Raw genomic sequence first — 69335 nt, forward strand, 5'->3', positions numbered from 1 at the left:
ATCTAAATATCTTTATCCGATTCATAAAATGAAGATCTTCAAAAGCTAATGTAAATGTATTACAGTCAAAGCACACTACCTAAAAATGTATGAATATATATATATATATATGATGTGGACCAGTATTGCTGCCCTGTCTCAATGTTTACTTTACAGAATAATCAAAAAAAAAAAGAGTTTCAGGATGGTCTTTCAGGAGTCAGTCATATACTTTTATTTACAACCAACGTGAAAGAGCTCAGAATCACAACAGTCAGAAATGACTGAGATTGTATTTTCTAAAGCTTTACATTGAGTGAATATCAGGCTGCACTAAACCAATGTGCAATGATTAATCAACAATTAAATGTATTGAATTCATCCGTTTGTGTGGTTTGTGACATGAAATGCTGCCAGCGCCACATGAGTTTACACTCACAATTTCCCACAACAACACTACCCTATACGAATCGCATCTGACATTTGCTTTTCTCTAAATGAGATGCAGCGCTACAGATCGGCTTAAGAACTTCGCACGGGGTGAAAGCGATGTGAAATTAATCATGAAAGTGATTAGATTTTAATTAAAAAGAGACACTCAGAAGTCTGAAAGGCAGTTAGTGTTTACTCCAGATGGACCTGAACTGCATGTCATTGCGCAAGAGACTGTAAATGTGCACACACTTCACTGCTCAGGGTCAGTATAATAAAAAAAAGCTCCTTTAATTGCATGACGACAGTGTCCCGCGCCAGAAAAAGGTAATCTAATTAAGTTCACAGAGAGGAGATTCCAGCTGTTTGGTTTTTATCCGCACACTCCGCTGCACATATTTAAGTGTCGTTTCACCCAGCTATTCGTTTGGGTAATCTTGTTTGTGGGGCTTTACAAGGGTCAATGTTTACAACGCAGACAGGCTAATCATTCAAAACAACCAGAGGGTGGATTAGCATGAAACGCAAGTCACGGAGATAAGACTAACATCTGCTTATCTGTGTGACCAAATCTTCACCCCTTGGTCTAACAGTAAACACTTCTGTCTCAAGAGATCAGGGTTTGGTGTAGATGCAAAAATATTTTGGCCGAGTAACATCAGCCTATATGACACCATCATTTGAGACATACTGTCCAAAGTGCCTTCCTTAAGATAAACATCCAGGGAGTTTCACTGTGTGATCTGTGAGGAGTCTCAAAATCAATTCAAATCAGCCAAGTCTGTGAAACAAGACTCAAAAAGAAAACACGAAATTCCTTTTGTGTTCAATAATTCCTGAGCTGCACAATTCCTGATATACTCTGCTGGTGTTAAGTATTCATCCACCTGAATTACTAATAATGAAGCTGTGGCTCATGGTAGGAGAAGGAGAGCAAGGTCTGGCTGCAGTCATGCATGGCCCAGGAAATTAGAGAGCCAGATCACCAGCATCCGGTAACACTTTTAGCTCCAAAAATAAGACCAGGCACAGGTAAGTGTGTGTGTGTGTGTAATGTGTGTGTGTGTGTGGAGGGCGAGCCAGAGGAAACAGAGACCAGAGAGAAGCAGGGAGAAGGACACGGAGGAAGAGGTTGTAGGAAAACAGAGAGAAGTGGAGCGTGAAGGAGGATGGATGAAGGGGAGAGGGAAAACGAGTGGAGGAAATAGAGAAACAGGAGGGAAAGAACTGATGATGAATGAAGCGAAAAGAGGCTGTGACTGATCAGTATTGAAACCTGTGCCCCTGCTAACGTGGTATTGGTGAGCTGGGGGGATGGATGGAGATGTCTGCCGTGATGAAGTGAGGGTGCAGACCGGCCCGGCCCTCTGCTCTGCTCTGCTCTGCTCCACACAGCCACACTGAAACCAGACAGCTCAAATACACTTGAGAAGGAGATAAACATCCTGACCTTTGGGTGCAGCGCAGCAGTGAACCTGAGTAATGCCTTTCAGAGGGCTTCAATGTACTACCATGAATCCCAAATGAAGTTGAGAGCAACAAATGCAAAGTAGACAGACAAAAGGGCAGACACAAGAACATTTGAGACTTCGCTAAACAGAAATTGAGAGAAAGGTTTTGGAATATTTTTTGTAAACATGCACATGATTTTCAAGCAAGTTCAGTGAATTAATATTCTTTTAACCACACGTCATTTAAGCAAAATTGTATTTTCTTTACTAATTGTTTTTCCGTGTTAACCATGACTAAAGTCAATAGTTCTGCTTATATCACATATAGATTTAGCTGCTTCGTACTTCCAGAATGATCCCTGGCTTTGCCCGCTCTCTGGCCTGTCAGCTGGGACAGACCTCACTAACATCCATAAACAGATGGCAGATTCCAGCCAGGTCTGGAGGACCAACCAATGGGGGTGCTGCCAGCATCGAGCCAAAATCTATTTATAAATCTAATTTGACAGTGACCATCCAGAATGTCCGTTACAGGAGGGCTGTCGGGCCCTTAGATAAACACTTCCAATGCTGTCAGGACTCAGAGCCCCTCTGAAGACTCAGGTGGCTCAGCGGTCAAGCGGCCATTTTGTCAATTTTAACAACTTATCAAAGCAGGACGGCAGGATCATTAAAAAAACCCACAGAGGAGGAATTCCGTCCTCAGATATGACACAGACTACACATCGATCTCTGTGTATCTACTCTTTGGCTACCTACTGGAGCTTTGTTTGATCACTGCTATGTGGAGAGTTGGTACTGAGGGCAAAGCGTGTTTTCAGGTCTTTATCTGGCCCTACGTGACCTTGAGGGAGTGAACCAGGGGGGAAATAGCATCACTACCCATCAGAAGGAAGATAGAATAAAAAGCTTTTTCAAAAAAGCATTAATCCCCACAAATCAATATGGAGGATTCTAATGAGGTCTCCTAAGATGGGCTCACTTCCTCCCGGAAGATAGGAGTGGAGGACTGTATGACTCCATGGCAACTGGGGTCACGTTTCAGTGCCGTGTTTACTTCTGCACCATCAGCGGTGACAAATGAGAACAAGTCGCATGGCGAGAGTGCTTTAGTAGGGTTATTGTATTACGTGTTGGTAAAATACGAGGCCACGTGGAGCACTTTGTATCCTGGTGGATGTTTACAGACGTCAAGGCCGGCCTGCTTGAATCCCCAGGCAAGACTGTGGAGCCAATGAGGTTCATGTGAAACAGGTCTATAGTAGCAGATAATGTTTTTTCCATTTCAATGAAGAGAGAATAGAGAGGATTAAAAGTGCAGGTCAATTTCAGATACAGGAGCTGCAAGGCCAGATTAAAATAATGTGGTTTTAATAGAGTGTCATAACATGCCACTCCGTATGAAAATAACGAATTAAGGGAGCATGCCTTAAACATTAGTGACACAGAGCGAGGAGTCATTTGCACGTGGGGATTGCCACCAACACTGGGATCACTCGTGAAGGCTGCAACATTCTAACAGCCGTCGAAAATATTATCATGCGGAAGTCCCTTTGACCGCACAGCACACGCACACACACACACACACACCTACCTACACTTTTAAACCCACTTCTTTCTCCGCCTCTTTCTTTTCATTGCTGTAGCTGTCAGATTGCCGCCCCCCACCCCCTCCCACCGCCAGCCCCCCACCCCAGAAGACCTTGTAGTGGTCTCTGATTGCTGTGTGAGAAAGAGAGGGGAGGGCGGCAGGCATCTGTGGGAGGCCAGATCTATGACAGAGGGAAGGAATTGTGACAAGGCGCTCTGCAGATGGCCACAACAGCGCTCCAAATCTTTCTAGGAGACGACAAGAGACTCCGTGTAGAGCCTGACCTTGGTTCACGAGGAAGGAGGGGAAAAAAAGTCGACATGCACACTGTCGTAACCTTGTGAGGAAAAAGAGAACAAAATTGAAAGAAGCAATGCTAGGCGATAGAGTAATGAAATTGTCGTTATAATTGCAATTATTGGATTAGGGTTGACGTGGTGTGATGTCTTGGATGTTATTTGAACTGCCTCGGAACAAAGGACTTGAAGGGAGGGTGGTAATTACACTCTTGTTTTATATTCTTTGTCTCTCCTTTATCCACGGGCTTTCAAATGTGGCTGAATACCCCACCAACACACACACACACAGGCACACACTTTCCTAATTGAAGTGACTGATGTTGAAGACTAACTTGTTATGTCCAAGTTCCATTAAAGCAAAATAAAGGAATCTAGATAAAGGGAATGGAAGCCTAAATAAAAGTGACAGCGCTGAAATTGGAGCAGATATAAGCCCTGCTTCTCACTTCACGTCTAAAACAGACAATTTGAATCGAGCCACATATTCCTGAGCCTCTTCAGTTTCCATTCTAATTAGTTTCAGTTTATCGATGACAGCAACAAGAAGACTGCTGGTCAGTGGACCATAATGTTTCATAATGTTTGCTGGTTAGCCTTGGACACTTCACGGCCATGACCTTCAACACAACTTACACAACTTACCCTTCAACTAATAGATAATAAACCATGCCATCATAACATAAAGATAGATATCCCACTGTTGTCTATAAAAAGAAAATGATTATTCATACTGAATATGCCAAGAAAATTGCCAACCCACCCTGAACAACTAAGAAACAGTTTTGCCGAACTTTACTAACGTGAACCCTCCAGTTTTCATATAAATTGCATTATTATTATTTTTTTCTCGCCTGCGACTGATTAAGGCCGAGGCGAAAGCAGGAATGGTTTCCCCCTCGGCCTGGCAGGGGACTTCATCATGTAAATAAACGTGAAATTCAGCCTCGAGACGTGCTGCGCGGTGAAAATGAGCCAGCATGTTGGAACTGTTGACAAGCCTCTAGAATGGCCGGTGCCTGGGGAAGCTTGTGATGCAGAGGAGACTGTGCTGGGAGTCTGTTCTGTAGACCTTTACACAAGGACAAGCAGAGGAGAGTTTACAAAGGGATCTACAACAACAACCTGTGCTGCTCTGCAGAGCCAGGGAAATGACACACGTGGACTCTGGCCTGCAGCTTTGGTTAACACAGTGTCACTGTAATGACTGCAGAATGGGGTTTAAAAAGGCATTATGGCCCTATGATGCAACTGAGAATTGTGGTCATGTGCTATTGCTTTGGTCAACACAGTGTGATTGTCATAGTAATGACTGGGTATATGGTTGAATGAGGTACTGTGGGCATGATGGACAACTACAACTGAGGACTGTGTGGATATCTTTAAAAGACTACTGAAGTGAAGGGCATGCCCATTGAAGCTTAATAAGAGTAAGAGGAACGTTATTGAACATAATAATGTTCACTCATAAACCCCCCCATGGAGTATTGGAACCGAATGATGTTTCTTCCCCAATTAAAGGCAGTGGGTGATAAAGAGAAGATGGAAGCATGAAATCAGCATGAAAGAAGCGAAGCCTGTGTTATCATAGTCAAACACAGAAGCGATTAGCATCACCCCCAGATTAGCCACAATTAGCACAATCATTGATGGCATATCTGCTGTAATGTATTATCCTAGTGTCCACAATGTGAGGCTTTAAACCTGTCAGATACACGAAAAATGAATCAAATATAGAAATATGTGTCCATATGCAACTCTAATATTTCTATGAATGCACAACAAAAACCAACAGGCCTTAGAAAGGTCTAGCAAAGATCTTAGCATATTCAACTCTATGGATCTAGTTTATTCAGAACAAAATAGGCCTACAGTGCTCTTGTCAGCTAGGGGCAATGTAAGGAATACTGCAGGTAACTAGCAGAATCTTGTTGAAAGCATAGATCAATGATGAACATCAAATGTGAGGTGATTGACACCACACATTTTCAAGAGCTGGGTCTACAATGCTTGACTTGAAAACTATGGAGGATCAAACCTGCCTCAATTTGAAATAAATAAATGTTACATTGGTACATTGGATATTGGTAGAATAATAGCCTACTTGTGTGTGTTATTACTTCGACGAAATTAAATTAATAACCAAAACAATCTCATTCTGTAGCCTACTATTACATTTAACAAGTAGACTACACTTAACGTCCAAAACTAACTGCACGGCAGCAGCGCAAAAGACATTCAAGATATGATTTAACAAGTGCTGAATAGTTTACATTCACTGCATGGCAGCAGTGTTATCAATAAAACCAGGTCTTACCTGAAATTACAGGGCACCATCAGACTTGACATTGATTGCGTTCTGGTGTGTTGTTGAAACGTCTGATAATAAGTCTTTAGTGCGACCGTGGTTGTTTCCTAACAAATGTTTACTCAATTTATTTAAAAAATAATACATTCCACGCAGCCCTAGCCAACTGTTTAAAATAAAAGCATGCTTCGTTTGTTTGCTTGTGTTTGTAAGCCTACGTTAGGAAAAAATAGGCCTGTTGCCCCCCCCTTTTCCGCACTACTGCCTGTACACAATTATTCAGTAGGCTTTCCCGCCTTGAGAAGCACGCGCACAAATCACTCGAATACAAAATGGAAAGATGCTGTCTTGATATCGCAGCCAAACAGAGGGAGACAGCTGTCTGACATTTAAAAAAATTAAGAGAATAAGAGAAGAAAGTCCCTGCCCTGAAATGCACTCCCCATGTAATGTATGTTCTGTTTATCCCAGCATCAAATGATCTTACTGTATATTGAGTTCACTAGTATGAGACATGCATGTGACACTTTCCTAATCAGAGCTAGCAGGGCAAAACACCAGCATTTTTCATAAACAAAATTAAATTCTCAACGATTTCAATGTTCTTTCTCTGACCCAATTAAATCAAGATGATGATGAACATTTGGTTTCCCATTGTTTATTATTGTTGTCTGCCTCGATATGAGTAAAACTAGGCTGTTATGCTCAATTTGATTAAGATGATTCAGTAGGTCTATGAGGAAAGGGGAAAATTGTGTCACCAAAACAAAAAAACGTTTGTATAATAATCAAATTATACATGAAACCGCCAAGAACATGGCATGTAAAAAAAGATGCTAAAAGCCAAAATACCATTATGAATACAGCATTAAAAATCCACAACCTCTGCTGTAGGATAATACACAGCATCGACCATGTAGCTGAGCAGAGTCTGAGCCATGCTGGGGATATTTAAACATGCGCCGGATAAAAAAAAAAACTTCTGTATGCCGGAGCAAACATCTAATAGAAACCCTAAACACGAAGCACTTCTGGGATGACCCACACCCCTCCAGCCAACCAGCACACAGCAGCTAATGTTGCACCCGTCTCCTATTTGGTGGAAGATAGTGGAAGCCCAACTGGTGCACCACACACTTCCAATACAGCTCCAGAACTACGAGCCGCTAGATGGATTCAAGGTTCAGTTGTTCCCGACTTGGCCGATATTACCCTCTGCATGGCCAGGGTATCAATCTCACCCGTCTGACAGAACACAAGCCTGCATCTGCAGATGCAATCTGGGAGTTCTTCCAAGGCCTCGCCCAGGCCTCCAACCTTTATTAAGAACTCACGAGGGAATTTTGTAACCATCAGCCCTGCATGGAGAATGCTCTGGCAGACAAGAAGTTCATGTCAAACTCCAGCGAAACTATCAGGGGAGAAGACTCCTCTGCAGACAGCTATAGAGGTTAGAATAACATTGTGACTGTAGACTTAAAAGCTAATATATTTATATTTAATACAGCACACATAGTCGTCACGTACTGTTTGACTGGGAAGTAGGCATTGTGGTCAATAATGCACACAGATTCATTTCAAGATGTTGAAATTGAATGAACTATTCTTCTCTATGTAGATGTGTGTGTATGTGTGTGAGGATGTGTAATTCCATTCATAAATGAAATCTCACGAAGAAACATCTATATTATCGAGACCTCAGGTCTGCCTGACAACTAAATACTTGATGGCTGATTCACATGCTGTGAGTTAGTTAATTGACCAACTGATGCGTTATTTCAAATTGACAGATTCAATAACCACATTTTTCTCGACAGACAAATGGTTCATTTGATCTCCTAAGAGGCTGGTATCTCCTTCCTGCCTGAGGGTCTCCAGTTATGTGCCTCATCAGCTCTTTATCTCACCAAATTCATTCTCTTCCTGATTTTTTTGGACCCCAGGATAACCAAGACCTTCCTGAAACATTCTTGCAATTACAACATTTGATTAATTTGCCTGGAACTTGCATCCAGAGGGCTGATAAATGAGATGAAGTTTGCCCCCTCCCCTCTCCACACACTCATGCACGTGTATGCACGCACGCACACACGCACACACACACACATACAGACTAGCTGTCCACTGAGAAACTAATTATCATGCACAGCAACCTTTGTTCCACAAGGTCAAGCGTCTGAGGTGATGTAGAAGCTACTGTTTGCCGTTCCCATTCCAGCAGATAATAAAGTCAACTGTTTGCAAAAGGAACGCCATCCTTCTTAGTTTATTATAATTAGCCCATCTGTCATCCTATAAATAAACCGGATCAATCTTCTGAGCTAAGCGTTTGAGAGGGAGAAAGAGAGAGAGAGAGGAGGAGAGAGAGAGAAATACAGGGGAGACAAACAAGAGAGACGGTGAGAGAAACCAGGACTGTGCTAAGGACAGATGGAGTTAGTAAAAGAGAACGGGGGAAACCAGAAAGAGGGGAAGGGAGAGCGAGATCCCTTGTCTGAGTCAGTATGATATCGATGTTGTATACCGCATGTATAATGCTGTATTTCTATTCAAAAACACGACAGAGGGATGGTTGGAAGTGTGGCAGTTGACAGCATCAGGTGGCAGTTTGATGTTTTTGGCAATAGGGATTGTGAAAACCTTAAGCAGCATCCCACAGGTAAAGGAACGCTACTTTGACTGGAGAGAGGCAAGTAGAGGGATCCACAGGCACAGGACTGAGTACCTGGAGCGGTTTCATTTCCATGGAAACCAGTCGTTGATTCCGAGAGTTGTGCACTGGGAGAGAGAGAATAAAGAGAGGGATGGATATCAGAGCAACAAGAGGAGGAGGAGGAAAGAGAGAGATAGAGTGAGAGAGAGAGGGAACACGACAGGTTGGTTGGTGACAGAGACAGACAATCCCAGGGAAAGATGAAGATGGGCAAGAAATGGGTGGAGAGACAGAGGAGAGGGGAGGAGGGGATGTTGGAGGAGGGAGGAAAAGGAGGGGTACGAAGGAGGGAGCTAGGGAAGAGAAGGAGGGATGGTGGAGGAAAAGGCAGTGGAGTGAGTGACAAAGCTCTTGGATCTGTGGTGAAGTAAGAGAATTGAAGAGAGAGAAAAAAACCTAAAAGGTGGTAGACCCTGTGATAGGCTCACACCAAAGCCAAGAGAAAGACAAACACGTGACTTTGAGATAATTTTCTACGTGTATAGAGGCACCAAAAATATATTCTTGGCAAAAATGGGATTCCCACGTCTTGTAAAAACACTCCAAATCCATCCTTTGAAGCTGCACTGTCGTCAATAATACACACACATTTCAATCTAATAAAAATTGTATTTCAACTGAATATCTTTCTTTGTAAATATTCCTTGCATTTGCTCTGCTCCATGAGGTGAAAGGTCTTTTTTAGTCTGGTATTTGTCTTGGAGAAGGGCAATGGTTGGTCTGCGATATCCCAGGGACCTGCTACTAGTCATCTTTCCGCTGATGTGCTTTCCTGTGAAGAAGATTATTGTGGTTCAGATAAAGAATTTAAGTTGCTGCAAGGTCAACGGAATTCATGCCTGCGATAAAGGAACAGAGACCCTTTTGAGCTCTGCTGAGGTTTCTGAGTCTAACTGATAAAACTGCAGTGGTTGGAGGATCCCCTAAAACGATAAGAAAGCAGAGGAAGAATCACCTGCAGGACGTAATCTTTGACTGCTTCAAGCCACCCAGGCAAAGCTATGTATTTACTTTCAGCTTGGCAGCTTTTTCCTTCCTTGGGGTTAGGCCAGAAATGGCCGAGGCACCTTGTGAGAAATTAGGATTTATAGTCTGTGGACTGGACTTCACAACGCATCGCTGCGCCAATGTGGAATGGTGCAATAATCGAAAACAGAGAACGATACCTTATGACTTCATCCATTAGATCAGCGTCATGGTACAATTCTTTGTGCACCAGGCCAAAAGCAAGCGTCAAGGGGAGAAAAGCTGTGGAAACACTGATCATTCAGTAAAGGTAACATACAGTAGTCTAAATAAAAGGCTAAATAAATGTAATTTTGACCCTTATGCAATTGCACAACTTTGCCCTCTTCAAATTTATCTCTCAATTCCACATTAAGGTATTATAAAAAGGTGAGTGAGTACTGTTTAGGTTGGTTGAGGGGCAGTTCTATGGGCGTATGTGAAGCCCTCTGTGACATTGCTTGTAAAAAGGGCTATACAAATACACTAGATTTGATTTGATTATACCCATAAGAGAAACCTAAATGACTATAATGGTATACGAAATATACTGTTTATCCGAGGGTGTTATGACCTATTACATATTTTAATGTGATATTACATCCTATCCATAATCTAATACAAGTGAATAATAAAACAATAAAAATTGCACCATTGACCTCATAAAAGTCAAATAAGCTTTTTTTCCCCCGGCAAAAGCATGTGCAATTCATGAGAAGGACACACCTCGGTAGCGTTTTATTTGCCATCTTGTACGCAGTGCTCATGGATTACTGTGCTCAAGGAGCTGTGAAATCTCTTCAGAGACCTCAAACTACCGAAACAGCCAGTTCCCGCCCTTCCTCCAGCAGACAAACCTTCACCCACCTTCATGAATAACAAGGAGAGAAGCCAGTCACAGGCAGGTTTCCACCATCACACCCCGTCCCTCGCCGCACTCCACACTGTCAAAAACATTGTGAGACCTCAATTTTGGAGTTTTTAACACCAACTGACATTTAACCAATCCAATTTGCGTCAACTGTGCCACTCACCCCTGAGGAAAAAGCCCTAAACAACGAGGGACAGCCATCAACGAAATACTAACTTGGTAGGCCCTACATCGAACCTTCCTGAAAACAAACGTCCCCATTGATAACGAGGTTAGCAGAAACAAGCCCTTCCAGGTCCCCCAGAAGAGATGATACAAGGGATAGGACAGAAGTCGGGTACAGAACTAAACAAGTTTCCGAAGAAATGTTTTCTCATTTGGACTTGTCTCATTAATAAAACGCTGCTTTGCAATGGCTCCCTGACAGCTCGTCTGTGTGAGAAACGTATTGACCAGTTCATCCGTTTCATCACGTTGTCTTCGTTTTTCCTCCATTCCATCACTTATAGAAACAAAGAAGGAAAAAAAAAACTATGCATGCCATCCACATGGAGGAAACATGGCTGCTTTTCTACAAAAGCAGACACCTTCAACGTGAACCTCTCTTTTCAGTAGGCTTCAATCAGCCTGTTGCATGAGTGTGATCAGGGGCTGTGCTCCTAGCTCCATGGTGAACAATGATTGGGCAGTGAGATTCATGAGGGCCTCTGGCAATGCAGCATCATCTTGTGGGCTGATTATTCAGCCTGGGCAAAGGCAGGCGGAAAACGGATATTAAATCAACAGAGCTTATTGCCATGCTACGATAGGCTGGAGCTTGAGCGAAGGCGAAATGCGTGTGCACTCTGCTCGCTCCTATAAGCACTTGAGGGGGTGGGGGAATTACATTTCCAGGGGGCTCTGGATGAGTTAGGCAATTTGCTGTCCATGGCCATGATAAATAGTGATGGTCTCATAAATTGTACTGAGGAATATATTGCTGCTATAATATCTGTTGTTTTGCACATGGAGGTCTCTCTCAGCTTTAAGGTCAGCCAGTTGCACCCCACCCAAAATAAAACTTGTGAAACTCAAAGTGAAGTGAACTAAAGCTAATTAAGGAAGACAAATAACACATGCCTACTCTGTGTGGTCAGACCTATGGATTTTATTTTAAGCTTATTGAGAAATTGACTAGTAATACATGATGGGGCATTTTAGCCGCTGCCTACTAAGCAGAATCTTCACAGCACTTGATCAAGGTCTGGGAAATGTGTTGATCAATGAAGACTTAATCTTATCTCAACCCACCACTTAGAAAACCCAAAGTAACTATGGCCATTTAAAGGGGCTTGGACCATCTATCCATTAATGGCTGAATAAGAAATACATTATTTTTTCTTTTAATTGAATAAGAACTGACATATTGAATACATGGCAAATGACGCGATATGCAATTTGATTCAGTGATTGTTTTAAGTGACACGATTGCTATTCAAGTAAATGCGTCTTTGCTGTCGATGAGTATCCTTTGAGCAGGCATGCCCTCTTGTGTTCAAACAACAGCATCCACAAAGTTGGGTCCACAAACGGGGTCATTGTTATTTTAAAAAACAACAGAACAACAAGAAAAACTCAGGTCATTGTTGATTTTCGCAAAAGTAGGTTATACCTACCTCTAACTTTAATGTTCAGAATGTAGACGGCATCCTCCTCTGAACTGATATATATCATATATATATATATATTTGAACCACATTAGCCAATGAAAACACACGAGACGAACTTCTGCATAAAAGTGTGGCAACATTTTACTGTAATTTGAACTAGGTAGCCTACAGTATATCAGTGTACACAAAATACTTCAATCATGAGGTAATCTCATAACGTTCGAAATATATTCACGTACAACGGCAGCAACACACTTCCGGAGTTAATTCACTGCAGGTGAGCAGCGCACTTAGAACTTCATCAAGTTGTTAACAGAGAGCAGGCAAGCTGGTAGTGGTAGCTCACGAAAGTGTTAGCCTGGATAAGTATAATTAACGTGTGCCTCGTAACCGCATGTTGAATTTGTGCCGACCACTAGATTATTTTTTATTTCTCGGCTCATTTTTTATTATGTTTACGCAAGGAGGATCCCTATCCAGATTAGCATGGAGCAGTTGTCGAAGGTCACATCTACAGTACTGTACTTTAGATCTAGTTACAGCAACCACCTAGCTAGCACTAGCTAGCCTAGCTGTTTAAAATCTCATCTGTCCTGGACCTTATTAAATCAGATACGTGTAGTTATTTATTTGAGGCGAACAAGTTTAATGCCATCAATGTTGACTATCATTGGCGTTAATGTATAGGAGTACAGGCTACAGCGATTTTGCTCTAGGAAGATTGCTACTGCTGCTAGTACAGTAGCTATAGCTCTACGTAGTTCCTAACTCTACTGTACACTAGCAATCAAGTGTTGTCAAGTCAGGTTGTAGCTGTAATTGTTTACTTAGGCTTTGGGGGACGAGCATGTTTGTCATTAGCAGATAATTAGATGATTGCAGTAAGCTAATCCTTTGCCCCATCCGTACTAGCTGTCAGCTAGCTACAATAAAGAAGTAGATCAGATTAAACACAAGCTAGCTTGCTAATGTTAACATCTCTGCTAATATTTAGCTAGCTTGCTGGAGCTGTACTAGTACTACTAGTAGTAAAGATAGAACAGCGATGCTGGGGAAATATAAAATATGCATTTCTCTATTTGTAGTTTTAAAGATTCTAATGTTATTCGTCTCTTCCTATCAAGCTATTTTATTTCTAAGGTTAATGAAAGCTCTAAGCATATTATGTGACCGTGTGTGTTGTGATTTGCCGCTAATTAGCACGGTAATAAATCAACCAACTATACTTTTAACTCATGATACGTTTTTTTATAACTTTTTAACAGGATGGGAAACTTTACATCAACTTCGTCTAGTGGATTGCCAAGCTCTGCGTGTGCACAATTTGTCAAGGTGAAACAATTTTTTAAAATTTAATCCTGATCCATCTCTTTGGATGCTCTTTTAAACAGCGACTAATGCATATTAATAACTTTTTTTAAATTGCTATTGCTACTACAAAAAATAAGTCCGGTCTTAAACTCCACCGCTATAAAAGAGTGTGTTATGGAGATAATTATAATTTGTTTATCCTTACAGGATGTAGTGTCTCATAACTGCGTGGTCATATTCTCGAAGACCACTTGCCCATACTGCAAAATGGCCAAGAACGTATTCAACGAAATAGGCATAACTTACAAAGTGATTGAGCTGGATGAGCACAACGACGGGAGAAGACTTCAGGAAGCCTTAGCTGATATGACGGGTGCCAGAACGGTATGTTACTTTTACCAAGTATGTTATGGTCTTATACATCAGCAAATGTAAATGGTCTGTCTGTTTAATACTGGGCCACATACTGAGTAGTGTTGCTGGCAAGTGGTGATGCATCAACTTCAAACCAGGACCATATGGTCATGATGAACAAGTCAAAAATCCTGTCTTGTAAGTGCACCCGTGGTGATGGTCTGATTTTGACTTTTATTTCAGGTGCCGAGGGTCTTTATAAATGGAAACTGTATTGGGGGAGGATCGGACACAAAACAGCTTCATCAACAGGGAAAACTGATGCCTCTGATTGAACAGTGTGCTCCTTGCTGTGCAGGGACAAATGTGGACGGCTCCGGCAGTGGCTTGTTTGAATCAAGCAAATGACTAACCGTTTTAAGTATCGTTTCATCCTGTATTTATTTGTCGGGAGTTGTCTAGACTCTTTTATGTATTGTATGTTGTGAATGTGTAATACGTATCTTTTAAGCTACCTCTCCTTTCAGGAATGTACAGTGACAATAAAGATCCTATCTTTACAATATGAGGATTATGCATATTTAATATGGGGTATTGGGAAGGACCATGTTTCATACAATAATATTCAGGTATATTCAACTCAATTTGCTTCTTAATTGTACATGCAGAGCTAGTAGCCACTGTAAGTATTACCACTGCATTACACCAACATAACATTCAGTCCCTGTCCAGTCCATGTGTAAAAAAGGAAATGGCCTTCATGGTTTCAAACCTTTACATTAATTTACCCTGTAGTTAGTAAGCGCTGCAGAGTGCTAAGACACATACAAAGGGGGTTAAAAACAACCTGGCAATCCTACTCAGGCCACGCGATTCACGCAATGAGAATATTTCTCTCACGCATCGCACGCAGTCAGCCCAGGAAGCTAGCCAGCTAGCACGGTTTCATTGTCTTCTGCTGAAAATAGTCAGCTAACTACAGTACTCTCCCTTGCATGCGTCCATTTATTTTTATTCTGTCATAACCCGACCATGGCTGGAAGCGCAGGAGAATGGTGTCTTATGGAGAGTGATCCAGGAGTGTTCACAGAATTGATCAAAGGCTTTGGTGAGTCATCATACCTACGTTAGCTAGCGATACAGCAAACGGTATACAGCTCTTCAATATACTGTGCACTGTGTAGCACTATGGCTAGACCTTTGCCTAATTAACAGCTACTGTTCGTGTGCAAGCTCATCAAGCCGGCTAGTAGTACTAGTAACATACCTACTTTAAGATTTGCCAGCTCATATCTAAGCTAGCCGGCTAACTCATGAGCTGCAGGCTGGCTAGCTGGCACAACTGTACACTCACTGTCAGTTGAGTTGTCTACACAAAATACAAAGGTGCACCAGATAGATTACCACACATATTGTTAGCTATAACATGGTTTAGACCACGGCCTAAATATGTTTGCAAGCTATATATTTAGTCCAAATATTTAACTGTTTAGATGGCTAGGTACCCACTGAGGCTTTCCAAACACAATTATCTAATGAGCGAGCTAAATTCAGCTAACTGCTAGCTAAGAATTTGATACTTGCGACTGCTGGGTCCACCTGGCAACAGCATTGCGAGTCATGCTTGTGCATCATTTACTGATATTCCTGTCTTCAATAAATGTATTTGATTGAACAGCCTTATAACGTAAAGATATAGCATCTTATCACCATGTCCACGTGCTTACGTTTACGTTGCTTCTGGTAGCTTGCCAAGTCATGCTTAGTGCAGTAGGTGTCTGATGGTGTGATGGATTAGCTACCGTTAGCTTGTAGCTGTGTACGGGATGCAGCCTAATGGTCTCACTCACAAACAGGATGCAAAGGAGCCCAGGTAGAAGAGATATGGAGTATGGAGCCAGAGAACTTTGAAAATTTAAAGTAAGCCTTGATTTATTTTTAATTTTATCTCTTTTAAGTTGGAACATTTTTGCATTATTTATTTATTTTTTTTCTAGACCTGTTCATGGATTAATCTTCCTCTTCAAGTGGCAGCCAGGTGAGGAGCCAGCGGGGTCAATTGTTCAGGATTCGAGGCTGGACAACATTTTCTTTGCCAAACAGGTACAGGCTCACAATCAGCAATGAGTGTAAGAGTACAGTACGTGCAGCTAATATATGTAGATGCCTTGTTTGAATTTGAATCGCCAAATGTGCGTGCTTAGATTCTCATGGTGCTGTTTCGTTCCAGGTCATTAACAACGCGTGTGCAACTCAGGCCATAGTCAGTGTGCTGCTCAACTGTACCCACCCCGACATGCTCCTAGGAGAGACGCTGACAGAGTTCAGAGAGTTCTCCCTCAGTTTTGATGCCGCTGTAAGTCCTCGTTCGTACTCGTGGTGATCGAACCTGATTATGGGCAACACATTTGTTTTTGTTTTTTTTACTTAAATATTTTCAGAAAATGTTGTTTCTTCAATTATCCATCTGCAGAGAGGTTGTCACACATCTTAGTCAAGATAGATGGAAATTACACACATCTGATATGTTCCTAACTGTTTTGTGTGCCTCTTTTTTCAAGATGAAAGGTCTGGCCCTCAGTAACTCTGAAGTGATTCGGCAAGTTCATAACAGTTTTGCCAGGTAAGCTGTAGTACCCTTTAAGCGCTATGTACTGCAGCACGCACAAGAGGCTTCCGCCTCACACTTTGGAGTCGTTCATATTATAGTACACGGCCCTCCGAAGCAGAGAGGCAGTCACTGTTCTTTGAGCGGAACTGAGAAAAATGACTTCAAAGTGCAGTTTACTTGACCAACTGACGCATAAAACTCAACCACTTGACGAAGCAAGATCTACATGTTGGTCAAAACATTTGATCAAAAACCACAGTAACTCTGTTATGATCACACGACCAGCTACTGCCCTGTTGCTGCCCTGGGCAGTAACACCTCAACGTGTGTCTTCTGTTCCGCAGACAGCAGATGTTTGAGTTTGACGCCAAGTCATCAGCGAAGGACGAGGACGCGTTTCACTTTGTGAGCTACGTGCCGGTCAACGGTCGACTCTATGAGCTGGACGGACTGCGCGAGGGACCCATCGACCTCGGTGCGAGACATAAGCTCCTGGCACGGTTTTAGGCCTTTTTAGCCAAGGAACTATGTTCCTAAAAGATTAGAAGATGAATATGGCAGAGCCATTTCAACTGACCACCGCAGTCTTCTATGTAACAACCTTTCTACCGTTCCATTCGCAGGCGTGTGCAATCAGGATGACTGGATCAACGCAGTTCGGCCTGTTATCGAAAAAAGAATACAGAAGTACGCGCTTAGTTTCCTGTCCTAATACCAGTGATGGGCAACCCTCAATGTCCTGTCAACGATCGCTGCGACAAAGAGGTTGTTTGGCCTTCAAGACAGACATTGAATGTGTCCCACTCCTCAACCTGCAGGTACAGTGAAGGAGAGATCCGCTTCAACCTGATGGCCATCGTGTCGGACAGGAAGATGATATACGAGAGGAAGATCACAGAGCTGCAGACCCAGCTGACGGAGGTGAGAACCACACCTGGAGAAGCTTCCCATGGGCGGAAGAACCCCCCCCCCCCCCCCCCCCCCCCCAAAAGATGTAAATCCGCCTGAAATTGATTTGGTATTTCTCTTCCTCTCCAGGAGGAGCCAATGGACACAGACCAGAGCAGCACCCTCCTCAGCTCCATCCAATCAGAGATCGCCAAGTATCAGCTCCTCATCGAAGAGGAGAACCAGAAGTTGAAAAGATACAAGGTAAGTCCTTGCCGTCGTTGGCCTGCATCCACCAGCAGCATGAGGTCATCAGTCATGAGGTCATCAGTCATGAGGTCATCAGTCCTCAACAGATGCTTTTATCTCCACCGGATATTTAGATTGAAAACATCAGACGGAAGCACAACTACCTGCCCTTCATCATGGAGCTACTGAAGACCCTTGCACAGTATCAACAGCTTATCCCATTGGTGGAAAAGGTGAACATTCAACAAACCGTGTATTTGATGACTTCTGTGTGCAAAAGTTGTCTTTATTTTGAATTCTAGTGACCCTAGTTTAATAATGAATGCGGACAATTTTAAGGGGCAAGTAAATAATCAATGGGATCAGTGTTAGGACCTGTGTTAAATGTCATGTCACACAGCCCACACTAGAGGGCTTCATTTATGCAGTGGGACTGGTTTCATAGCTGAGCAAACGGTTTTCTATCTTCCCCAGGCAAAGGAAAAGCAGGGTGCCAAGAAGGCACAGGAGGCAAAATAACCACAGACAACACGGACATATCCAAACCACACCTCTTTAATCTATTGTAATTTTCCTTAAAAAAAACACCTGCTGGTTTTTCTCCATGGTAACCCGTGACCCACCGGACATCAGCTCCGTGGACAGAACAGTCAATGGAGCTGTTCACATCACCATGTTCCCCTCGCATGAACAGACGCGTGTTCAAATCAATCTTGTCTTATTTTCATAATAAAATGTCTCGATGTTTCATCCGATCCGCCTTTAGATTTTGTCCTATATAACATGCATCATGTATGTTACTGTTCAGTTGAATCCTGAACTATTATTTCATACGTTTGGTCAGCTGTCATTACCAGTTGGAACGTCTGTCAGTGTTTCTTTTTGTGTTTGTAGTCAGTGGGATCCTAGTGCCATCTACTGGTTAAATTGAGTAAGTACATTGCCCCCAAATAAACACAATATTAGAAATGAAAAGTGTTCGCCTGCACAGTGTGAAAATGAAGTGTGTGTGCGTGTGATCAGTTACTGTAGGAATAGCCTGGTGTTGTGAGGATACTAAGAAACGATGGATACCCACCTTCTAAATATTTATTTTCATCAAAGCAGATGAGGGAGGTGAGGTTTACGCTCTCAGAGTCGAGGTGAACTTGGACGTACTCGCTCAGACTTGACGTTCACAGAACCCAGAGTGTGACACGCTCGGGGGGCTATTTTTACCCCGAGTGTTTACACACGCACCCAAGCACCGCTTGGAACCAGATCCGCTACAGTCCTGCCAGGCTCGAACGTAGCTGCTCACATGCCGGTTTTACTAGAACACTGGAATGGTTATCTGAATACATGGCTGTGTTATGTCCATAATAGTCATTGTGTAGTTATCCTGTAGTACATTTTTGGAAAGGAGGAACTATAAACTGTGTAAAATACTTCCAACTCCCAATGCCAGATGTTTGGTCCACTACACAGCAACGTGAACCCTACACATAAATCCAACCTCTTTCCCCACCAGCTTTCCCCAATCAATCCAAGTGTTCACGTGCAAGAAACACTGTTGTTTTTGGTTTTAGCCAACGCTTTCGCCAGACGGCTCGAGAGTGTCTGGGAAATAACCGGTGGTCAGGATCTGTCAGCCATGCAGGAGCGATGCGTGTGAGTGTCTGTGCAGTGTCAGCCTTCTAACTATGAGCGCACGCTTTGGGAACAGCGCTGTTACGGAAGAGACCCCAGATAACAGGTGGAGGACACTGCGTCAGTCGTGGCGTTCTTTCCCGGCGCGTGAAAGAAAAGAATATAGTAAAAGTTCGTCGTTACTGGAAGCGACCGTGTGAAGGTTCATCGGGCGCACAAACAAACGTATGATAACAGAGTGATGGGCCTTGTTACTGGAATTATCGTGAGGTGCTGATGGAAATGTATTATATGTTTATGAACAGAAAATCCATATTTGGACTGGAAGGGGAAGCATGTGTGGAAAACCTGATGATTTCGCTGGTTCATGGACATTGTATGAATATTTCATCAAATGTACTGTTCATCAGGGACGTGCACAGGAATATTGAAGGGCAGTTGCGCTGGCCTGAACCCCCCCCCCCTCCCCCCCCCCACGCCTCGGGTGGCGATAAAAAAAAAATCTAGGTCTACATGAAATTCTGCAGCTGTTTAAATTTACTATTATTATCATTATTTATTTATTTTCCTCGGAGGGGCACGTTGACTCGAGGAGGGCAAACCGGCAGATGCCCGGGCAACCTTAGCCACCCCCTCTGCACATCCCTGCTGTTCATTACTGTCACTGATAATGACATAAATAAAATTAGGACAACTCTTAGTATGAAAGTGCTAGTGAATTTCACACTATTGTTTTATTTCATTTAGCAAAATCTGACAAAAATAAATTACAAGCAGAGTTCATGTAAAAGGTAGAAATCTGCAGTCCAGCTGCATTTACAACATGTCAAATACACATTTTATATTATATACATACATTATATGTACTGTACTGTATTCAGTAGTCACTTCTCCTGCTACACCAGTGTTATAAGCATAATATTTCAAAGTAAAAACCAAAACACCCCAAGTAAACCTCTCTGACTGGTTAAAGAAAGTGCTTGTTTACTATGCACACAGTTTGATGTGCCACTTCTAATACTGCATGGCTTTGGCCGGTCCAAGTAGCACTTAGTGCTCTGTGTGAACATAAACTAACTAAAACAACTCTCTGCCGGCCTCCTCCTTCTCGCTGCAGCACACAGCTCCTTATAGAGCTCCGAGTTGATAAAACGGGGATAGGAGTTGTTTTCCATCAGGCTATAAACTCTCTTCTGGGCTGCCAGGAAGCAGGTCAGGGTGGGCAGGGGGAGGGCATGGGTGATCTCCTCCTTGGTGTGGAAATCCAGGTTGATCTGCAATCCAAACGAGTCGTTATAAGGTCTTTTTGTAATATCTTGTTGTTTCGTCTACTACATCTCGGAGTATGTATGTTTTGCATTGTCTTTGTCAATGCAACTGTGACAGTGCAACTTTCCCAATAGAATACTCTATTCTGTTCTACTTTATAAGAAAGCCAAATTGTGTGAGCACCGAATATGAGCAGACTTGCTTCTCTAATGTATTTCTCTATGACATCAAGTGATTGTATTGCATGTTTATAAATGTATTCACCTCTTTTGGAGCTTCAGTTTTAATAAACTCCTCATATATGCTCTGGGCCCTCAACGCGAGTTTAGCCGGAGATGTCACTTTTCGGAATTCTTCGCAGGCCATCCAAAACTCCAAGTTTTCCTCACAATATTCTGATTTCAAGAATATCTGGAAGGCTACATTGCCATCTGCAATAGAGAGGGAATGTGTGAGGCTCAGAATGCACCTGTCATTGGAACTCACCGCCATCATGTAACACCCATGTGCCGATTCAAATGCAAAGGTCAATGATTCATTCAGGTCATGTTAACACGCCCAACACAAGGATGTGTAACAGTGAGTGATGCTTACATTTATGCGTCAGTAGTTTGTCAAATGACTGCGCCCACTGGTTCACTTCATCAACTGTTGGTCTGAGACAGGGAAAAAAGTTGCAAAACAGTGAATAAACATACTCAATATTTGGTTTCACAATATTGTGAATATCCACACCTGTCACAGTAGTGCGACTGCCCCAGTTGCCTCACCTGAAAGACTGTTTTTTTTTGGCTGTGGATCGTGAACTAAACGAACGGTTCTTTAAGATGTAACGCAGTCTTGCCCTCCAGCTTTTCTTGCTGTGAAGAGAAGAGTTCATGTGTGATTAATTCAAGTTAATGTTTGCTGTGGCACCTCGGTCAGCACGGAGTCTCACTGGGACTACCTGACAAGCTTAAAGAGCAAACTCACCTCATTCCACTGTTCTCAATAGACTGCTCTGTTTTCAGACAGTCAATGCAGACCTTGTTACTTTCTGACCCCATATTCTTTTTCATATTTCCACAGTCCCTAGAGTCCGATTAGAAATGTTTCCCTCCCTGTGGCTATCTCAGAACTTTATACACTCCCTTCGAGCAACAACGGAGCTAAGGCGGGCCCCCCAGGGACACATCTCAAAGACGATTGGCTGTCACCTTGGAAACATTGGACTCGTCATGTTCTCACTGTTAGGGCCCGAGGGCGATAGGGGCGGAGTATCACAATTTCTGGTGTGTTTGTATAAACATTTACTATTTGAGTCACTCTGTCTTGATTGAACACTGGCTGTGGGAGTCCAGGCACTCTTCCTCCCAAGTGAATTTCAGGGCACAGAAAGTAAAACCTTTAATCCCACAAGACACTCCAGGATTTGGAATATTGGAACCTTTAGCTTGTTTTTGAAGCCACTAGGTGTGAACCTAGTAGGGTTCAAATGCTCCTTAATACAATTCACATACTTCAGGGACCCATCTAAACTACCTCTCACATTACAATAGGACTTTGTTTGGGCTTTTTGTGGAACCCAAAAGCACCTGCGAGTAAAATAAAAAAGTATTTTTAAGTGCCACTTTGAGCCTTATGAGACCATTAATGCTCTCACTGTAGGTTGACAGGTACATGAGTGTACCTGTCAACATGACAACTCCGCTGTCAACCTGCATGCATACTTTGCCAGCATGAGGGCATGTGTCTCTACAGAACAGCTTGTTATTGTGCAAACATGAATGCAAGCTTGAACAACGTTCAGCGTCATCCGTTTAGCCCTGAGAGAGGAACCTGGAATGTTATGTTCTATCAAACACGTGTTCTTGCATTCCTTTTCATCTACCAACCATTTCTGATGGTCTATGAATAAACCAGGTATTTAAAGAGATCACTGTCTGTTAAGATTGGCTAATCTGGTTCACACGTTCTGATTTAGCAACGAGTGCAGTGTACCAAGTAGGCCTACCACAGCAACCTGGGTTTCAATCTGGCCCAGGCCCTTTGCTGATGTTATCCCATCTCTCCCTATATTTCCTGTATCTCTATACTGTCATTATAAAACAAATACAGGCAGAACATGCTGCAAATATATCTCCAAACTGAGAGTTGTGGTGTTTTTCTATTCAGTGACTGTGTTCTCACCTTTGTTTGGGTTTGGCTACGAAAAACAAATTCTATGTTGTTGTAGGTATGCATCTGTAACTTAATGAACTGACTACAAATGACCTGGCTGTTCCTGAGGTCGTTCACACGTGTGACATCGTTAGAAAGCCCAGGATGTCTTCTAAAAAACTACAAATACAGAAGTTTGGTTGCAAACTTACTACACTACACTGCAGTGGATATACATGACTGGTTGAGTCTCAGAATGCTGGACATAAACTAAGCTGATTTACTCCAGTGAGCTCTAGAGCCCAATATACCTGAATTGTAATAGACAGCAAGTAATAACACGTTTCTAAATGAGGCCTGATATACCAACTGGGATCAAATACCTTGCAGCAGTGATTTGCACAGGGCAATGGGACTTCTGATACCAGATCAACAACATTGTTCTGTTTTTCAAGTTTGCGGCTCTAGGTATGAACCCACGATGTGGTTAAAGCACTCCAGACCTCTGTGAAATCCTGTGTACGTAAAGCTTTTGGGGAGTAAAGTCTTCCTTGGTGGAAAGTTGGCCCTTTTCCACATCCACTTTTGACCAGACGGCTACTTACACTGAGTCTGCACATCATAATTCCCCCCCACCCCCCCACCCCACCACACACACACACACACAGAAAACTTTGTATGCTATGGTTAATCTCGTTGGGATTCAAAATTCTGGTCCTTTCAAAATCCTCTTTTCACCCAGCCTAGCTCCGAACCCCAACACTTAATCATGCGTTAGTTTTGCTCTCCTTGTGGGGACTTCTGGCCTTCCCAAGGGTAGTTCAACAAGACCGCACACACACAGGCACACTTCTCTGGCGTGAAAGGCGGTTTAACCACTGCAGAACCACAACATAGAGACTGACACATGTCTACTGCACAGCTGATGATTTATACACTGAAACTGATGACAATAAACAAATTGTGCTGTAACGATGTAGGGTCTCCGAGTGCTAAACTCAACCTTCGAAAGGACAGCCCAGAACAGGGAGATATTTGCTTCGGAGGTGTCTGCCTGTTAAATGAAGATTGATATTTCTGGATGAATGTTGTACAGTACTTAATGAATGCTAAGGTTGCATGATCAAGTCCATTCACTGTCATTCATGTAATAGTTCCTTGTCATTTTGTCATAACTTGTAATGCATTCTTTAAATATGTCAACTATGATTCTTCTATTTTCCTTTGTCAAAGCTTATCTCCTGAAGAGTATGTCAATAATGACTCATCAAGACAGAACCGGATAACTGAATCACCAAAGCACATTGTTATAGTTTATTTAGACGTACCTTTGCACATTGAGTTGCTTATCTAGATGTGCCGTTCATTTGCATGAGGAAATGCATGAATGGAAACAGGCTGTCAGAGTCAGAAGTTATGCGCTGATCATGGTGACGCAAATAACTTACATTTCAGGCTTGAGCGGATATTTTCTATCAGACCGCTTGATTACTAATACCTTCATGTTCTCGGTAGAGACAGGATACTGCGTAGCGATAGACACGTTGTTCAATAAATGCCTTGAGGTTTTGGAGCCTGGTTCTCAGTGTCTATGATTACAGGATATGCATTGAGTAAAATGTTGTTGACAATCGTATTCTGTGAGATGCTACTGATCTGAACACGTTTCTCACAGTGTTTGGGCAATAACAGCGAACTAATTGAACCTAACTATTTCCCTGAAGAAAAACGATCGAACCGGTACATTTCAATCCAGTACGCTGAACTGCTTGTTGCTGTGGCTGAGCGTGAAAAGAGGCACATAACGAGCTCTGTGGCAGTAACCTTTGGATATTTTCCAACACATTCACCATTAAAGAGTAGTTTGTTGAAATGCTTTCTCTTCACGGAAAATAAATGTGGACATACCCTTTTGTTTAGAGTACTTCTTACTAATCGTAGAAGTCCCCCATTTCGTCAGAAACTCAAACGCAGACCTTCCTGTTTCGACCTGTTGGTAAAGCTCCGACCTGCAAGTCTGCACGTCTGTCTCAGAGACAAAAGATCCCGTTTGGTCAGACAGGAGATGCTGACAACCCGTTTTGGTCCTATACTGTAACTCATCCTGAGACGTCCAGACACACCGGCATTCTGGCCACGTCTAATGATGGTCGGTGGTTTAGATTGGCCTCTGTCTGTTGACCTCATGACCCCTTTAGGTGGAAACTATGTGGGGGAAAGAACACATTTTCTGGTATAGAAAATAAATACATGTGATCTATGGGAGCACTGATGAGACATGCGGAAAAGAGGCAACGTGTCTCCAAATGATTTAATAATTTAATTCCTAATCATGAAAATATTTACACTGCAAAAGTCAGCATTGCAACAGTGGCTGTGATAATAAATAAATACAATTTAAAACAGTTCAGATCAACTCTGCTAGATAACCCATTTAAATTGTGCATGTTCTGTGAGCAACAGGAAAGTGTCTTTCGAAAGAAAGAATCCAAAAAGCAAAATTGCAAGGTAAGCATACAAAGTGAAACACTGGCACTGTTCTATTCTCAAGACTTGCACCCAAAACATGTCATTACGTCTCACAACGGCTAGCTATCAGTGGAAGAAGTCGTATGTCTTGAGGGTGTGAATAACACTCCTTAGAAGAGCTGTTGTGCTTTGCTGCCCGTGCCACAATGCATTCTAGCTGCTCTCTCTCATTCATCTAACCCCACGGAGAAGGCCGTACAAAAGAAAAAAAAGAAAACATATCCATCCTGTGGCCCGAGCTTGATAGCTATACTTAAGTGTGCTTTTTCTTCTCTCTCTCAGGCTCTCTCTCTCTGTGTCTCACTCTCTCTTTCACACACACACACACACACACACACACACACACACACACACACACACATACACACACACATACACACACACACACACACACATACACACAAACACCTACACACACACACATACAAGCACACACACACACACATAGATTGTAGCCATTTCCACTAACATCCTGTGTCCTTATCTGAGCAACGAAACACATCCTCCAGAGGAGACAGTGTGTTAACTGACATTGTGTCATGGCTGTCTCAACGCTCTGATGATTCATGGGCGGTCAACCATGTTCGCTTTGCATCGAAACTTATCATCCTGTACAAACACACCAGAGGACGAATTATAGCACAACAATGTTCTCCTTTCTCCGCTGGCCTGCCAGCAGACGCTCTGAGGTTGTGGTCCTTTCTGATTGTGGGGACCGTGGTGCTGGACAGGTAAGGACACAGGTTTCTCCGCCTTCCCCACACAAAGCCATCCATGGACCCTCTCTTCCCCTGTCCGCCTACCCCACGCCAGGCCAGCCATCCATGGGCCTCTCTTCCCCTCTTCGCCTTCCCCAGGCCAGCCATCCATGGGCCCTCCCTTCCCCTCTCCGCCTTCCCCACACCAGGCCAGCCATCCATGGGCCCTCCCTTCCCCTCTCCGCCTTCCCCACACCAGGCCAGCCATCCATGGGCCGTCCCTTCCCCTTTCCGCCTTCCCCAGGCGAGCCATCCATGGGCCTCCCTTCCCCTCTCCGCCTTCCCCACACCAGGCCAGCCATCCATGGGCCCTCCCTTCCCCACAAAGCCCAAGCGTTCCAGTTATGAGTTTTCATGTTCGTTCCGTTCCTCTCTCTGCTCTCATCCCTTGACGGCGTCGGCGGCGAGGGACTCCAGGAGGCTTCTGTAAATGTCCGAGCGCAGGAACCGTGGGTACGAGTCTCTCTCCATCAGGCCGTAGACGATCTTCTGGGCGTCGTCGAAGCAGCACAGCGCGGGAGTCTTCACACTTCTCTTGATCTGCTCTCGAGTGTGGTGGTCGATGTTGATCTGGAACAGGGTTCGGGGACAGATGTCAACGTTGCACTCACGGTACAAGTAGTCTGAGCTAAACACACAGGCAGGTTCATTGAGTGGATGTCCAATTGTGTAAGGCACCGGTCTCACCTCTTTTGGAGATTCCGCCTTGATGAACTGTTCGTAGATTTTCTTCGCCTTGGAAGACATTTTGAATGAGGATTTGATTTTCTTGTATTCCTCGCATGTCAGCCAGAACTCGATGTTTTCATCGCTGAATTCAGACTTTAGAAAAGTCCTGAAGGTCGCCAGTCCATCTGAGAAGACAAGCAGTGTCATGGGAGGAACTGAAGTATGGTGGTTGTGGAAACAAGGAGATGAGGTTTTATTTACTTATTTACTTTAATCTTAAATGATTTAAGTTGAGCTGCGAAAAAAAACTAAACTTACATTTAGAATCCAACAGCCTCTCCAGTGACTGTGACCATTGTTGGGTATCTTCTAAACTTAGCCTGCTGTGAAAGAATGTGTTTTTTTTTGTACTTCAGCAAAATCGGATTTTGGTGAGAAAAAGAATTTGAATGTGCCTTACTGAAAACAGAGTGTACCCAGATCAGCCTATGCAAATATCAAACATAAGACTCTGTGTGTCATGCCAGAGCATACAAGAAATCTTCAGATAATTTCAATCCTCAGATAATTCCTTAGATGGAAATAACAGAACTCGTGGTATTCTCACAGTGAAATGTTTGCAAAAAAACTCAAATCTCTTTACCTCTCAGAGGTTGATGAATGGGAGAACATACACTGCAGACGACACATAAAGTTCTTTCCACTATGAGGAGAAAATAACAGTTTTATCAAACCATTGAAACAAGGCTGTTTGTTGTTGCAGTACAAATCTAAGATGTTGGCTGAATTAAAGTATGTCAAGAATTCAGTCACAAGAAAGCAAAGCCTTGACTAATAACCGAATAAGCAAGTGACACACAATAACCCAAGTAAACAAAAAACGAAACTTAATATATATCACGGTAAGTTAATGCGAAGCATAACAATTCATGGTATAAAAAATGATGCTACATTCATGGTATAATTTTAACATAAACAACGGCAACAATATGACAATGTGGTTCGGAGCAGCCATTTCCTGGGGTGATTTCCAGTTTTTTCAACAAAAAATAAGAATAATTCAAAAACTTACAGGTTCTTGTTTATTTTCCCGTCATCTCTGTCCATGGTGAAGGGCAGTATCAGGGGCACCCTCGTTATGCTACGCATGTCTCAAGTCCACATTCTGTGACTCCTGTCGCAGGCTCTGCCAGGGTTTCCCCGACGACAAGGCTTTATAAGCAGGACTCCCGTTGCCACGGAGCCGATGTGAGACATCACTGGTCAACACCGCAGCGAACGTAGGGATCACCCCCCCCCCCCCACCTTCCAAGTCGCCGCCCCCCTGCCCCCTCCTTCTCTCGCTCTGTCTCCTCAAAACAAATGCCCTCTCCTAATCGTCCCTTCTGCAGCTTCTCAGACCCCCTTCAGCCTGCTCCCCTCTATCTTTATGTTCGCAGTTTATTGTCTCCCTCTCTCGCTCCTGTCGTTCGGCCCTCCCTCTCTGTCCCTCTCTGCCTCCACAAGACCTGCCTATCAGCACTGATCCCTCCAGCCTGGATCAAAGCCTGCTCTGTTCTCATGGCTGTAGTTGGCTGCTTAGATGCAAATTACAGCAACAGTGAGAGAGATAAGCAAATGGTGACCTTCTCGTGTTGTGTGTTTTGGACCTGTTTAACCCTTTTGTGGAGATGTCAATGTCGCCAACTCTGACCTCTCCTTCTTTCCCCGAAGAAGAAAGAAGTTTGATGGATTCCAGAACATTACATCTGCGTTGCCATAGGGTGGGTCATGTTTTTTTTTTTTTAAGTTTGGTTGTTCATTACTGTAAGACTGACTTAACAATCAGCACATCTACATATGAGCTTTCTCCTGTTATATTCTCAATACTGTAGTCCATTCATTCGCTCATTGTCCCAGCTAACCAACAACACCAGAGAGCACTTCTCTCCAGCACTCTGTGCCCATCACGGCAGGTGAACCGTCACTTCTGTTCAGCCGTGACGCGCTCCTCCTGGTTTCATCCCAAGATGGTAACGAGCAGTCAAGCGTCACCAGCAACAGCAGCAGACACTGTCCCCCCGGTTACACTCCTAACCACCCAGGTCACCGCCCCATCAGGGCCACACCTGCGCTTCAACAAGACCCTGAACCAATCAAGACAGCACCCCCCCCCCCCCCCCCCCCCCCCCCAATGGTGGCTCATGTGAGTGCACCATATGCTGCATAACAGCCGTTGGTAGACCTTTCCGGAAGAGGAGAGGATCTTGGGCAAGTGGTGCGCTCGCACCCAAAAAAAAAACACATTACTCACTTCCCTTTCGGTTGCCGGGGTAACCGTTTGGTGGGGGCCCCGAGGAAAACAGGGGCAGATTGCTTGCGAGGGTTACTGTGACATGTTGCTGCTCTCCGTGATGCCAAGGGGAGGAGCGGAGTGGAAGACATGAGACAGGAGAGGAAAGAAGACGAGAGGAGAGAAAAGGAGAGGAAAAGAAAAGAGAGGAGAGGAGAAGAGAGGAGAAGGGAGGAGAGGAGAGGAAAAGAGAGGAGAGGAGAAGAGAGGAGAGGCGAGGAGAAGAGAGGAGACGAGAGGAGAGGAGAGGAGAAGAGAGGAGAAGAGAGGAGAAGAGAGGAGAGGAGAAGAGAAGAGAGGAGAGGAGAGGAGAAGAGAGGAGAAGATAGGAGGAGAAGAGAGGAGAGGAGAAGAGAGGAGAGGAGAAGAGAGGAGAGAAGAAGAGAGGAGAGGAGAAGAGAGGCGAGGAGAAGAGAGGAGAAGAGAGGAGAGGAGAAGAGAAGAGAAGAGAGGAGAAGAGAGGAGAGGAGAAGAGAGGAGAAGAGAGGAGAGGAGAGGAGAGGAGAGGAGAAGAGGAAGGCAGAGAAGAGGAGAGAAGAGAAGAGGAGAACCCACTCTGGCACTCCACACAGGAGTTATGTTTGTAAAAAAAAATACAGAATAACCACTGGTCATGTCTCTTTGACTGCACAGTCAGTATCAGTATCTTAGCTGGTCTTACTGACTTATATTCATCTTCAGAAACACAGCAAGAAGTACTGGTGAACAGCTACATCTACAATGCCCCAAATTTGCTAGTACCAATTAAATTAATCAATCTCGCTTGCGTGGGCGAAGCTATTCAGCCTGCTAGTTTTCATGTTTCTCATCATTACGATCTGGTTGGCCTCTGGACTTGAGACTCACTTCTCCTTCAGAGAGGAAGATTGTGAGAAAGACAAGTGCAGTGTGTGATGGGGAGTTGCCGGCAAACAAAACGTTTGTTCCTCGATGATGAGATTACCTTCCTAACAAGGGTAGACATTCATAGTGATTAGATACACATCAGGAGTTTGCTGGCTCCAATCTTCTGGAGAGCACTTCAGGTCAGAACCAGAGCTATGTTTAGACCCATCACACTGCCTTTTTAAGCCACAACCTTGAGGACTGGAACTATTTTTAGAAAAGGGGTCAAAGGTGACGAGACTGATGTTTTCCAACTTGGTGACACCATCCCTGGAACAGGGCTGGTCTCAGCTTTTAATTAGCAGACGACAGCAGACATGTGACCAAAGCTGAGCTGCTTACAGCTGGGTGTCAGAAACCGCTCTTTTTCACCACACACAGTCATAGGACAGGACAAATTTAACCTCACACCCACGTCATGATGCAGTTCTGATTTATGGAAACCCTTCATGCTGTCTTGTCCAAAAACATTGCACAAAGTTTTGAAACCTGTGACAGTCTTAGAAGTGTGCGAGCAACTGACGTGTGTGTGTGTGTGTGTGTGTGTGTGTGAGAGAAGAGACTAACAAAGACACAATGGTCACACAAATGTACTTTTAATAGAAGACTGAACAGTTCATTCGTTTTGCATTCCTCGATCAAAATTCTTCGCGCCATCCAAACGGCAGCAAACTCAAACTCTATTTTTGACACGCCAGTCCAAACTGCCCTCTTTTGTCTCTGAACTTGAGACTCCACCACTTGTTGATTCAAAAATCTCTAACGCCACATCCTCTTTAATATATTTTTGTTCTCAAGTCATTTCCTCTCACTTACATGTCACTTCCTCTCCCACCTACATGTCACTTCCTCTCCACGGCTCTTCTCACGTGCTTCCTCCTCTGTTTCATCCATCCATCCCCAGGGGGGATTCAGACCGCTGCTGTGAGCACTACTGGTGTCACTTAATGAGACACCCATTAGAAATATTCACATTGTTTCAGAAATTGGAAGTGAAGCCACTTAGTACTTCATTCTTTGCTTTCCTGAGTCATTTGTTGACTTTTTAATGTATTTTTCTGTAGTACAGTGTTTTTTGTGTGTCCCTGCTGCACTTTTCAACTGATATTTTGGTCTTGTACTTCCCTCCTCAGAAACTAAAGTTTGAAACAAGACTGACTTCAAAAGCAGAAAGGTTCAATACATTATAAACTGTTGTCCTTTTTGGAGTTTGACCTCTGACCTCTACCAGAGAGGTTTTGGCAGTCCTCAGCCTTGAGGAAGCGGGGAAACGAGTCTCTCTCCATTAGCCAGTACACCTGACTCAGTGCCTCGTCGAAACAGCAGCGACCAGGGCTCACAATGGACATCTTGATTTTCTCTCGGACATTGTGGTCGATGTTAACCTGTGGATGAAACGAACACAGTACCATTCGACAGAGCAGAAACAAGTTTTTCGTTTTTTACTATTAGAGTCTTTAGTGTTTGATGTGTTTGTTAAACGTTTGTGTGTAAAGCGATGGTCTCCAGGTGTGTGAGGCTTGGACTGGGAGGCGTGGCTTCTGGGACACACCTCTCTGGGAGCCAAAGGATGCAGGAACGCCAGCCAGATCTCTGCTGCTTTAGAGGGGAGTTCAGCGAGGGGCGTCCTTTCCCTGTAATCCTTACATTCTTTCCAGAACTCGATGTTTTCCTCACTGAATTCAGAACGTAGGAAAGAACTAAAAGCTGCAAAGGACCCTGGGAAATTAGGATTCAAAATGAACGTACTGTGGATGCAATAAAGCCTCATATACTGGACATTATTGAGATTGAGAGATACATTGGTTGTCTTTATTTTAAATTAACCAAAAGAAAGATTTTGAAGATGTCTTGAATATACGCTGCTTGTTCTTACTTTTGTTGGTTAACACTTGTTCAAGAGTTGGCTGTGCTACATATTCAGCCTGTAAACTATAAAAGAGAGAGTCAGTTACTTAATAAAGACTTGTGCGATGTTTTTATTCCAGGTTTTACTTACTTGTCTTTTGTGACATTGGAGTCAATGTTTATTTTGGTCAAAATACACTGGATATCTTTCTTCTGTTTGTTTCTACTGAGGAAAAGATCAAACCTGTAAATGATAATCCAGTTTGCACCTTCAGATTACCACGAACCAACAAGAAACAAAGATCTCGTCCTTTTGACTACTTTTCCCTTCTGACTTCCTTAACACACAACCCCCTTTAACGCACGGGCGCTTACCTTCTAGGCGTCTTTCTTGTCCGAATCAAATCCTTAAACTTGTATGCCCGAATCCTCGAAAATAGCAGTTTTGGCATCTTGACATTGCTGGTGGTGTTAACTCACCTGAGTAGGCAAAATAACTGTGCTCTCCAGCCTCCTTGTTCCGGACCAGAGCAGTCTCTCAGGTTGGGAGTGTCGGGGTGAAGTTCAGACAGGATAGCACACGACCGCTGAATACCAGAGTCATGAACGCATCGACGGGCCCATTGGAACTGGAAGCTGTGATTCAAAGCTGCGATCACGTCTGGGGGTTGTGGCGTCTTACGTCAAGGTGGTGGATGGAAACTGGAGTGTAGATAGTTCATCCGAAGACACAGACAACCTAGGATCCACGTACAACACTGTACCATAGACAAACTCCCCAGTCAGCAGTCCTCTCTCTCAATGAGACCATGGAACTTCTGCTCCCTGGGTAGGCCTGAGAAGAGGAGGCCGGGGAAAGGGATTGTGGGATGCACGCTGACACTAGGACATCCTAGTGCCTGGTGTCACACCTGGGCCAACCCCCTTCCTCTCTCTTGGTCGGTGCAAGGGGCCTGTGACTGGTATTCTAAGCAAAAATGGTCAAAGGATGGGAGAGGTGTGGGACAGGTATGGGACAGGTATGGGACAGGTGTGGGACAGGTGTGGGACAGGTGTGGGACAGGTATGGGACAGGTATGGGAGAGGTGTGGGACAGGTGTGGGACAGGCGTACCAAAACACAGGCACACACGCAAACACACACACACCCACACACACACCAACACCCACACTTAAAACAATAACATACTTCCCTCATAGTGTGTTGTAGACAGGCCAGCCTCAGGCGGGTGTGTTGTGTGTACATATACAAACACAGAAGCCAAGTCACTTCTCCACAAAACCCCTCTGGGTCCCCTTCCTCTGCTTCTGATTGGTCATGGTCCTCTGCTTCTGATTGGTCATGGTCCTCTGCTTCTGATTGGTCATGGTCCTGGCGAGGAAATGACCAAGACAATGCCAGAAAACGTTGTCTTCGACAACCAGGCCTGAACCAGGTCCGTTATCAGATATGGTAGAGACCCCCCCCCCCATACTGTGTCCACCCTCAACGAGACCTGCTTTGACAATGACAAGTCCTGTCACTGTCCTCATAACATGCTGTTGGACTCCAATCATGTGACCATGTGGTCCCTCCCATATTTCTGCCAGTCAAGCGGCACACCCAGTAGAGGGCCCGTAGCTTACCATGAAAAGAATTAAACGCAGATATATTTATTACAGATGAAAAACACTCACTATTGATTTCCATGTCTATTACAGTTTTCAGAGTCTGTTAGTAATGTAATGTGCTCATTTCAACGCTTTTATTCAAAGCAACATTCAGAAGGGGATTTGAACACGTGACCTTGATCTGCCGTCTTCAGCGCTGTTTGACACTTCGAATGACTTCGCCTCTTAAAAAACGGTTGTGTGGTTCACATACCGTACATCTAGACCTTGCCAGGTACAAACAGATACACAAACAGTCCCAGATGTACAGTTTCTGTGACCATTAGACTGGCGCAAACAAAGAAATCCCTTAAGTAAACTCATGAAGGCGTGCCTTGGTGAATCAGAAATGATCATCAAGGGTTGAATCACTGCCTTGTACTATGGAGTTAAGTAATAAGTTAAACATATCTCAGAAATGGGATCAGTTGTTGATAGTCCGTCCCCCAACATTTGGGCAACACAGGTAGGTTTTAAGGACAAAGCCTCCTTTGTGTTTTCAGGAAACTTGATCCTTCTGTGTTTGTAGTCAATAATAGAAAATCACGTGGGAGTACAAGTCAAGAAGGACAAAAATAATGAGGCGGTGTCCGTGCCAACTTTTCGAGCACAAGAAAACTGTGATTTAATTGAATGCTGTTAATTTACATTTAGTCATTTAGCAGATGCTCTTATCCAGAGCGACTTACAGTAAGTACAGGGACATTCCCCCTAGGCAAGTAGGGTGAAGTGCCTTGCCCAAGGACACAACATAATTTTTGCACGGCCGGGGATCGAACCGGCAACCCTCTGAGTAATAGCTGATTCCCTAAATACTAAAATATTAACCCCTGGATGTGCTTTTACCCTGAGTTAAAAATAGATCCTTGATCGATATCTGAAACACAGATGAAATCACCAGAGTTGTTTGTTCACTTATATTTTCTTTTTTGACCTGGGGCGGAAAAGGATCGAATCCCTTCGATCCACACACCAGAAACAAACGTGTGATTACAAAACGTGTCAAACGTGAATATCCTCTGTGTTCCTTCGAACCGGCTTTGTTGAATCAGGGAGTGGCCAGTTGCGTTGCCGAGACGATTTCACCACAGCGAAGCCATGACCCTAGGCCCTGAGGGTTTCATCATCGGATGTGACGCTGAGTCACAACGTCCAGTGGCTCTGGGTGTGTGAAACAAAAGAAGAAGAAAAAAAACCCTGTGCCACATCAGACATCCTCCTTTCCTTAATACCGTTCGCGGTCCACAGGCACCTCCCTTCCTACCTGCGGCCTTCCTCCGTACATTCAGCCGGTGACGCCGGTCACTCAACGGTAAATCACGTGTTGGCCTGCGCACCGCGCGCCGTTCTGTCGTCGTTAGCGCTGTCTCGGCATGACCTTTGCGACCCTGAGCATTTCACACGGCCATGCGGACAGGCAGATAGCTGATGACCCAACTCGGCCTGCTGGGCTCCTTGAGCCGCAGTTGGGACGGAAGAAGAAGAAGGAGGAGAAGAGGAGGAGGAGGAAGTCCCCAGCACGTGCATTCATTTCTCTTCCTGCCTGTTGGCTCCGAGGCACGACATGTGACTGCCGTTAGGAACTCCTCAGATGGATGCGTAATTGAATTTCGAGGCAATTAAATCATAACGAGGAGGGTGAGAGCGAGAGCAGATGAAACAGCGGTCATTAATTACCTGCCCTGTGAGTAAGACCCAGTTAGCTTAGTCTGTGAAGGAGACACCGCAGTCCACTACTGGGCCTCTAAAAGGCAGGAAACCTTCCAACAAACAGCGCAGCTTTTTATTAGAGCTCGAACAACAATGGTGGCAAACACCCAAAAATTGACCTTTCTCCAAGAATGCTTGGTGTGACATGTGAGACTGTTTGCATCCCAGAATGGTGCAGTACAATCAAATCGAATTCAGCGTATCCTCTATTAATACTATCTGAGGCTGACGCATCTGGGTCGAGGTTTCCACGGGATAATTCCATTATTTCGGATGAGCGTCATTTCTTCGTTAAGGGCTTCATGACGTGGTCGCCTCAGCCTCATGGCAACACCAAACTCAATCACACCAAACTCAATCTCCCTCCAACTTCTCACCGACGCAAATGAAATCCCTACACTTTCCGACAATAGCAATGACCACAATGGGACAGCGTGCTGTGCGACTCCCTCCAAGCCAAGGGGTCAGATGGCTGCGCGGTTAGGGAGTTGGGCTGTTAATCAGAAGGTTGTTGGATCGATTCCCGGCTGTGCAAAATGACGTTGTGTCCTTGGGCAAGGCCCTTCGCCCTACTTGCCTCGGGGAGAATGTCCCTGTACTTACTGTAAGTCGCTCTGGGTAAGAGCGTCTGCTAAATGACTAAATACAATACAAGCCTGACTCTTACCACTGTCCGACAGAGCGATCTGCTCACTTCCTACGCACAGGACTCACTAAGGATTTCAACATGGCTGAAATTTCCAGCATGAGGAAAGTCTCGTCAGGCCTCGATTTTTCAGCCTCGAGAGTGGGCTGGTTCTGCCAGTGTTTGAGTGCACAACCTCTGACTCACACGTCGACTTTGACAGGATCCATGGTTTCCAGGGGGTGGGATGCCACCAGGCCCTGTCAACCGAGGGCCGGACGACAGGGATGAAGGTCTGAACCAGGAGGGCTGACGTCCCACCGCGTGGGCAGTGGGGTGACAGCAGCATGACGGCAGGTTGTCACAGTGTCAGTGTCAGAGCTCCACAGGCAGCATGACAGTCTATGTCACGAGCCGTTCAGTGAAACCCCAGAGAAGCTTCTGCTGAAGAGAGGTGGAAGTGAATCGGCCTGGGAATCGAGGTGACTGCGGGAGATTCTGGAGAAGTCAGACTGACAGTTTACCATCGTCTGGTGTCTGAAATCCCCAAGAGACAAATCTCCCCCCCCAATGTCTCTCTGTCTCAGTTAGCAGAACAGGAAGTGTGGATGTCTGGTCTACTTAGTCAGCTATCTTCCTCGGTATAGCTCAGGGGTTAGAGCACTTGACTGCAGATCCTGAGGTTGCATGTTCAAGTTCTCCTGTACATTACTTGGGATAAAAGAGTCTTCTGAATCAATACATCATTGTTTTTATTCCTAAAACCAGTTGAGAAGTTCACTGGACGTGGCTGGGCTGTGTGAAAATGTCTCTTTGTATATCTCCTAAATACAAATCCATCTGTGGTTTCATGAATGGGCATGTCGAGTTAACTATAACGGTTGGTTATTTTATTGTCACGCTGAATTGTTTTCAAGAAGCACAGAATAAAAATGCATGGTATTTTGTTTATGTGATTGTAAATCAAGTCTCTGTTGCCCCCTTGTGGACATGCACGTGCAGTGTCCATGAGCAAACTCGGAAGTGTGGGCTGGCTTGGAAACTCCATGGTTTCGACTGAGCAAACTCAAAGAGTCTGAGATCTGCTTTGTGTGGCCGTATCAGTGAGGTGTGTGAAGATAGAGACGTATGGAACGCAAAGAGGGAAATCCAGGAGATGTGTGTTCGGAAAGAAATACGGTTTCCAAAACTTTAAAGCCACAGAATGCATCTGAGCACGGAGGCTTTGCTGCAGGTGTTAATCTTCCCTCAGAAATGTCCTGTTTCCTCAGTTGGAAACTGGGACAATTTTCGGCACTCAACAGAGTTCCAGACACCTTATCTGCCCCCCCCCCCCCCCCCCGCTGGGAGATGTTGCTGCTGTTCTCCCCAGCTCAGTCTCTGAGCATTATCTCAGTTGTGAAAGCCCAAAGAAGTCCTACCTTCTGTGGACTTGCACTGCTTCCTTCCTTCCTTCCTTCCTTCCTTCCTTCCTTCCTTCCTTCCTTCCTTCCTTCGTTCCTTCCTTCCTTCCTTCCTTCCTTCCTTCCTTCCTTCCTTCCTTCCTTCCTTCCTTCCTTCCTTCCTTCCTTCCTTCCTTCCTTCCTTCCTCCCTCCCTCCCTCCCTCCCTCCCTCCCTCCCTCCCTCCCTCCCTCCCTCCCTCCCTCCCTCCCTCCCTCCCTCAGTTCCCCTGGAGGTCCAGCAGCGTGTGTGCACACGGACAAACACAAACACTCCCATGCGCACACACTGGATGACAGAGGAAACTGCTCCCTATGGTCCCTATCTGTGTCTCAGGTCTCAGGAGACTGGAACTGCGACGGCAGGAAGTCTGTTTGAAGCTCATGCCTTTCCAGGAATAGCACCAACTGGATTCCCATTTGAATCTCAAACCTCGGGAATAAACAATTATTTATCAATGTTTTTATTTGTTTTGCCCCACAGCATTTGTAGACAGCGGGGTATCAAAGGGTTTGACCATCCCTGCAGTATGAATGTTTAATGACACATTATTTTTTTCAATCAATTAAGCCGTCCGTTGGAAAATAAAGCTTGGTAAAGAAATGATTGAACACGTTTAACAAATAAAACGAGATTTGTCTGGAAGATATTCTAAAAGCTATTTGAATATTGTTCAGTGACTCAAAAACGGGGCTGTGTGAGACAGCCTGCAGAGTCTTCCCAGCATGCAGTGGGGTCCTGCAGTGACTGATGGAAGCCAGGAACACACAGGTTAGGAAATAAAAAACACAACAGCAGAGCCTGTGGGAGACTTCGGCGTGAAACAACACGCCGCCTCTCAACAACTCACATAATTGTGTTAATAGTGTGTTGGGTTGTATTGAATCACCATTCTACTGACCCTAGAATAGGAAATAAGACGATTCTCAGATTCTTAGACGGTAGGATCACCCCGAAATGTAATGATAAATTCTGCATTTGGACGATTTGTCGCCTTCGTTTTAGACATTAGGTAGGCAGTAAATACATGTAGTTTAGTTCAGTGAGGATGCCGGAAATATCTGTATCGTTTGGTCTAAATTCACCCTAGCACTGCCAATCGATCCATCACAGGGTTTCCATCTGCTGTCTGGAACAAGGAGACAGCTCTTTCCTGATTATCGACTGAGCCTGATAAAGGAGCTTGTGCCCTGTCCTAGCCTGCAGAGCCGAAACCCAGAGTTCAGGTGTGCTGAACAACAGTGATATGAGGATTATGTTCATTTAGCTTTTGTCCAAAGCGATGAACAGAGTGGTTTGAACCTGCAACCTCAAGTTCTGAAGTCAAATACTCTGCCCTTGAGCAATACGTACCCAAGCAGAAATAACTAATACTTGTAGTGTACTTGCAAAGTGTGACTACAAACATCCTGAAATATATTCAAGATGTCAATAAGTATGTGAATACAGAAAAAAACGAAAATTTTAAGTACACTTCCAATCATGAAGAACAATCTAAATGGAATAAAAATGTATTCAGCTCTCATTTAATACATTTTAATCCCATTAAAGTATACTGTTTCTCCGCTTGGGTATCCCTAATGGGGAGATGGCAGACAGGAGGGTCCACAGATCAGGAGTGTTCCTCCAGGAGGTGACGTGGGCGACGGGTCCTCTCGGGGTCTTCATCTCCGCTCAGACTGCTTCAGAAGAGTCCGGTAGATGTCCGACTTGAGGAAACGGGGGTAGGAGTCCTTCGCCATCAGGCGGTAGATTAACCGCTGCGCCCTGTCGAAGGAAGCCCTGGTCGGATGGGAGACAGACTCGGTTATGTCCTCTCTGGTTCCGCAATCGATGTTGATCTAAGAAAAACAAAAGAAAACAAAAGAAAGAAACAGTGGCAGTGAAAAACAACATTCATATTTGGTCGGTTTGATGGTGGTGACGCTCAAACATGTAGCCTGTCAACGGACTGTACGTCAAACAAGCCATCGCAGCTCAGCTAACGTGTTTCAAGCTAACAGTGAGCTGGTGTTTCTGTTCAGTTCTGGCACACTTGTACCTGTCTGGGAGCGTCGACTTGGACAAACTCCGAGTATATCCTGTTAGCTGTGGCTCTCATCTCGGAGATGGATTGGACTTTCTTGTACTGTTCACAGGCCAGCCAGAAAAGGATGTTCTCCTCACTGTATTCTGTCTTCAGAAACTCCCCAAAGACCATCTGGCCCTCTGGACGGAAAAGCAAATCCATCAGGGATGGGGTTACAGGGAGGTCACACAACTCTACGCTGACACCTTGACGACACACAAGCCCGCAGAGATCAGAGAAGGCCCGTTACCACAACCTACATAAGACTGTGAGTTTGGAGAAGGGTTAAAGATTCTCTCGTAAATTCGCACTCACACACATACACACACGCAACGCTGGAATCTAAATGTGAGTGAACTTGGTTTGGTAGCCTAATTAGTCCTGGTGTCCAGCGCTCCACCTTTTCAAACTGCCCCGTCTATTTATACATCCGTTCAGATGTGTCATTTTTCACTGGTCTGTGGGGAGCACAAACAAACACCAAACCGTGTGCCCTAACATTACTCATGGTAATGACTTCACATAAATCACAGCTGGAAAACTGACGGTAATCGACAAAATGTGTCCATGGCAACTCGTTCCTCCTGTGCGACGACATCAGGTACTGTATTTCTCGGTTACAGTTTGATTGAAATGAAGCACGGATATCAGCCTCCGCGTTTACAATGACTAGTTGGAACTTGGGGGGGGAAGGGGGGGGGGGGGATAAAATAAAAAAACAAGTGACAAAGGGGAAGAAAGAGCACCGCCAAGCTCATTTCCATAAAATGTAATTACTGGGAGGTGAGAGCGAAAGAAAGGAGGAGGAAGGGGGGGGGGGGGAGGAGGAGGGGAAGAGGGAAGATGGAGCGAGAGACAGAAAAAACATCTCCCTGCCCCCGTCTGCCCCCGGGGCATTTTGGAATAGGATCGGAGCCTGGGCTCTTGTCAGACTGACACCATCACGGCTCCTGCTCTGTGGCTCTGACAATGAGAACGGGTCACATGCTCCTCTCCGCCCCCGGAGCACGCTCCCACCTCTTTGATACCCTGTGAGACGCCACGCTCTGCTTGGTGGAAAACCGCCGAGCTTCTGGAGACCAGCTGTGGTGGGGAGCAGGACAACCGCGGCGAGTGCAGAGGTCACGGTAAATAACTCGCCGATGGACAGACAGGAGCTTACTTTTACACTGCAGAAGTTTATCGACTGACTCTGCCCAAGCCAGTGCTTCTTCAACACGGGTCCTGAAAGTAGAATATGTCCTTTATAACAGGGTTCAACTAGTAGGATTCATAAAGACAGGTTCTGCATGGCAATACAAACGCCTGAAACCAAAAGCAAACAGTTGGAAACAGAGGCATTCACCAAACTCAGAGAGACACAGCAGGTATTACAATAGTTAGACACAAACACATGTCACACATTTACAGTAGTGAAAAGACAAATTAGAGCTCATACAATACTCACACCATCTGCGTTCAATTATTACTGCAATTAAGAGCAATTTTAGAGTCAACTTTGAGCTTGCTGTTCGTCAAGGTACTCGACAACACCAGCAGTTTCTCTCTGCTCAGAATTCCCTTCCCCTCTACCATACCTCGCACAAGTCCCTACATGTTGTCACTTGGCAGAAACAGGCCTGGGGTTGACAGGAAGGGTTCAGCTTTTTCTTTTCTTCCTCCCCCTTGCTCTCCTCCTCCTCTCTCTCTCTCTCTGTCTTTCTCTCTCTCTCTCTCTCTCTCTCTCTCTCTCTCTCTCTCTCTCTCTCTCTCTCTCTCTCTCTCTTCCGTCTCTTTCCCTTTCTCTCTTTAAATCTATCTCTGTCTGTCTTCCATCTATTTTCCTCCCCCCTCCTCACCTCCCCCCCCCCCCCCCCCCTCTCTCTCTCTCTCTCTCTCTCTCTCTCTCTCTCTCTCTCTGGGTGTTTTGAGACCAATTCCCAGTGCAGAAATCTGGGACCCTTAAAGAACGGCGGATCTGTTTGACCCAGTTCAGGCTGAACCCTGTGCACATCCCTCTGAGGTGACAGACAGAGGCTGAGGGGTAGACACCGCCGTCCCTGTCAGTGCGGGCGTGCGGGGGGGGCAGGAACCGTCAACAGAGAGAGAGCGAGAGAAAGAGAGAGAGTAAGAGGGAAAGAGAGAGAGAGAGAGGGAGAGAGCGAGGGGGAGAGATAGAGAGGGAGAGATAGAGGGTTATAAAAATGACTGATGACAGAACAAATGGCAAAACCATGAGCAGCGGAGGAGGGGGTGGGGGGCGGCGTCACGGCGACAGCAGAGTGGGCTTACCTGTCCGCCCCTCTCCGCTACCCCGCTTGATTTGTGGGCCCCTCGCCTGTCGACGGCCAGCCAGGAAAAACAGGAACAGGTGTAGTAAAACACCATAGAGACTGGGATTTGCATCGCTAATGCGCGAACCGACGCAGCTGGAAAACACACATTCCCAAAACAAAGTGTCAGGGGCGAGCCGGGGGCCCGGCGTCCATCGATGACAGGGATGCACCTCGACGGTGCCCGACGGCCCTCAGGCCCTCTCCTGATAGGCCAGAATGACGGAGCACCCTCCCACCTGGAGATCCTCAGCCCCATCTATTATGCAGTCACTCTCTTTGAACTATGGGCATTGCTTATCAGCCGTGGTGGCTTATGGTCGTTTCACACACTGGCCAGTGTGGATTGAACAGCTGCACAACATGTCGTGCCCCCCCCCCACCCGCCAACCCCCACCCCACACACCAATAACTCATCGCTTTATTAACTTAGTCAGGGGCAGGCGCACAGCTTGCCCACTCGTGGCAACTCAACTGAGACTATCTTTCGATTGTGGCGGGGAAACAAGCGAGCAGAGGTAACTGCAAAGAGGCTTCAGGTGAGCTTCTCTGCGTCTTCTTAAGCAAACAGATGATGCCAGAACATACCTCCGACACTGTGGGTAAACAGTCTGTAAACGTCGAAACATTTGCATATGGAGATTCCCCAGCGTTTGGCTCGGCGCAGTGTTTCCTTGGGCAAATTTGTATAAACAACCGCTCGCGTTGCATGCTTAATCAATAACGGGGGTCGACTTTTAAACTACGCACAGATTTCCTCTCAAATTGGTTCTCTCTGTAGGGAGAACATGGAAAAGAGGATTGGGCAGAGAGGCAAACAGGATGCACAGAGAAAGAGAGACACAGGATCTAGGAGGGAAGGAGAGACAGGAGCCACAAACGCGAGGCCTCGACAGAGCGATGCTTTTCTTAATTAACTTTTGTTATGACAGAAGTCGAACTGGGACCCCACATATCAAATTCACCTCATTTGCATTCTCCCACTCTCACCTCCCTGATTAACAGATAGACTGATTGAAGAGTTGATTAGCCGGCCTCGGCCCTCCATTCCTGCTTGCTCTGTGCCACCCTTACTCTCTAATTACATTTCATTTGACCAGACAAACAGAGACAAATCCCCTGTCTATCCAATGATACACTACTGTAATATCTACATAACCACTGACCCCGCCTACCCCCAACCCACACGCACACACACCTACACACCCACTTCATCAACAGCACACATACGTTCACAAGGCACTCAAGAAAAGACTGCCTTGACGTATCTCTCAATAAAGAAAGCTGTCGTTAGGGTTCGGGTTGTACGCGCACAAACGCACACACGTACACAAACGCACACACACCCGGTTCAGACATGTGAGGGCTTACGGATCGGTGATGTCCAATGTAGGATGAATAGCTCAGTCCTACCAGTGGATATTTGCGTGAGTGAGTCTGCAAGGAGACAGACTGTATGTAATGAGGCTGCCTCCACATGCGTTTCTCCCCAGTATCCTCGGAGCAGGATCACACTCTTCCTTCCACTGGGGGGAGCTGTGGAGCTGTCTCCTTCTGCAGAACGCGGCCCACCCTCTCTCTCCCTCTCGCCATCTCCCTCTCTTTCCCTCGCCGTCTCTCTGCCTCGCTCTCCTTCTCCCTCCCTATCTCCCTTCCTCCCCACCTCCCTCTTCTTCTCTCTCTCTCTCCTTCTCCCTCTCTTTCTCTCTCCTTCTCTCTGCCTCTCCCTTCCCCCCCATCTCCTCCTCTCTCCGTCTCCCTCTCTGCCTTCACCTCTCCCCTTCTCTCTCTGTCTCCGTCTCCCTCCCTCTCTCCCTCCCTGTGGTCCTCTGGCACACAGAGGACAGCCGACTGCAGCTCTGGACTGCTCATGTTAAAAGCTCAGCTGGGAAGTGAGAGTCCACAGAAGCAGTGCTCCCCGGCCTTAATACTGGACTGTCAGACTACACCCACCATCGGGGTCAAAGGTAGTAGGCTTTTACCAGGTCTTCTCTTCCTATCTTTGTCTAAACGCACACTGTGACTATATTAGACCTTTCATTCCATTTCCTCGCGTTCTATGTTCCGAGGGGCACAGCCAGGCCCCTGTATTCGTTCTGTCTGGACTCCATTTGTCGGGTTTTAAGTTTTGTCATCTCTGTGTCTCTGTGTTATGGGACTGTATCCATCAGTGTTGAACGCGGTCTCTGGGCTAGCTGCTCAACCATGCCAACACGCAGCGCTCCCGTATCCCATTCCAACACATGCCTCGTTCCTCCTTCCGCCTCTTTGTTCTCCGTAATCGACTTCTCTCAGTCCACACAAACAGACGGTGCCGGCGTCATTGTCGCCGATGTGTTCACGCGGGCGACACAAAGGAGGAGCTGTTGACAAACGCGCGCACACAACAACAACAAAAAAAGGCGATGCGGGCATTAACGAACACAGTCGCTTCCGACGACTCCATTAGACTGTTTGTTTGAGCGATGCGCAGAGAGACGCCCGCGGTCAGATAACAAAGGCTCTCGTTTAATCTGTGTGTCTCCTCTCCACCCTGAAGATGGAGATCAGGTCTGCGTAATTATCCTCTGATTGAGTATTCATAAATGATTATGCCATTGTTTTCTATTTAATGATGCAAATTCCAACTAATTACCTTACATTAATGGACGCGCTGAGCTGTTATGAGGTGCAGAATACTGCAATTAGCATAGTGTTTATCTAATGGCACCATGTGTAAATATTAGCTGGCGAATGTATGGATAATGCCCATTCGTCCTCCTCACCAAGACAAGTTGAAGGAAGTCTCTTGGTTGATGAATGTTTGAAGGAGAGGAACGAGACAGATCCTCTGCACCAAGGAGATTAATTCAATTAAATTCCACCTTATCTACAACATGAATAATATGCAGCATAAAGCAAATCCGAATTCCACTGTGGACTTATTTTGTTGTTGGTGAAAGCAAGAGGAACAAAACATCTGGGACTGGTTTGACAGGACTCTTAAAAAGTTTATGAATGGCTTGAATGTGCTTGTCAATAATCCGCAGAAAATGTTGCAGTTGCCCCCTGTGGCCCTGTATAGGTACACAGACCACAAGTGAAGATAAATACTGAACTTGTATTGGCTATATCTCCACAGAAGGTCCATGTTTTGAACATTTCTTTTAGTTGAAAAGAGAAAAAAGAAGAGCATTTATTTCTCAGGCTCCGACACTGACAAGTGAAACCGCCCATAGGCCAGCTCGACAGCAACACCACAAAACTCCAATTTTCTCCTCTCTGAGTTTTGAAGGACTGCACTCGTGTCAGATGTTGAAAGCAACTCAATATATGTTGCCTGCGTTCACATGTAAAATACAATCCTGTTCTATCAGTCTAGATATCCCAGTAAGGAGATTTCCAACGTGGCCATTGGCCAAACCGCTCTGTCTTATGTACAGTTGGGTCTTCCTTTCTGCTTTCGATAGGGTTAAAGAGCAATATTCAGATGGACCAGATCCAGACTCAGTCTTCTCAACACCTCCCCAGTCTGCCTGGGTCTGTCAGCCCACAGTGAGCAAGGCAGCGAGGGGACATTCTTGTTCTATGGGATGTCACAGTACTGTGTTTTGAAAACACACATCATTGCAGCTTAATTTCATCATCATCCGTCAAGCGATCCGGCTCGATTTGTTTTTCGTGGGAGCGTGATGTCTTTGAAGGGGGCGTCTGGCGAAACAGACTGCCTCCCTCAGTGGGTCCCAGTACTCCGGACCCTTCTAACGATGTTGTCATGCTCTCCTTCTACCACAAGTACAGCTTCTCTGAGAGAAAAAAGCCCTTCTGGAATGATGTATATACATATTGCATATCTACACGTATGTATAATTAAAAACACCGGAGGGGAGCGATGCTAGATTTCGCATCCCAAAAGCCATGTGGCCCTGACGAGAGACCATAAAAAGTAGATGAGCCCTCAACCGTGGATATCAGAGAGCATCATTCACTCAACAAAAGAAGAGAGAGAGACACAGAGAGAGAGAGAGAGCGAGAGAGAGAGAGAGGAGGCCGAACAAGTCACATGAGGTGAGAAACAACGCGCGGCGCAAAGCCTCTCTCTGTCGCCACACATCAAGAAGGTCGTGGGTTCGACTCCCCATCGCGGCGCTCAGGGGGGCTACCTCTCACGGAGTTGGCGTGTTCTCCCCGCGCCCACGCGGGTTTCCTCCGCGAGGAACCCAAACCGAAAGCCCCTCTGAGCGTGCCTCCCTCCTGCCCACGTCCCAGGCAGGGCGTGAGGCGAGCGCCTGACCGCTGAGGTGGCAGCCCACCGCTCCTGGTTGTCCAGGACAGCAGCAAGGGCCAAAAGCAAAGATAGACGCCCCGCCGTGTGTGTGTCTGTGTGTGTGTGTTCCGGCACTCCCTGCACACGCGTGGCTGTTTGTGTGTCCCACGGGTGCGAGGTGAATCAGGAATTCTTCTTCTGTGGGGTGACCTCTTTTTTGTGTCCCTTCCACGGGGTCAGACAGCGTCCCATTTCAAACAGGCTGGTGCAGAGAACGGCACAAAGCTTGAGGGATTGCATCATCAGAACAATATACCCACTGTACTGCCGCCACTGAAAATAGGCTGCACACAGACATTGACGGCACACACACACACGGATGCATACACACACACGCGCGCATAGGTTCAATGACACATTAACATGAGGGCTGACTGGACTCACTCAAGCTGAAATCTTGCATATTTGTTTCAGCCCTATACACTTTCCATTGTTTGTTTGTGAAATTAGTAAATCACCCAGCCTTTAGGTATTCAGAGGAATTGGCAGAGTGTGAATGCATGAAGAATGGTTGACATTTCCCCTGTAATCTGTCTGAAAACACAACATGCTTGATTGACAGACCTTATAAGGATTCTTATTTTTCCAATCAGCAAAGTAATTACAGGAGAGACCTCTGGGGCCCCATGTAATCTGGTTATGGCGGGAAGATCACTCACTGATACGAGAGGGGCCCGATAGCGCTACAGATATGCCTTCTGTGGACGTCAAACACACACCACATTCATTTGGGGAGAAATTAAAAGGAATACTGGAACTGACAACACAATTGACAGCTTTCCATCATATTTAAGATTTATTGTTTGGTATTTTTCTTTATTGAAGGGAAGCGTGACAGGAAAGGCAGGGGAGAGATGCAGCAAGGGGCCCTGGGGCCAGATTCGAACCCAGGCTGCTGCGGTTAGACCTCAGCCTACGTGGAACTCGTGTACTAATCCGGTGAGCTATCACGGCACCCGATTTCCATCAGATTTGAAGTCGACATGGCTGCTACACGGTCCTCATAAGAAAGAGGCACAGCTGTTATCGCTTCCCTTCCCAACTGAAGCGATGGTTTCTGAATTAAGGGGGAGAATATATTTGAACATCAAGCAGAGGGATCGTTTAATCGTTCCCCTTCTCTGGGACCGTCTGTGATGTTGGAGTGTGTAAGACCCTTAATCCCCTCTGATTGGACACATCTGACTCACACAACACATGAGATGAGATTCATAATCCTAATCTTTTTCACAGACCCCCTCCGACACTGCTCTCTTAGCCACGGCCCCCCCCCCCCAAACGAAGCCTCACATCAATCCTGTAAACGTTCGAGACATTGATTCCCGTCTCGTCTGGACCAACCGGACCGAATCTTCATCTATCACGGAAAGCATTACCAGTTATTTCCTGTTGACCTGGAAAAAAAAGACAAACGAGTCCATGGTACCTCCTCCACATGCTAAGTTCACTGCCGAGAACAGCGCTCGGGCTGTATGATATTAATGCCCACGTCAGGAGAGAATATACAAACAATAAACATTGAAATTCTCCGAAATACATCACTGCTTGGGTTTAATGAACCCCCTGTATCTTAAGGGCATGGGAATGCACATGCCTTGAACACGATATTGCCTGTTTGAGAGGGAACATTTAAATCATATTTCATTTTCTGGCACTCCCAGAATCCTTTGCCCTCCCCAGGGGGTCTCCGGAGCTGGCGGAGCACAGCTGTGGGGGAGGGAGGGGAGTGGGGATGGGGGGTGGGGGGCAGGGAGGTACAACATGGTCCCCCTACCCTGCCCTTGACAGCAGCCACAGTGCCACACACAACAAAACCCTCTCGCACCGCAGCAGTGTGGTAGAGGGGCCCCGCCCAATCCCTGCAGTCTAGGAAAATTAGTGAAGGTCCATAGGTTGCTGTACCAATTATAGAAGCCTCGCAGCTCACTGCTTTGTAATGTAGTGCACTGGTGTGCAACCAGAAGAGGTAAAAAGGAAAAAGAAATATAAACATATTAGCCTTTCTTTAAGCTCAGTGGACCATGTTAAACTACTGTGTCCTGAGGAAGTGATTTAATAACAGTTTCCTTCAGTTTTACACTGGACTGCATGTAAACTAATAAGATGGATATGTTGTCTGGGTCCTGAGTACTGGGCCACATTATTGGATGCAGAGCAGAGAGAATGTGACCACAATATGCATGATGTACATGGAGTGTGCGACATCTCATTAACGCAGGACAGAACTGAATCTTCGGCTTGTTATTTCACTTTCGTGGATGGAATTTGAATGGACGGGATCCTTTCAAAATCATTACTCTCCGCTACCCATAATGCACCTGCACCCAGCTACCCATGATGCACCCAGCTACCCATGATGCACCCAGGTACCCATAATGCACTATCTTCCTGCCACTGTCCTGGTGGTATTGTGTTGTATAGCGTTGTATTACACTACTGACTGTCAGGAAATATAAAAATTAATTACTTTCCATAAGCAGGAAGATTTAGACAGGTTTTTTCCACTCTCTCTCCTTCATAAATGCAGAATATTACAAAGTTTTAGTACCGCAAACTGTGTCTTGAGTGCTTTCTCAGACTTCAAAAATCTTTAATCAATTTATCTGTGTCATCAGCTCTGTGAAATTATTAAATAAGCCCAGCGTGATCTTCGATCCACAAAGGAACGTATCAGAGTGTACTTCACACAAATCTCACATTATAACACCTGCTGTAAGAAACACTTAGGAGAGATATGCTTTCCTGTCTGAGAGCATCGCCTTTCCCCTCTGCCTCCCCCCTCCACCCCCTCTGCCTCCCCCCTGCCTCACCGAGCCTACCTCCCCCCCCCCCCTCCCCCAGCCAGTGCGTCACAGTCCTGAACCTATTTGTCTTTGTTTACCCAACGTGAGCTTCATTGCGATGACAGGAAGCAGTCTATGCCCCGTGTTTTCACCCATTGGTTAGAGGCAAACCAGCAGTGACAGTCATGGTCCAATCCCCAATCTCCCAGAGTCCCACAGGGGACGTGATGTGTTACACACCGGGGGTTATCACCTAGCCTCCTCGTCCAGGAACTGGATGGCTAATAACTTTAGTAATCATCAGCGTTACGTGTGAAAACACAAACACAATGCTATATACTGAACTGAGCTCTGTGTGGATTGGCTTTTTAGTTGCCCATCTGTCTGACTGCAGACTGATCTGTGGTGTTGGGATGGGTGAAAGGACTTTTCAGGTTCAGGTTGGGTTTTCCTCAAGGGCAAGAGTCATGAATAAAAATGAAGAGGAGAGTGGCTTTTCTCTTCTTGTTGAAAGTTTGTCCTCTCTCGTTTCAAGGTCTAGACAGCATCGGTTGGAATGTTTTCTTATCTACAACATTGTTTGGATAGTCAATGGAGGAAAAAAAAAAGTGTGTTCAGTGGCACTGTATCATTTGATCGGAATTGAGTCCATGTCTTTTTAATCATTGTAAGAGCAGTGGATAGAACTGTGCCCCAGTAGATAAGCAATCACAGTGACAGATATGTTTTGACGTGTGCCCATATCTCACAAGTGTCTCTTTGATGGACATGTACAGAATATCCCATGAATGGATTTTTTATTTAACCTTTAGGCAACCACAAAAGGCTCATTGAGATAAAAATCAAGAAAGTCCTGTTAAAATGGGCAGCACCTGGTCATCGCATAATGACAATACAACATAAAAAACACGATTTCTAGTCAAAGAACAACCAAAACCATGAAACGACAACTCTAAAAACGTCGGTAGATCAGTAAATCAGCCTCAAATTCCTTAATTAATGACGGGAATAAACGACAACACCAATCTAGACAAGATCCTTCAGTTAAATTTTTTTGGGGGAAGTTCAGAGCTAACGGAGTAGAGCACACCAAAGCACTTTTTCCGAATTTGGTTCTGCAACTTGGAACAGCTAACAGGATATGATCCTGTGAACGAGGAGGAGGGTACACATTACATTTCTGGCAAATAAAAATCCCTAAATGAAAGAATACAAGACCCAGAGTGACTTTGTAAATAAATGTATGCCAATGAAGGATCCCATGAGATGGCAAGCCAACCCTTTTATATAAAGTGGCAGTTTCCAATACACTGTTTAACAGGCCATATCTTCCCTGCTCTGACATGATATCGTGTTTTGATAGCAGTGTAACTCATACTATTCAGTTATACATCTTAGATCCTGATCTCTGCACGTGGAAACACACTCCACACTTTATAACAAATTAAATGTTAAATAAGAAGTGAATTCATGTTGAAATTGTGCACTGAAATAAGGATAAAACCAGACCTGTCATTGCTATTTGAGCCGTAGCCAAACCCAACAGTGTGACCGTTCCCAGCACACACGGCCAGCCATATTAAGATAGTTGTTCAGATGTTTAGCCTAATTGATAGATTCTGTAGAATGTATTTAACATGATTCTACAAATGCTGACTCAGATGCTACTGTAACCCTAACCTCTAGGAGCTGATAACCACCATAACCATACTGAAGGAAGTAAAGAGCTATACAGTATGCAGTATTGCATCATTTGAGCACCACTCACATCATTTTACATTTCCTCATTTTTTCCCCGTGTGATTTTCAACGAAGCCAACACTTGTGGATCAATGTGGATGTTGGGGTTGACAAAAAGCCAATCTGCTCTCTCTCTCTCTCTCTCAATCACAATTTCTGTCTCTCAAAATAGTCCTCCTGGCTGACAATCAACTAGAGCCACAGCTGCTATGAGTGCTACAGGAAATGCAGAAAGTCAAGTGCAGTTTAGTCGGTGACAGATATCTTCTCCATAGACGGCAGATACAACTGTTGCATTCCCAGTCACACCCCCACAACAACAAGCCCTTTGTGGGCCCCTGATTGTTTTTCAGTCTGGTGTGCTCCATAATTACTTATCATTTAAACAGATGTGTATGTACAGGAAACTAGAATGAAGATTGAAATAAATGACTGATGAATCATGCATTAATTAGAGGCGTGACAGCCCTCAACATTTTGTTTGTCAATGTTACATTGAGTGAACACAGAGGCCATTTTCACCCAGGCCGCAGACACTTATTCAAGTTGTCCTTTCTCGTGCGGTTCCCATTTGTAAATACGGAACAGGAAATGATCCAAAGTTTCAGTTCCTCTCTGAAGTTTCAGTTCCTCTCATGAAGGAGCCGACAGCTGAGGGTGACAGCATGATTCGAATCGTCAATCTGCTTTATCACCGCCTTACAAAAGAGGGACAATAAGCACAAAGAGCTCTGAGAAGAAGCCAAGAAAACAAAATGTTCCACTCTACTGTATCCTGATGACTGGCATAACAAATATGGACGGCGTTCTACTTTGTGACCTCGGAAGTGTCCTTTGGACCCTTTTAGTGCCCTCCTTAGAGCCTGTTGTGTCCACAGCTTTTTATCCGTGTGAATCACAACAGGAGAGCTATCAAACACACAGGGGGTCAAGGGTAATGCAACGCTGCAGCCACAGAAAGGATTGTTTCCTGAGCATTAAAAGCTTAATGGACATCGAAAACCCACTTCAGCGACGCAGATGCCATGGAGATTAAATATGGGTTCAAGCAGGCCGAGAGAATTGGGAAAAACGCCCCAGAAGTGCCCCAGAAGACACATTGAAGAGTTGAACCACTGATTTTTTGGTGTTCTCTATGGACTATCAGGGAGATTTGCTGCAAAAACAAATGCAGGCATAACCCTGGCCGACTTGACTGCATCTGCGGATCCAGTCTCCCCAGTCCCAACTTTGATTCCGATGATCCACATTCGCCTCACACAAGCCTGTGCCACTGACTGGATTCGAGTCCACAAGCTCTCCTTTTGTACCCTTTTCATTCTGACGAGGATGTCCTGAAAGGGACAACACACACAGACACTCCCTTTAAATGCTGCAATTACAACTGTGAAGTGAACACACTTTGCAGGCATGGCGATTTCACCTAATCTGTTTTTAATGACCTAACGTATGATTTCCAAAGAGTACCGTAAGTCCTTTTGCATCTAAAGAAGGATTTAGGTTGCATATGGGCCTGATGTATTCTTGTGTCTCTTGACCGGAATGGGAGGCCTATCTGGCAGTCAATGAAAAGATTTCCCACAAAGGGAGCTTTTTATTGGTTTATGCTGTGCTGCATTTAAGAATTCCAGACCAGTGTTGATGTGAAATTTAAATCGACGAATGGGGAGAGAGCGAGACGGCTTGCAGACAAACCCAGTAGCTTTTCAAGTAATAGTTTCAGTCGGCAGAGTGATAGGTCTGAGCGCCCCCAGGTCTTCTGATACCTAGCCAAACGGAAGCATTCGTCAGCGCCGACTGGGAGTTCACGACGCTTCCTGGTTTCCCGAAGAAAGTGTCGGTAAAGCCTTTACAGACAACGGCGCTGCAAAAGTGATGCATGCGGGCACTGATGAGACTTGCTGTGGAGAACAGGTGTGCCTGAGATACAACCTTTACGGATGCAAACGGGGAGGGAGGGCTGCTGAATGATGTTCAGAGTACAGCTGGGTGCCTTCAAATGTCTCGCGCGTGACAGCGGAATGAATGTCGGTGACTTTGACCACACTCCACCTTAAACCCAAGTGGAATACATCAAAATATTCAGTGTCTACGTGAGCAGAATTGCCTCTTTAAACGTAGCTATCTTTTAATCCTGTCTAATGACCCACTAATAACTTAGGTTCTTCGCATAATCACGGCGGGGGGGGGGGGGGGGGCGGGGGGGGAGGAGTCTTAAAAATGTCAAGCTGCATTCCAGAGGTCTCATTCCGATTCCTCTAATTAAGCTGTCGGGCATTTAATGATGGACTGTCCAACAGGCCGTCCACTCGTAGGCGGAGGTTTGGCCAGACAATCTGTCAGAGGGGATAAGAAACATCGCTGTCTTCCTTTGAAAGCATTACTTCCACCTTAGTGCACTTAAACACAGATTGGGTGCTCTTAAATACACCCGTCTCACTTTTCGTCCTTAGTAGACAGGCCATTTTGTGTGTTTTCTGTTTGTTTTGTCAAACTTTTAAGACACCTTGAAGTGAAGGAAGTGTCCTTTCCCTGTACCTGTCCAACCATCTGAAAGGCCCTCTCTACAGGAGCACTTCCCGTGCAGAAACAGCACTAACCCTAAAGGCAACCGTTTTCTAGAATAGACAGTGACAAAGCTGAACCAAATCGTTTTTTTGTCTGACCTTTATCTTTTAAATACCAAACCCTGATTGCACCCCAAAGTACTGACATTCAGCACAGTTCCCCTATACTCTGCTAATGTTCAGTGACAAATGTGTCTTGAAACCTCCAGATAAAGGATTCCAGATCTTTATACAGAAGAACAAACCTCTTAAGGAGTTCATTATGAAGTATGAACATTTTGACTTGCTTGTGCAGTTATTTGTTTAAGATATCTCCCCTCCCATTGAAACTGTGATACATTGAACTTAGGTTGGTCTTCTTTAACTGCAGGAAGATGTTCACTAGAAGTCGTGCGTTATCAATAGTAATATCAAAGATTATATCATACAGAATGATCCTAAATCACTGAGTTACTGTACCAGACAGAGTTACATTTACATGTAGTCATTTAGCAGACACTCTTATCCAGAGCGACTTACAGTAAGTACAGGGACATTCCCTTAAGGCAAGTAGGGTGAAGTGCCTTGCCCAAGGACACAACATCATTTCGCACGGCCAAGAATTGAACCGGCAACCTTCTGATTACTAGCCCGATCCCCTAACCGCTCAGCCACCTGACACATACAGCCGAAGCACTGTTTATCTAAATGTTGCTGAATGTCCTGCTTCCTGTACATTGCTGGGGTGTTCTGAACATGGAACTGAAGGCTTAGCTTCCTGTTTCTTTCGGTCTCCCTCTTTCTAGGTCAGGGGCTTCGAGCACCGAGGTACTGAGTTAATGGATGGACTCTTCACACCACAGTGGAGATTGAAAGCTTGAAGAATTTAGTTGGATTATATTGGCCATTAAGGAGAACAAAGCTGTTCAGAGAGAATTTGTTACCTGGAATACGAAGAAGAATTTGCGACGTCATTTTGTTTTACAGTAACGATGAAAAACTAAGTTGAAAATAAACATTAGAGGGTGTGAGGAAGTGGTAGTTTCAAAGCCAAAATCTGCTGTCTGGGTCGAACAATCCATCAAACTGTGTCTCCACTGGCCTGTAGCCACTGACAGCAGAAGACCAACAGATTCTCTTTTTTTCCATTTCATTTTTCAATACATTATGGTTTTACTCGATTTTAGGTCAATTGTGCCCCTTGCCTTTGAAACTGACAGGAATAATCGGTCTGGCTTGACACGGTTTGAGGATTAAATTGCCGGGCGACACAGGAGAGACTCTGTGTCTCTGGCATGTCTGACAGGAGGTTAGTTAAGCAATTATGAAAACTAGTGGTCCAACTCACAGGACTCAATGCTAGCTCTAACATAATAAAAACATATCTTTGATCAATTACTGATCTTTTGTTAAGGATTAGGATTGAGTTTACTGTATGTACGTGCATACTGGACATATACCGTATGTGTGTGAATGTCAGTGTATGTGTGTGTCTAGATGTGTGCTTTTTTTGGGTGTAAACCAGCTGGTGTTTTGGGGCATAACGTCCAGCGGAGGAAAGCATTGTTGAGCGCTGACGTGTGCGAACCAATTTCTGGGACTCCCTGAGTGATGTGGCTTTAAAAAGGCCCAGACAGTCTGCTTATAATGCCTCCATATAGCTGCCGCACTTTCTCGGTTCATCAACGCTATATGCCAATAGTGATGGATTCTCCTGGTCCCAGGCCCAGCATTAGATATAGTATACATACAAATCTGGATTTTTATGGCCGTCTCTTTAATCAATAGACATTTTCTCCTTGTATTCTGTCCCTTCATATTTCACTGTGTATTCTCTGTGAGTTACTCCCCTGTGGGCTAGAATCTGAAATGTGCTAATGTGTTACAAGCCACTGAGCTGCATCAATTAATATACAACATCTATTTATGCTAATAAAAAACTGGTATTTGTTTTGGATATTTTGAGGCTATGTGTTAATTGAATTTCACCCACATCATGCATGCTTCCCCTGCTTGACCAGTAAACATTTCTTGGAAGAAAGAGGCTGCTTTCAAATTCTTCTGCTCCCGGCTTTGGATCCTGGTTTATCTTGCCAGTGCAGTTCATAATACCCAGTCCTTTTGATATCTTTTGGGGAAATGTTTGAAGATGCAATTGCCCAATGTAAATTGTATTTATGTATCAGGCCCCTTTTACGCCACTGTCTAAAAAGCTATGGGTTGGATCAGGAATGACCCAAAGCTAGGTTTGAAACGACGATTCCTCTCAGCTGAAGTCACAGCATAATTATGTTGCTTGGGTGGGTTCCATTACCTGCGTTTGAATTTCTTACTCTTTAGCTGTATATGGGGACAATCTGTGAGTGTCCGTGCAGACCATTTATCATTCTGGGATAGATCCAGCCAGTTCTGCTGCTGGTTAAAATGTTATGCTGAGTTTACAGATTGCAGGTAGCGCCTTGTAACTCACATCTATCTCCTCTTGTTGAATTGTGGCATTGGTGCTTCATCAATCACCAGTATGGTTAGCATCCAGGGCCCGAACGACAAGTATATGATCCTACGTCATAAGATGTAATAACATTACAAAAACACTGCTCCCTCCACATGGCTTGCTGGATCATATCTGGTTCAATGTACACAGAAAAGGCCTGTATATCAAAAGCGGTAACTCGTATAAGAAGCCAAGGATGTAAAAGGCTGTGTCCTTGCTGAACAATGGGAGGGGAATATTGAGTTTGGCCCCATTACAAATTCAACCATTTTACAGCTGTAGGTAATGCTCATTGATCTGTGAAATTATGAGCTACCATTAGAAAGGGCCTACTTACCTCATAACTCAAACAGGCTGAACTCTCATTCATTCAACCGAAAACTTAAAACCTGTGCGGCGATTTACATCAGAATGTACAGTATTGATTTTGAAGAGGGCGCTCGAAAGTGGTTCTCCACCTATGAGGATGTCCCCACTTGTCAAAGACAGGCAGGATGTATTAAACACAGCAGATACTTTCATCGACTAAAAAATTCGGCCACACACACACATCAACCACTTTTCGCACAATAGGACATAACCATTGGTTGACATCAATAATACACTGGAAACTGCAAGACAGATGGAATTTTATTGAATTAATTGTAGTTTCATCAGGTGAAATTTGTAACCATACAACCTGCCTAGCATATCGGGCAGTGACTTTATCATCTGCATTTTAATTATGAGTGTTATACATCAAAGTGTAACACATAAAAACAATGACATGATTCAATCACAGTCCATTTAGCATCAGAACTTTGCCGTTCCATATCGTTTGGCCCATACAGTTTCTATGGAAACAGATCATGTAAGCATCGCTGTAGACATACCACAGAGCAGAGTTGGCCAGCTGCATTGCGTCAGGTAAAAGACATTCCAGAAGTCTCCTTGAACTTTCGCTGCACCAACATCCCACCGCACATCCTATTAAGTGCTTAGATTGATCCTGGGTTCGTTTTCACACTTTCTGTACCCCCAGAAGCAAAACCTGTGATTACTGCAGGGATACAATATTATATATGGACAGCATCCAGTCAGGGAATTTTAAGGACACCATGTCCTGCATTTTTTATGTAATCCCAATAGGAACTGAACACATCCTGATATTAAGACTGTCCACGTTTATCAATAGCTAAATTGGAAAAAATTGATTTGGGGTCTAGGTCAAAGGGGATGACAAATTGCTTTTTCCTTCAAGCCCTTATCTGTTCAGCTTCGTCAGTAACACTCTAATGATGTTCCACCGTGCCCAATACCAGCAGAAGGGTTGGCACCAAGTAAATGTTTACGAGACCTTGTAACGTTGAAGAAGAATCTCAAATCCTATCACGGACGTAATCATCTGTGGTCTGCATTTGCTTTCCTGGACCTTTTCATGTCCTAACTGTGGCGAGGATGATGTCTTATGATGTCTTATGATGAAAAAGATTTGGGCAACGTGAAATACTGATTGCAGAGTTGGTACAGTTTGTGTAGAGGGCCCTTGATAAATGAAAAGCATCTGAATTGTGGCAGGCTTCCGGAAAGACTATGGGGAGAAATACCATTAGATTTAGTGACATGGGGAGCATATGTGACCCAATAAATAAACATAGGAAGGTACACACACACACACACACACACACACCTTTGGGAAACCCCCTTGTCTGTAATTGGGTGATAACCCTTTGGGTGGAGTTTACTGAAAGAAAGAAAACATAATGGTGTGAGCTTTGAAGTGAAGCATTGTAACTTGTCAAAACTACAGGAACTCAGTCATGTAAATTCTTACAAATGATTTGGCCTTCCAGTCAGTGATAGGATTCAGAGAGACAGACCGAGAGGGAGAGAGAGACAGAGAGACCGACAAACTTTTTAAAACTAAAGGACTTGGTTAGAAAGCGAAAACGTTTGAAGTAAAAATGCACTTTCGAGACGCAGACAAGGTATGTGTGTTAAACTTATGAGATCACAATTTCCTATCATATTACAAATCACCAGACTTTAGTCTGTATTTCTGCTGTTGAAGCAATCACACACCATAACACAATTGGATGTCTCCACATAACGGGAATAAATGTAAATCTGTATTATTTTGCTTCAGACTAGCATGAAGTAGATTCTTCCCCTAATCCATTATTCTAGCAGATAATTAAATTAGTTTCTTAAAACAGACACACCTAAATGTCCCTCTCCTCATGTTGTGTAATTGGATTAGTGACAAAGAGATTGAATAACTAAACAGTCCAGTCATCCTGAGCAGGTCCCTCAACGGACAGACCTGAGGATGGGGAGACTGCATGGCTGATCACAAGGATATCACCTCCACTCGTTTAGATGACAGGAGTTACATTGATAACAATATAATGGCTTTGATGGCGGAGGCCAAGAGAGATGGACAACTGAATCGTAACTGCAGTGGGCGGGTGAGGGAGGTCAGGAATGGTGGGGGTGGGGGGGGGGGTTGAGGGAGGGTGGATGAGGGGTGAGGGAGGGGGGATGAAAGAGGGAGAGGGGGGGTCAGTAATGTTTGGGGGGTGAGGGAGGTAGGGATTGAGGGAGGGAGGGAGTGAGTCGGAGATGAGAGACAGGGGGTCAGTAACCGTGGATGGGGAATGAGGGGGCGAGGGAGGGGCAGGGGGTATGAGAGAGGGAGGGGGGGTGAGGGGATGAGGGAGGGAGTAACGGAGGGCCCCCCCCCCTCCCTCCCTCATCCCCTCCCTCCCTCTGTCCATCAGTCAATCTCCTGATGTCGCGACGTCAGCATTAATAATACACAACCTTGTAAATCTTCTTCTCCTCTTGATGAATATTTGAAAGAGTCTTTTTAAAAGGTGGTTCTGTCCCTAACCTCTCCCCCCCCCATGGTTAGGGCCCCAATTACTGCCTGATGATTGAAAGGGGCCACGAATGTGTCATTATTCTCTTGGACTGTCTGTCAAACCTAACAGGGAAAGCTGTGTGCGTTTCCTTTGAATTTCACCCGTACGCCCGATATGAAGGGCCTATATTGAACGTTTGCAGAGAGTAAAGTAAGCCTCCACTAATGGTGTGCATTCATGTGTTGATGTGATGTAATTAACTAGAAATAGGCCCAGGCAGTACTGAATCAGCAAAGGACCTTGGCCTATCACTGAGTGCATGAAATAATGAAAAGTTATGAAGAAAAAAAATATGCATCAAGGTTATAAAAGACAGCTAAATCACGGCAGAAACATAAATCAGCATTCAAATGTGCTCTTAGAGCATCTTTTGACATTCTCATGGGTTTAATAATCAGCTAGGCGGAATCTCCCGGTTAAAAAAAGGGGATTCAGACTTAAGCTACACAATGAAAATGTGTCTCTGCCACCTTGTCTAGCACCAGAGAAATAATAAAACAATTGATAAGGTCATTTGGGAGTGTTTAGTCACTGTTGAGCACCCTTCGGAGGCCGGAGGAATAGAACTGTCTCGCAGAAGCATGACAGCGAGGCGGCGTGCTCCAGCAGTCAAGAGGAACTCAACTGAGACGAGCTGTAAGTGGATCCTCCACCTGATGTCCACATCAGTTACATCTGACTGATTTCTGTCTCCGCTGGTCTCACTCCAGGGGCTGGCGAGGGGAGGGGTAAGGGGAATCTACCTACTGATTCTTCCAGAACAATTGTTCTCTGCTTTGTTTGGCGGGTTTGTTTTTGCCCTCCCAGCGGAGTATTGATAATTTATTTGTTTTACGCCTGAAGCAGGAAATGGCGACAAGGTTTGGATTTCCATCTGTGGAAGGTGCTTAGCGCTCATGACATCGGGTTTCATCATTGTTTTCGCACAGTGAGGTGATGTTTTTGCGTGCTGTACGTCTACAGCAAATGACTATTTGACATTCGAGCCTTCGTCATCGTGCGCATGAATCTGTAGGGTTGCAAAACATTTATTAGTTCCTGATTGTCATAAAACCTTCACGTCTTTCTACTTTCGAATCGGAAACATTGCACTCGAGCCATGTCAAACTGATGATTCACAAACCAATTATCAAGCATAACTCAACAACAATTTTGAAGCCTGCGTACTTTCGAGAAAGAAAATGGTACGAACAGAAAGTGTGACCTTGTCTCCACAAGGTGTAATGATCGGTGCACTGAGACAGCAGTTTACCTGCCACTCCGTCTCTCCACGTCTGTCTGCCTCCTGTGACATGTTGGTATTGATCAATTTTACATGGTGTCTCGCAAGAAAAGCAGGAAGGCAGAATAGTGCCTTTGGTATCCAGGGGGTGAGATTGAATAGAAAATTGATAAATTGCCTTTGTGTGCTTTTCAGCGCCATACTGTCAGTCGTCTTGTCTCTCATTTGGTATGGCTTCCTTTTGTCCTTCCTCACGCTGAGAATCTTACCTCAGACTCATGTTGCCCATTTATCTGAAATGTTCCGGGGCTTGGATTGCTCGACGTAAACGGAGGCCGGTTAGGTTCTTGCCTGCGAGCTGCCTTCGGAAGCTACGGCAGCTGTCGAGAGTGCTGCGAGAGATCATTTGCTAACATAAGGAGTGGACTTAATGCTGGCTAATAGGACTGCCAGTGCTTCGGAGCGGTCAGTGTCTCCAGGCTGAGCCCTTGGCCGGGTCTCTGATCCACCTGTAAACGGCAGAGCAGACTGATCCTGCAGACGGGCGCCTCCACGGCAACCCCCAGGTGTGACCTTCACCCACAGGAAGTTGTGACCTTCACCCACAGGAAGTGATTATTATCAGCCCCGCCCTCAGGAAGTAATCAGTATTTGTCCTGTGGGCGGTCCTCCTCGAACGCCCTCCGCTCATTAAAAAGTTCATCCAGCCCCGCGACAACACATTCGTGTTCGATTTCACTTTCGCACACCGTAGAAGTCCTCATAACGCTTTCTGAATGCTTCCTACGTTCTCCGTCCTCACCAACGGGAAGCAGATTTGCACCCAGCTGACATTAGATTACGAAACCATTCCACAGTTCAGGATGAGCGCGTTTCAATTTAAACTGTGCATTATTGATCCTAGGGGAACACAGGCACTTGCCCAAAAATTCCCCTCACCCAATTATCCCATTTATCTGCTCTTTCTCCCTTTTAATTGACAGTTTAATCCGAGTCTTATTGAATACTTTTTTTCAGGGGGGTTATTTAACTTAATATTTAATTTGATTGAAACAAAAAAAAGAACTGTATATGTATGAATCCAGCTTTGAGAACAGGGTAGAAGAGACCAGTCTATTCATTTCTGTTTCATAGTCTGAGGGATGCTTTTCAGATGATTAGAGCCTGACTGGTCACTGATGAGAAGACTTGCAGGCTGACCCCGGGGGCTCCTGAGAGCAGGGATGTTAATTTCTGAGCGGATGCTTTCATGTTCGCACACTGACTCGGAGTGGAGTGACCCGTCATTCGCCTTTGATTCAAGGCGAACTACGTTTTTCATTAAAAGTAGCAGTGGTAGGTATTAGATGGGTGGCAAACACCGCTTTAGAAAATGCTAGTAGCATGGTAAATAACGGCACTCAGATGGGTGCGTTTGTGTGCGTGAGTGTGCGAGCGAGGGGGGGGGGTTTGTGAAAATCCACCGCACATTGCTCTTTTGGTGATTGTTGGGAGAAAGGCTCTGTGAAATTGTACCTCACACAGGGCGACTTCTCCTCGAAATGACTGCAACCACCTTCACCCTGCTTCGGCAAACTGATTATAACTGATTACGACTCACCAGCTAATGCTGCGAGATGTCTCTCCAATATTTACCCTCGCTTCATGAGACGATAGGTAATCTGCGAGGTGACATCTTTAAATGGATAGATCCAAGGCAAATGTTAGGTTCCCTTCCACTGTGGACAAGAGCAGGCGAGTGTGTGTGTGTGCGCGCACGTGGGCGTGTATTTAGGAGGGCGGCTTTGTGTCAGACCCCAAATGAGATCCCCACTGAGTGTAAATATCCCGAGCACACGTCAAACCCATCTTCAGGATCTCAGAACGCCCTTCAGCAAGACGGAGAGCAATCGATTCTTGAACGATTCGGATAAAAAAAAAAGAAGACTAATCTCTCCTCCTCCTCTGTTATCATGAGGGTGTTCACACGTCTGAATATAGATTTGACGGCCGTGTTAACTATTTGGGAATTGGGAAGAAAAACCCCCAGTGCCTGTAATCTCTTCACATTGCTACCCAGCCTTTGTCAAGAGCATCGCCGCGAACCAACCATGTTTCGCAGCTGTCTTATTTGTCGTGGGGAGAGATTTCAGACCGCACAGCTGAGTTGAAGTCTCCAGAGAGGCAGCAGCTGTACTTGGCATATGCCTGCTGCCTCCTGCACAACATGAAGCTGAATAACCGCATCCTCTTTAGGCACAAAAACTCACGTTTGAGCGACTAGCTCTCCGACTTGTCAATCTTGTAAATCCCTGATGAGTTTGGTCTGTGCCGCATTTGCATTTTTATGGTTTTCACTTAATGTAAATGTTACACTTTTTAAGAAGGATGAGCTCCGTTTCAAGACAGATGAAAGGATACATTACATTGGGCTTGATGAGTTTCTACGCAAACCCCAAAACATTAGACGGAACAACAGCAGCTCGGCTGCCTTCCTTCAGGATAGACACTCCTTCTGGAACAAAGGGAGTGCGTGTCATCGATAGGCTGAAGAAGTGGTGGAGGAGAACTGTAGGTGATACTAATGACGCTGCATGGACTGCACTCACTGCTGTGTCTGGAACATTCCTCCTTGCGCCAGCTGGTAGAGACAATTAATATGTAAAGAAACCTATTTCGTGCCACAACACAGTTTACAGTCTGTCAGGGAGAGGGAACATCGTCTATCAGACTGCCAACCTTTGTCTCTGGAGTAATGGGATGAACTGAGAATCCAATCAATGTGTTAACTTTGTAAAGAAAGATGTTTCAGTGTTTTGTGCGGTCAGCTGAATAAATATGTTTTCCTCTTCCGTTACATTTGCATTTATTTCTTGTTTGTTTTTCATGGATCCCAACAATTATTTATTCATTCCCACAGCAATTGTTTTTCGGTGAATCTGTAAATGTCTCAAACACGGTGAAACCTCATAAAAAAACATTGCAGAGAATAATAAAGATAATGTACCTAGAAAGATTCAATGGCTGTCTGATGGTAAATATTCATAAGACAAAAAAATCGTATTCGGCATTTTCAAATATTGGCAAGCCATTTTCATGCCAGGCTGACTATAAATTAGTTTAGTTTGTGAGGCTGATCTTGGCACCCACCAGTCATTGCAAACATCTATGTGAATTCCAACTGTCAAAGAACAAAGTTAGTTGCCTGTGCAGGATCCAATAGATTAGATAGAAACTGTGTCTGGTTTAGGCACTGGAATTAACTTGTCGGCTTTTCTGTTAATTTGTCCCTATAAAATCCCATTTATGTTTATCTTTACCATCTTTTAGCATAATGTTAGTGCCAACTGATAAGTATAGGTGACATTTAAACTTTAGTTAATCATTCTATTTCACAATGGACCATGTATCGTGTGTTTGGGAAGTGTAACCTTCTCTGGAGGAGGGGATCCCTCACTGAATTGCTCCTCCCAAGGTTTCTTCCAATTTTTCTCCTCTAGTGAGTTTTTCTGGGAGTTTTTCCTTGTTTTCTTTGAGGGTTTAGGTTGGTTGAGGGGCAGTTCTATGGGCGTATGTGAAGCCCTCTGTGACATGCTTGCGTGTAAAAAGGGCTATACAAATACATTTTGATTTTATGATAACACATACCAAGAAGTAGGGTAGCTTTTCAGCTAACCAAACATTAGCATTAAAAATATACAAATAAGATCACAAACAAACAAATCAGGATCTTGATTTAACATCATTTTGTAAACATATCTCGATCCATCCCAGTCCTGGCTGTCAATAAGTAATCTCATTTAGTCCTTATTGGCTGTGTGAAACTGTTTACTGCAAGCGATGACAGATAGTAACCTATTCTCTAATTTCACATGCAGCTGCTAGCAGGATTTAAAACAGGCACAGAAATATCCCTTAATTATTACCATGGACCCAAACCGATGAGACGATCAATACATCTGCGGCAATATTGAACATAAATCCTTGGGTGTGTTGTCGAATCCATAAATTCAGGTAAATGGGACCAGGTTTTTATGAGTATTTAAATAGAGATAACACATTGATTCCATGGCACTAGCGTTGCTGAAGCCCCTGAGGGTGTGTAGGCAGGGTGGGTGGGCGCAGTGTGTGAGGTGTGTGTGTGTGCGTGCGTTGGTGAAGGGGGCTGGGGGGGAGGGGTGCTAAGGAGCTCGCATACCCAAAACCCATTAGCTCATAAATCTGCTTCGTCTTGAATGAGCGCCTATTTTATTTTCTCTTTCAAAATCATAACCGCAGTGCTGATCTTCTTTCTCTCTCTCTCTCTCTCTCTCTCTCTCTCTCTCTCTCTCTCTCTCTCTCTCTCTCTCTCTCTCTCTCTCTCTGTCTCTCTCTCTCTGTCTCTCTCTCTGTCTCTCTCTCTGTTTCTCTCTCTCTCTGTCTCTCTCTCTCTCTCTCTCTCTCTCTCTCTCTCTCTCTCTCTCTCTCTCTCTCTCTCTATCTCTCTCTCTGTCCATAACGGACATGAGAATAATAAAAGTTTCATCAGCTTCCATCACGGTAAATTCAATAAAGGAATTTTATTGGGTCGTTTTTGTTTTTCGGCTCCGTTATGATGCTATTACCTTCGAGTAGGAAATAGAGCTTAGCCTTCTTAGATGGCCAGATCATGACACACTCAGTAAAGTTTGCTTGATAAGATTTCTTTACTGTATTCCTTCCCACAAAATGCATAATAACAAGTAATACTGGTATAGTTATTAGTAGCGATATTAACATTCACACAATCTGAAATATATCTGTATCTATTCTATAACAGATATTCAAGAAAACACATGCTGGCTACTGATTGCAAGCACTCAGTGAGGGTTTTGTTATTGTGAAGTCATTTCTCAAACTGCCTCCTCCAAGCCAACGCTTCAATCTAATTACTCCTCAGAATGTTTGCTCAGAAAATAGGATTCACATTAGGTCTCCAGCCAAATATTTGTTCATTTTCCAATCTTAACTAAATGAATTTATGAGATATTAGATCATCAACAGAACACAATGATTCACCCTTTTAACAGAGAGGCTAGACGTTAAAATCAGTATTGGATCTCTGTCGTGCATTGTCAGACATGTTGAGTGCAAATATGAGTCCAGGAGAAAAACACGATTAGTTTAAGAGTCAGCTAATCTTGTCTAAAATGAAAAGAATTGTATTTTTATTTTAAAGCTTAAAGCAAACATATTGTATCATCGTCTGCAATAACTGGCCTTTGTTCATTCTGCTTCTAAATGTTTTGTCATATAAGACGTGGTCTGGAATGATAAGTAAGACTTACAGCCCTCTTTGTGAGACATCCGATGACAGATTTCTCCTTTTGGCTGGTCTGAATTTGATCAAACCGATCGATCTCTCAACGGCCTAAGGATTTTCACAACATAACAGAAAGAAGAAAAAAAATGCAGACATTTTAGAAACTCTGGGAGTATGACAAGCAATCAATATCTGACCCTCAAAAAGAAGGCCTCATATTTGTTAAATGACAAACAACAATCTGCAACACCAAGCTCTCCAAGACCCACGGTCATTATTTGAACAATAACAACAAAATGAGACAGATTCCAGTTATGGTGTCTGTGTTGGGTAAGTTCGAAGAGCAAATTATGTTTGCGATTCAATGTCACAATAAAAATAACATTCCTCATCAAATGTTTGTCATTTCCCCATGGTGTTGCCAAAGCAACTTAGATAGTGTCAACAAAGCATGCCATGGGAAGCTCTTAGCTTTGTACCAGAGGCCATGCTGCTTGGTTTAGAAACCACCCTTAGTGGTCAGCCCCAAAAGAACATCCACCATCCTATCCACCTCAGAAGGGTCCTAGGTTCTCTTCTAGAACCTTGTGATTTACCCTACCCTCTCTGTACTGTTCTCAATCATAAGTTCACTAAGAGCCCCGCTTCCTAGACAGCATGTGGTCATTATCTTTTTTTATATACCACTGCAGACATTGAGGTTCAGAGCTGAGAACCGGATTAAATAGATGCATCAGATAGTTTGGGTACACTAGGTGATATTTGTTGACACAAACTTCCTGGAGGTTGATGACTGGCCCTGTTAAAGACAGGAAGGGAAAGACTGTAGAGATACTGGTGTGATCTGAGTGGAAATCTAAGCAGTTAATTTTAGAGTAACTACCTTAGGTTAGCCTTTCAGCATGACATTATCTACTGCAAAGGCAGTCCAGCTAATTAGGGTCTCTGTTTACAAGCGTGTGTGGTTGAATTCACTATTTTAATCAGATTATTTACCTCAGGCTTGTTTTTCAGTAGGACCTTGACCCATGAATTCAATTAACATACGTTTAAAATCTATCACAGGTCTGCTTCAGAGCAGAGAATGTAGAATGTTTTCATTTTGGTTGGATCTTGATGAAATATGGTCTTGACTTAGGACGAATCGCTGGCCTTTGCTATATTTGAAATCAGATACAATTGATGGGTTTCTGCAAATACGCTCATCAGACACCAAAAAAAATCATAAAAGCTTCAAAGATTCCCACTTTTACGACGTGCACCCGCGGACGCAGGCAATCTCGAACTCAGCGTCTTGAGAGATCTGCGCATTCGAAGCGTCTTCTGGGTCCGAACGGCAAAGTGTGATGAGGGTAGCAGAGGTCCTGACCTCGTTCGACGTTCCCTAAGCTCAAATAAATCACTCGGAGAAAGTCAGAGGGGATCCGAGTCAGGACACGAGAAGTCACGCCGTGTCTCTTCTGTTTGACAGAAACACAACACAACAGGGTAGGTATTTTCCGGGTTTACGGGTTCCTCAGCGTAACTCACCGCCCTAATCTCCTCGTGGTGACAAGTAAAGAAGAATCCAAAAATGAGAATCAATGGGTTGGAGAGCCCAGAGCTGTGAAGCTGTCTCCAGCCCAGTTCATCCAAGTCACCTGGATACACAAATCCCTCCAGGCTTTAGAGATGTCTCCCGGAGGGGGCCTTCGGCTGGGGGGCCTTGTCACGTCGTACCGTAGCCCTCCGGATGTAAAGGAAAGGCGATGACATGGGAGAATCGATTCTGAACATTTCTGCATTGTCTGAAAGGACAGATCCAGCTGTATTGATTGACCCTGCGCCTCTGGTATAATGTTAATGGCTAGAGAGTCATCAAGACCAAACCCATTTTGCCACGTAAAATCTTGACGATAAAGAGACAGCCATTTCTGAGTAGACAGTATTCAAATCAAGCCTTTTAGCCAGAGCGGCTGTCTGCGATTATTCCAAGCGGTGGAAACGCTGACTGAACTAAAGCTGACTAGATAGTTCCCATTGTAAAGATGGCTGTTAATGACTTGGAGTATACAACAATTGGAAGTGCACATTTGTGTGTACAGTTTGTGTTTGACAGAGAGAAACAGCAATCATGAGAGAAAAAGAGAGAGACAAAATGAGAGAGAGAGAGAGAGAGAGAGAGAGAGAGAGAGAGAGAGAGAGAGAGAGAGAGAGAGAGAGAGAGAGTGAAAGAGTATGAATAAATAGCAAATTGTGTTTCTGTGCATTTGGATTCCACTCTTGATTTCATATCCTATCAAAAAAAAACATAGCTGGGTTTAAACCATACCTCTCTTATCTCCATCTGGGACTTAATGATTACATGAAAAAGCGCTTTTCTGTCAAGAACCTAGATTGGATAAATCCTATATAGCAGAAGGAACTAAACAACTCATAAAACGTGTTTATGTGTACAGTGCCTTGCCTTTCTGTCTATTGTTGCAGTCTGTGGGCACCCTGCATTGGTTTGCACAGAATTTTAACCTCAATCGCCTCAAGTCATTCCATCTGCTTCTGAACTGTAACAGCAAACAAAAAATACTCTTTGAAACACACACACACACACACACACACGCACACATCACACTCAGACTTGTAACTCTTGACTTAAAGTACAAAAACATTGCCTTATCAAGCCAACACCAGTGAACTCAAATATTGTATGCTGCATTTGTTTGTAGGCCTTACACAGTGTGTGCGTGTACTTCTCTCTGTGTGTGTGTACCTCTCTATGTGTGTGGGTGAGAGCGAGAGAGACACAGGAGAGAGCTAGTTTGTATTGCTCTGCGCACGACTATGCCTGCATCCATGTGTGCCCACTGCTCTCACGAGTAAAACTGGTTTAAAGAAAGTAAAACACCTCCCTGCACTTTTGTGGACCAGAAACATGGCCGCCGTGCGGCCACAGTGCTGACATGCCACTACTGAACGGCCGAACACGTTTAATCATCTCATAACGAGACTACTGATGACATGCAGAGCAGAGCGCTATCTCGCCGTGTGCCTCCGTTCTCCTTGAATAATTGATCTGGCAACTAAGAGATACATGCAGCAACCTATTCACCAGATTATCACTTAATTAATAAACCTTAGGTGACTTCAATACTTCAGGAGGTCTGCATTATTCACGTTAAATCTCTGTCCTAATTACTTCCCCAAGGCTGATCTATGACTTTGTTTTTCCTCCCTGGAGGCCGAGCGATGAGAGCCTCTGGATCTTCTATAAATAGAGCCTTTGTGGAAGCTGGTCTGTTACCTTGCTCTTCCCCTAATGATCATTAGGCTCGGCCTATCCACACGTGCCTGCCTGCTAGCGCTCCGCAGTGGGCTGGTTCAGGAACCCGTTCATGTGAGGGAAAGGAAAGGTGCGTGTCCGTTTAGAGGTTGGTGGGACGAAACGAGTACGCTCTGTGAGAAGACCGACGAGGATAGATTTCAGCCGTCGGAAGTCGTCCGACTCATTGTGATGTTCAGTGTTTTGTTGAGACAGCACAGGAAAGTTCGAGCGCATGTCAACGCTATTAGCATTTCATATTCAGAGCTGCACTGTGCCGTATGAGCATAATTATCAATCACTGAACAATAGTTCACCCAGATATAAAACAGGAGGCAGAACTTAGGCTCAAACTTTAATAAGAATACTGTTCCATGTGATGAAGCGGGAGTCAGGTGGCTGAGCAGTGAGGGAGTCGGGCTTGTAGTCAGGAGGTCGCTGGTTCGATTCCCGGCCCTGTCAAATGACGTTGTGTCCTTAGGCAAGGCACTTCACCCTACTTGCCTTGGGGGAATGTCCCTGTACTTACTGTAAGTCGCTCTGGATAAGAGCGTCTGCTAAATGTAAATGTAAGCGCCATAAATCAACGCCCTGCTAAATATAAGTTAAAGCTCCTTTTGTTCAATCTTCCCAGCTCTGTGCTTTGTTTAAATAATGCAATCCGAGATACATTTGAAACCAACACTGTTTTTATTCGTAATCTGTTTCATGCCATATTCATGTTAAACAAATAACGAATTCCAAATACAACTAACATAATTAAAACAGAAGACAGGCAGGAGGAACATTTTTAATCTTCATCAGCCGATGATGAAATCCATTTCCAACCATTTTGGAGATTGTGAAAGACCTCTGTAGCCTGTCACCTGTCACTAACCCCCAGGTGTCATTTTCTAATCAAAGTTTCATTTATTTTTACCTTATTTCTCCTTCAAGGGGGCAAATCCCATCTCTCTACAGTGTTAAGACCATCTGTTATTGTGAGAATCATTTCAAGGTTGCGTATGTAATTTCACACCAGAGTAGGCTGAGTTAGGTCCACAGTGCAACATGGGTCTAGTTATTTAGAAACAGGTCTCACCTGGAATAGCCACGACACAAGTTTGCCATTTCATCACCAGTACTATAGAAGTGGCCTTTCCCATTCTATTCTTGATTTTTGACCTACAACTCTAAAGTGTGATTTAAGAGGCATCCAGTGTACTCCTTTCTATT

General features: G+C 44.6%; 7 protein-coding genes and 1 long non-coding RNA gene across 16 annotated transcripts in view; 3 read left to right on the forward strand and 5 right to left on the reverse strand.

Moving 5' to 3' along the window:
* The window catches only part of b3galt2 (UDP-Gal:betaGlcNAc beta 1,3-galactosyltransferase, polypeptide 2), a 7229-nt gene extending 6869 nt beyond the window's left edge, over window positions 1-360 (forward strand). For all 5 annotated transcript variants that reach the window (XM_067230614.1, XM_067230612.1, XM_067230615.1 and 2 more), the window contains one exon: window positions 1-360. This exon is cut by the window's left edge and continues 2213 nt beyond it. The gene's annotated coding sequence lies outside the window, so the exon portion shown is untranslated.
* Window positions 361-9422: 9062 nt separating this feature from the next.
* LOC136936641 (uncharacterized) lies at window positions 9423-10004 on the reverse strand. Its single transcript, XR_010875189.1, has 3 exons — window positions 9937-10004; window positions 9726-9837; window positions 9423-9542 (listed from the first exon to the last, which is right to left on the reverse strand). It is a non-coding gene; the product is annotated as an uncharacterized lncRNA (long non-coding RNA).
* A 2467-nt stretch (window positions 10005-12471) lies between these two features.
* Window positions 12472-14525, forward strand: glrx2 (glutaredoxin 2). 4 transcript variants are annotated; one of them, XM_067230505.1, is made up of 4 exons: window positions 12472-12572; window positions 13561-13627; window positions 13814-13990; window positions 14204-14525. In XM_067230505.1, the coding sequence occupies exons 2-4, from the start codon at window positions 13562-13564 to the stop codon at window positions 14366-14368; spliced, it is 408 nt and encodes a 135-aa protein (XP_067086606.1). In that variant the 5' UTR covers window positions 12472-12572; window position 13561; the 3' UTR covers window positions 14369-14525. The 4 variants fall into 4 exon arrangements, with proteins under 4 accessions (XP_067086606.1, XP_067086604.1, XP_067086603.1 ...); XM_067230503.1 differs by lacking the exon at window positions 12472-12572 and adding an exon at window positions 12594-12799; XM_067230502.1 differs by lacking the exon at window positions 12472-12572 and adding an exon at window positions 12598-12811.
* A 347-nt stretch (window positions 14526-14872) lies between these two features.
* Window positions 14873-18456, forward strand: uchl5 (ubiquitin carboxyl-terminal hydrolase L5). The gene is made up of 11 exons (XM_067230384.1): window positions 14873-15068; window positions 15817-15880; window positions 15958-16063; window positions 16191-16316; window positions 16522-16583; window positions 16916-17046; window positions 17195-17258; window positions 17390-17492; window positions 17610-17723; window positions 17843-17941; window positions 18183-18456. Exons 1-11 carry the CDS (start codon window positions 14993-14995, stop codon window positions 18225-18227), a joined length of 990 nt encoding a protein of 329 aa, XP_067086485.1. The 5' UTR covers window positions 14873-14992; the 3' UTR covers window positions 18228-18456.
* Window positions 18457-20040: 1584 nt separating this feature from the next.
* rgs2 (regulator of G protein signaling 2) lies at window positions 20041-21717 on the reverse strand. Its single transcript, XM_067230385.1, has 5 exons — window positions 21579-21717; window positions 21377-21466; window positions 21201-21262; window positions 20871-21037; window positions 20041-20611 (listed from the first exon to the last, which is right to left on the reverse strand). Exons 1-5 carry the CDS (start codon window positions 21662-21664, stop codon window positions 20411-20413), a joined length of 606 nt encoding a protein of 201 aa, XP_067086486.1. The 5' UTR covers window positions 21665-21717; the 3' UTR covers window positions 20041-20410.
* A 4578-nt stretch (window positions 21718-26295) lies between these two features.
* On the reverse strand, window positions 26296-27957 carry LOC136936879 (regulator of G-protein signaling 21-like). 2 transcript variants are annotated; one of them, XM_067230541.1, is made up of 5 exons: window positions 27774-27957; window positions 27345-27404; window positions 27020-27084; window positions 26720-26886; window positions 26296-26602 (listed from the first exon to the last, which is right to left on the reverse strand). In XM_067230541.1, exons 1-5 carry the CDS (start codon window positions 27848-27850, stop codon window positions 26414-26416), a joined length of 558 nt encoding a protein of 185 aa, XP_067086642.1. In that variant the 5' UTR covers window positions 27851-27957; the 3' UTR covers window positions 26296-26413. The 2 variants fall into 2 exon arrangements, with proteins under 2 accessions (XP_067086642.1, XP_067086641.1); XM_067230540.1 differs by having other exon boundaries at window positions 27020-27111.
* Window positions 27958-30498: 2541 nt separating this feature from the next.
* LOC136936899 (regulator of G-protein signaling 21-like) lies at window positions 30499-32807 on the reverse strand. The gene is made up of 5 exons (XM_067230570.1): window positions 32142-32807; window positions 31918-32010; window positions 31795-31850; window positions 31471-31637; window positions 30499-31303 (listed from the first exon to the last, which is right to left on the reverse strand). Exons 1-5 carry the CDS (start codon window positions 32216-32218, stop codon window positions 31103-31105), a joined length of 594 nt encoding a protein of 197 aa, XP_067086671.1. The 5' UTR covers window positions 32219-32807; the 3' UTR covers window positions 30499-31102.
* A 5906-nt stretch (window positions 32808-38713) lies between these two features.
* LOC136936822 (regulator of G-protein signaling 21-like) lies at window positions 38714-40841 on the reverse strand. Its single transcript, XM_067230462.1, has 4 exons — window positions 40707-40841; window positions 40422-40483; window positions 39233-39399; window positions 38714-39032 (listed from the first exon to the last, which is right to left on the reverse strand). The coding sequence occupies exons 1-4, from the start codon at window positions 40709-40711 to the stop codon at window positions 38856-38858; spliced, it is 411 nt and encodes a 136-aa protein (XP_067086563.1). The 5' UTR covers window positions 40712-40841; the 3' UTR covers window positions 38714-38855.
* Window positions 40842-69335: the final 28494 nt, after the last annotated feature.

Source organism: Osmerus mordax, chromosome 27, assembly GCF_038355195.1.
Source record: "Osmerus mordax isolate fOsmMor3 chromosome 27, fOsmMor3.pri, whole genome shotgun sequence".
In the NCBI taxonomy this organism is placed as follows: domain Eukaryota; kingdom Metazoa; phylum Chordata; class Actinopteri; order Osmeriformes; family Osmeridae; genus Osmerus; species Osmerus mordax.

Excerpts from the sequence above, each read along its gene's own strand:
- glrx2 (XM_067230502.1), top strand. The coding sequence starts at position 12,690 with ATGTTGAATTTGTGCCGACCACTAGATTATTTTTTATTTCTCGGCTCA. Across the intron at positions 12,812-13,560 it reads TGTCGAAGGTCACATCTACA|GATGGGAAACTTTACATCAA; the intron begins GTACTGTACTTT and ends ACTTTTTAACAG. Across the intron at positions 13,991-14,203 it reads ATATGACGGGTGCCAGAACG|GTGCCGAGGGTCTTTATAAA; the intron begins GTATGTTACTTT and ends CTTTTATTTCAG.
- uchl5 (XM_067230384.1), top strand. The coding sequence starts at position 14,993 with ATGGCTGGAAGCGCAGGAGAATGGTGTCTTATGGAGAGTGATCCAGGA. Across the intron at positions 15,069-15,816 it reads AGAATTGATCAAAGGCTTTG|GATGCAAAGGAGCCCAGGTA; the intron begins GTGAGTCATCAT and ends ACTCACAAACAG. Across the intron at positions 17,942-18,182 it reads TTATCCCATTGGTGGAAAAG|GCAAAGGAAAAGCAGGGTGC; the intron begins GTGAACATTCAA and ends TATCTTCCCCAG.
- rgs2 (XM_067230385.1), bottom strand. The coding sequence starts at position 21,664 with ATGAAAAAGAATATGGGGTCAGAAAGTAACAAGGTCTGCATTGACTGT. Across the intron at positions 21,038-21,200 it reads CAAACTACTGACGCATAAAT|ATGGCAATGTAGCCTTCCAG; the intron begins GTAAGCATCACT and ends TCTCTATTGCAG. Across the intron at positions 20,612-20,870 it reads AAACTGAAGCTCCAAAAGAG|ATCAACCTGGATTTCCACAC; the intron begins GTGAATACATTT and ends TTTGGATTGCAG.
- LOC136936879 (XM_067230540.1), bottom strand. The coding sequence starts at position 27,850 with ATGCGTAGCATAACGAGGGTGCCCCTGATACTGCCCTTCACCATGGAC. Across the intron at positions 26,887-27,019 it reads GAGGCTGTTGGATTCTAAAT|ATGGACTGGCGACCTTCAGG; the intron begins GTAAGTTTAGTT and ends TTGTCTTCTCAG. Across the intron at positions 26,603-26,719 it reads AGGCGGAATCTCCAAAAGAG|ATCAACATCGACCACCACAC; the intron begins GTGAGACCGGTG and ends ACCCTGTTCCAG.
- LOC136936899 (XM_067230570.1), bottom strand. The coding sequence starts at position 32,218 with ATGCCAAAACTGCTATTTTCGAGGATTCGGGCATACAAGTTTAAGGAT. Across the intron at positions 32,011-32,141 it reads ACAAGAAAGACGCCTAGAAG|GTTTGATCTTTTCCTCAGTA; the intron begins GTAAGCGCCCGT and ends TATCATTTACAG. Across the intron at positions 31,851-31,917 it reads TCCAATGTCACAAAAGACAA|TTTACAGGCTGAATATGTAG; the intron begins GTAAGTAAAACC and ends TCTCTTTTATAG.
- LOC136936822 (XM_067230462.1), bottom strand. Across the intron at positions 39,400-40,421 it reads TAAACTTCTGCAGTGTAAAA|AGGGCCAGATGGTCTTTGGG; the intron begins GTAAGCTCCTGT and ends TTTTCCGTCCAG. Across the intron at positions 39,033-39,232 it reads AAGTCGACGCTCCCAGACAG|ATCAACATCGATTGCGGAAC; the intron begins GTACAAGTGTGC and ends TGTTTTTCTTAG.